The sequence below is a fragment of the Phaseolus vulgaris genome, chromosome 8 (genome assembly GCF_000499845.2).
Source record: "Phaseolus vulgaris cultivar G19833 chromosome 8, P. vulgaris v2.0, whole genome shotgun sequence".
Taxonomy (NCBI): domain Eukaryota; kingdom Viridiplantae; phylum Streptophyta; class Magnoliopsida; order Fabales; family Fabaceae; genus Phaseolus; species Phaseolus vulgaris.
The window spans coordinates 5,405,604-5,477,692 of NC_023752.2; the positions used below are offsets into that span (position 1 = coordinate 5,405,604).

The 72,089-nt window shown below is 29.8% G+C and overlaps 5 protein-coding genes and 1 long non-coding RNA gene across 9 annotated transcripts; 5 read left to right on the plus strand and 1 right to left on the minus strand.

Moving 5' to 3' along the window:
* Window positions 1–14,443: 14,443 nt before the first annotated feature.
* On the plus strand, window positions 14,444–15,386 carry LOC137827014 (brassinosteroid-responsive RING protein 1-like). The gene has a single exon (XM_068633203.1). The coding sequence runs from the start codon at window positions 14,710–14,712 to the stop codon at window positions 15,223–15,225; it is 516 nt and encodes a 171-aa protein (XP_068489304.1). The 5' UTR covers window positions 14,444–14,709; the 3' UTR covers window positions 15,226–15,386.
* A 4,714-nt stretch (window positions 15,387–20,100) lies between these two features.
* On the minus strand, window positions 20,101–21,797 carry LOC137827017 (uncharacterized). The gene is made up of 2 exons (XR_011083639.1): window positions 21,604–21,797; window positions 20,101–20,486 (listed from the first exon to the last, which is right to left on the minus strand). It is a non-coding gene; the product is annotated as an uncharacterized lncRNA (long non-coding RNA).
* Window positions 21,798–23,423: 1,626 nt separating this feature from the next.
* On the plus strand, window positions 23,424–25,173 carry LOC137827015 (uncharacterized). 2 transcript variants are annotated; one of them, XR_011083638.1, is made up of 3 exons: window positions 23,424–24,311; window positions 24,762–24,823; window positions 24,921–25,173. XR_011083638.1 is itself a non-coding variant. In XM_068633205.1 (3 exons), the coding sequence occupies exons 1-3, from the start codon at window positions 24,064–24,066 to the stop codon at window positions 25,086–25,088; spliced, it is 486 nt and encodes a 161-aa protein (XP_068489306.1). In that variant the 5' UTR covers window positions 23,424–24,063; the 3' UTR covers window positions 25,089–25,173. The 2 variants fall into 2 exon arrangements, 1 of the variants encoding a protein (XP_068489306.1); XM_068633205.1 differs by having other exon boundaries at window positions 23,424–24,319.
* A 3,954-nt stretch (window positions 25,174–29,127) lies between these two features.
* On the plus strand, window positions 29,128–38,276 carry LOC137827012 (uncharacterized). 2 transcript variants are annotated; one of them, XM_068633200.1, is made up of 15 exons: window positions 29,182–29,590; window positions 30,391–30,449; window positions 31,385–31,502; window positions 32,236–32,309; window positions 32,757–32,825; window positions 33,389–33,605; window positions 33,777–33,961; window positions 34,562–35,094; window positions 35,317–35,381; window positions 35,466–35,545; window positions 35,678–35,782; window positions 36,103–36,242; window positions 36,338–36,466; window positions 37,400–37,552; window positions 37,640–38,276. In XM_068633200.1, exons 1-15 carry the CDS (start codon window positions 29,401–29,403, stop codon window positions 37,770–37,772), a joined length of 2,250 nt encoding a protein of 749 aa, XP_068489301.1. In that variant the 5' UTR covers window positions 29,182–29,400; the 3' UTR covers window positions 37,773–38,276. The 2 variants fall into 2 exon arrangements, with proteins under 2 accessions (XP_068489300.1, XP_068489301.1); XM_068633199.1 differs by having other exon boundaries at window positions 29,128–29,590; window positions 33,389–33,961.
* Window positions 38,277–45,437: 7,161 nt separating this feature from the next.
* LOC137827013 (probable E3 ubiquitin-protein ligase RHB1A) lies at window positions 45,438–49,279 on the plus strand. Of its 2 annotated transcripts, none has more exons than XM_068633202.1 (5): window positions 45,438–45,655; window positions 46,401–46,575; window positions 47,669–48,038; window positions 48,179–48,288; window positions 48,801–49,279. In XM_068633202.1, exons 2-5 carry the CDS (start codon window positions 46,516–46,518, stop codon window positions 48,813–48,815), a joined length of 555 nt encoding a protein of 184 aa, XP_068489303.1. In that variant the 5' UTR covers window positions 45,438–45,655; window positions 46,401–46,515; the 3' UTR covers window positions 48,816–49,279. The 2 variants fall into 2 exon arrangements, with proteins under 2 accessions (XP_068489303.1, XP_068489302.1); XM_068633201.1 differs by having other exon boundaries at window positions 45,496–45,655; window positions 48,930–49,279.
* A 6,283-nt stretch (window positions 49,280–55,562) lies between these two features.
* Window positions 55,563–59,708, plus strand: LOC137827016 (protein DETOXIFICATION 34). Its single transcript, XM_068633206.1, has 7 exons — window positions 55,563–55,907; window positions 56,573–57,198; window positions 57,533–57,589; window positions 57,666–57,904; window positions 57,992–58,110; window positions 59,432–59,518; window positions 59,643–59,708. Exons 1-7 carry the CDS (start codon window positions 55,632–55,634, stop codon window positions 59,706–59,708), a joined length of 1,470 nt encoding a protein of 489 aa, XP_068489307.1. The 5' UTR covers window positions 55,563–55,631.
* The last annotated feature ends 12,381 nt before the right edge of the window (window positions 59,709–72,089 follow it).

Genomic DNA, 72,089 nt, shown 5'->3' on the forward strand with positions numbered 1-72,089 from the left:
TTTTTGTCTTTTGGATATTCATATTCGTAAATCAAATTACAAAATTCCAAATATACAAATTCAGAATTAATATGTCACTTCCAGATTTTACCATCCAGAAGTTTACTTGAACAACATAAATGACCTTTCGGATGTCAATATCCATACGTAAACATAAATGAGTTCCGGAACTCATAACTCATTTCTGGATATAACTATCCGGAAGCTTAAATAAAATACAAAAATGACTTTCCATATTTTGAAATCCATAATATATAAAACTCACTTCCAAATTTGTGCATCCATAATAAGCAAAAATAAAATCAAAGGCAATGTTGAGTTTTAAATTTTCTCTTGGGTGTAATTGCCTTCTTATATATGTTGCTAAAGCCTGCCCTGAGCTCTTGGATAATGGTATGCAACTTTGGGTCTTGCCTCTTTTAATATTTGGCAATTGATTCCTGCACCATATAACTGCACCCAATTTTAGATGAAAAGACGAAAATGCTCTTAAAAAAATGGAATACATATAAAAATACATTTTGAATCCCATTTTCCAGAACACAATAATCTCTTTCAGATCTACTTTTTTGGAATGTATTATTTTAATTCCGAATTTTCTTATTTGGAATGAAATTTTTTATTTTTGTTCAAAATTTTTATTTTTGAATTTTTATTTCCAAAATACAATAATCACTTTTGGATCTATTTTTTAAGAATATATTATTTTCAATTCCGAATTTTTATTTTCAAAATAAATGGTATTTTCGGAATTTAAATATTTTGTTCGGTAGAGGTTAAAAATGTTGGGTGTAGGAAGTCTTGCCTTAATATTTTTCTCCTCTTAAAAACACTTCATACTTTTGCTAGTTTAAACAAAGGCAAACATAACCTATTTGTACTATAATAATAAAAAATTGCTTAATATTTTTTATTTTTTTTCTGTTTTGTTATAAGAGCTAATTATTAAATCACTAATTAAACTGGATAATTTAAAATGAGTTGGAATAACATTTTTTTTTAATACATGATTACTTTTTGTGGACTCAACTTATTTAAGTTTTGCCTTTTTGCAATGTTTTTCTTTCCGTGTTCTAATAGTAATCATGGATTGAATTTTTCAAGATTTAGTCTAAATTCAATAAAACAAAATAGATATAAAATCCAAATACATTTCACTAGATTAAATTGATTTGAATTTTTTAATTTAATTTAAATTAAATTAAATATAGATTTAATTTATTTTGTTAATTAGATTTAATTTAATGTGGGATCGACCTAATTACCTGACATGAGATCAACTTAATTCATCTTGATATGGTCTCGACTCGATGTAGGTTCAATGTCCTGATCTAATAGAGACCCAATTCTACATGGTAAGATTAAATACAAGGTTGAGAGTGATAGTATTAATAATGATAATTATGACAACGTTGACAATATAAGAATACCACAAAAAGTGATGTCACTAATGATAGTTTTTTTTATCAGCAATAAATATTGAATAACAGGAACCACTTAAGGTGATTCAACCTTATACATACCTATATAATATCAATTTCTCAGGTCTCCCAAACCAACAAAATGAGAGAAACAAAAAAATCTACCACTAAAAATTCGTACAAACCCGTACAATCTCATACAAACTCAAAAAAAAATCATACAAACTCAAAACAAACCCAATACAATATCACGGCAACCAAAACAAGGGGCAAAAAGAACAACATCCCTTATCCACCAACTCAGACACCAACCCAGACACTAACCGAACAGCCCACAAAAACCAACAACTATCGAAATAGAGATACCTATCACCCTAGACTGGGTCATGCCAATTAAATCGATTTCAAACACGATAAAGGAGCAAGACACCAGTCAGAAAAGGAGAAGCAAGCATAGGATATATTAGAGGTAAAAGGGTCAATAATGATAGTGGTGAAGGTGTAATAGTTTTTAATATGAAAACAATATAGTGATAATGATAACAAAAATGAAAATGACAATAATAATAATGGTGGTCACTATTGTGACAAAAGTTTTGGCAATAACAATAAAAGTAAGAGGGTTTGTTATCAAAATTGATGTGAACATCGATAATTAAAGGCAATGACATGTAATCCTTTCTCTATAATGTTTCATATCTTTTTTTTCATGTTAGTGTGTTAAGTTTCATGTATTGTAAGTTCTGATTAATTCTTTTTGATTGGATTGTGTTGTATTCAACTGATATCTAACACGAACATATATGAGTATTTATCTAAAATGATATTTTGAGGCATGTTTAAAAGAAAACTTATTTAAAGATACTTTTAAAAAGAAAAAAAATGTTTTTATAAGTTAAGATTAACCTTTAGTAAGTTAAAAAATTGATTTAAAAAAATAAAAATAATTTTAAAAACTAATTTATATAAAAGTTATTTAATTTATTATAAAAATAATTTTGTTTTCTTCTTATTTTCCCCTTCAGAACTTTTGTGAACAAGTTTTTCAAACATCAGTATTCTCCATATTATATTTTGCCTCTTAATTAAGAATGCAACATCCTTTTCTTAATTAATAATGTAATTCACTTTTCTTCTACCGGTTAATCTTTTATGTACATATTTTATAAGTTTAATTGAGATTTATGTTTTTCGTAAGTTTAATTTTTTTTATTGAGTTTTTTTTGTTATTAATTATATACAAAATTTATATCTTTAAATTGAATCTCTACTATTTGACATTGTTGTTAACTTGGATGATACGACTCTTACTTTCTTCACACTACACGAAAAGAAAATCATGAAATAGAAACTAATTTGTAGAAACCAAAATAATTAGTTGCAATAGTAACTAAATTTTAGAGACCAAAATAATCAGTTTCTATTATTTTCTATTATTGTTAAATAGTTTCTAAATTGGTATCTAATTAGCGTTTTAGAGACCAAATTTAGAAACTAAATAATTGGTAGTTAAAACCTTAGTTGCTAATTAAATACCAATTTAGAAACTATTTAACAATAATAGAAAATAATAGAAACTAATTTAGAAACCAATTTTTTTTAGTTTCTAAAATGGTCTCTATTTTAGTTCCTATTGTAATTAATTATTTTGGTCTCTAAAGATTGGTTTCTATTTCATGATTTTCTTGTAGTGTCAACGGTGTTGCTGGTTTGTTTTCACATTGAGAAATAAAAAAAACTTACATTAAAAAAAATATTAAATAACAATCAAATTTAGAGACAAAAAATAATTAGTCACTATATTAACTAAATTAGATATTATTTTAGAGACTAAAAAATTATTAATATCTAAAATAATTTTTATTATTTTAAAATTTTTATAAAATAGTTTATAAATTGGTATCTAACTATTAGTTATCGAGGTTTTAGCTACTAATATTTTAGATTTTAATTAGTCTAACTAAAATCTTGGTAGCTAATAATTAGATATTAATTTAGAATCTATTTTATAAATTTTGATTAGACACCAATATTATTTTTAGTATATAAAATAGTCTCTAATTTAATGAAATAATAATTAAATATTTTTTAAAATTAGTTTTTAATTAACTATTTTCTTGTAGTAATTCTCTCGTAAATTTGAGTAAGTTGAATTGAGTATCGGTTAATAATATTTTTTATATTGAGTGTCCGAATTTTTTATATTTTAATTGAATATCTACCTTAATTGGGTGACAAGGCACTCTAATTTTTTAGTTTCAGCAAAACACCACTTGGACAAGAAAAACAAATTTTTAAAATCCTAATTATCCTTATGAAATGTCATCTTTTCATGTTTTCACATGGTGGATTTGATTTTTGTTTTAGTATTTAATTTATAAAATGAAACAATGTTGTTTTTATAAAGATAAGTAGGGTTTTAGAACTCCATCTTTTTATTGTCAAAGTTCTTGATGTTCTACTTGACACTACAAAACAAAATGGTCATATCACTCCAATTTATGACAGAGACATTGAAAAATATATAAAGATTTTAAACACCTAATAGAACAATTTTTTTTTAATAAAAACTCAAATGAAAATAGTCAAATTTATGAAAAATTCAAAACTTAATTAAGTAATTTTTTATTTTTCATACACAAACATATGTAAGCAACTGCGATATACAAAGTATTATATCCACATCCTTTTAGTTGTTGGAAAAATCAAAAGACAGATACTCAATCAAAAATATAAAATTTTTGAGTACTCAGCATAACTTTTTTTAATAATTTTTTTTTTAAAATATTAAAATTTATGAGAATTTAAACTTAACTAAACCTAAACCTATATTATAAACACATAGTCCCTTTACTTGCACTAGCCACGATAAAATGAATGGAAGCGAAACACTTGTACAATGCAAATAGTTGTGTTACTAATATTTGAATAAAGAATGAATAAGTTAGAAAGATAGTTTTGTTTTATTAAAAAAAATGTTAGAGAGTGTATTAAAAGTAATTAGGGTGAGATATTTTAACAATATTGTTGTGAAAAAATAGAGTGATGAGATTATAATGGAAGTGAAAGTGAAAAATGATTATGAAAATGAAAAGAGTTGGAAAAGGAATAAGATGATGGAGTGAGGAGATGAGGAGCACCGAAAGAGAAAGAGAAAGAGATGAAAGTAAAAGATCCAAATGAAGAGTCAAAGAAATAGCAATGGAGGGATAAGGTAATGCCTTAGGTGGGCACGTGGGCTTGCATGCTTGATGTGAACTTTGAATGGGAGACACAGATTTAACATATATAGTATTCCTTTCATGTATTGGGTCCCTTCTATCTTCTTCACCATTACTCCCTTCTTAAAGGAATCATCTTACATCACAAACTAAACTCTTTCTTTTCTCTCAACAACTCATTTCAAACTCTACAAATACCACATCACATCAGTTAATCAGTTAATGAAGTGAAGTTTATATTTACACTCACTTGTATATTATGAAATGTTCTTAATATGATCGGAAATCTTCAACATATCATCTATCAACTCGTGCGTGAGACTATATATGTATGTATGATTTGATAATGATCTGATAAACTTAACAAACTCTCGATAAATTTGAATGTTGATGACTTTGATACCATATTATTATAATCAAAATTAATATCTAACTCCATATAAATAAATAAATAAATCATTTTATCGGGAAAAAAAATTCTATACGTTCATCTTTAAAAATAAAATAATATATTATTATTATTATTATTATTTTCTGTCATTGTTCAAATGAGCTTTATTTGAACAATTGTTCTTCTGTCCCCCACTCTATGTTTTTGGCACATGTATAGTTGTTGCACTACTTTTCCAAAAAATCTCGACAAAAACTGTAGCCTAGCAGTAAAGTTCATTCAATTATATATGCTATCATTCAAAAGGAGTTTTAGTATTAGGCCTAATTCATACTGCATATGCTTCATTGGTTAAGATAATTTTAACTATTTCCCTATTTAAATTAGTTTACTTTTAATCTTTTCAATAAAATCATATTAAAATAAGTACTTATAATAAACAAGATGGTGATTTTTTTAAATCTGTAATTCAAAAATATGCATGACTTTTTGACATTTATATATTATTAAATATTTGTGATAAAATTTGTATTTACACTCTTTGATATATTTTTTTATTAATAAAAAAGATTAAATAACAAGAACCACTTAAGGGGTAGTTCAACCCTTATACATACCTAAAAAATATGAGACACTCTTTGATGCTAAAAGTTTTTTTCAAAAATTTGAATATAGAAAAACATGTGAGGAACCATGAACAAAATGATAATAGAGCCTCACCTAACTATAACAATATTATTATTAGTTGATGTAAATGATGACCTAGTTTTTTAAGGTAAATTTGCAAACATCATTGACAATGTCTCACCCATAAGCAGGAAATTGGCCCTATGGAAAAAGATGAGAGAAAAGCAAAAAGTTGTAAGCATTGGGGCATTGGTGTCTTAGCATGGTGAGGCATAGCCAAAAAACAGAACATTTGTGTAAAAGCTTAGGTGTGAGTTGATATGGGTTGAGAGCATATTCATGCATTGTGGTGCAGACATTGAGGCAGATTCATGATTTTGATGGTGAGGTTGAATTGCATGGATGATGAGATGAGCAATGGTCCATTGTTATTTTGTTGTGGGTTTGAAATTTGATTCCCTTTGTCCTTTTGAATGGTCCCTTATGTGTGTGTGTTGGTTAGGTTAATCCCCCTTTATCTCTATCTTTCTCTTCGTCTGGTCAACATAGGGTTCAACCCATCAGAGACAGTTCACAAGGTTGGCCAGGTTTCACAATCACAAACTACATCTGCATGCAAATTATCTCCCCTTTTCTTCTTTTCTAATTACATCATTAATCAAACCCTACTTAATTAAGTGAACCACTCACATCATAATTACACACAAAAACTTGTTGTTGCTATCACCATTTATGCTCTATCACTTAATTATACTTTGGCTAATCTCAACATGTTTACAAAAAAAAAATGTATTAGATATTAAACATATTGGGATTCCTATACATGCATAGCTCTACTTCAAAAAAGAAGTGTGTTTGATGATGTACCGCAAAAAAAAATCATGAAATAGAAACTAAGTTTAGAGACAAAATATAATTAGTTGCTATAGTGACTAAATTAGAAACCATTTTAGAGACTAATTTTTTTTTTTTTTCTAAATTAGTTTTTATTATTGTTAAATAGTTTCTAAATTGGTATCTAATTAGCTACCAAGGTTTTAACTACCAATTATTTAGATTATAAATTTGGTAGCAAACCTTGGTAGCTAATTAGATATCAATTTAGAAACCATTTAACAATAATAGAAACTAATTTAGAAACCAAAAGTTTTTTTAGTTTCTAAAATGGTCTCTAATTTAGATATTATAGCAACTAGTTATTTTGGTTGGTAAAATTGGTTTCTATTTCATGATTTTCTTGTAGTGGTAGTAAATTTTTTATTTAAAGTTTGTTAACATTATAAGAATATTACTAAATAAAAATTAATTTTAAAGACTAAAAATAATTAGTAACTATATTCACTAAATTATATATTATTTTAGATACTAAAAAAATTATTAATATCTAAATAGTTTATATTATTAATAAAATTTATAAATTGGTATCTAATTAGTTAAAATTTTGGTAGTTATAATTAGATACCAATTTAAAAACTAGTTTACAAAATTTTATTAATATTATTTTGTCTCTAAATATTATTTTCTCTCACTTAAATAATTCATATTTTGTTTTTTCGTCTCAAATTTTGTTTTGTTAGACTATTTTGTGCTTGTAATCTATTTTGAATCCTTGTCATTTTGTTTTAATCATTTTAATATGTGTCAACTTTTCATATTAGTCCTCATATATAATATTTATAATATGTGCATTAATTTCTTTTAAAATAAACAAAATGTTTAGGACTAAATAAAAGTAGATATATTTAAAAATAATATAAAAGTAGATAACAATAATGTATACAAGATTTTTTACATGAACTAAAAGTTAAACATTTCTTTTTAAAATATAAAATATTTACATAAAAGGCACTGTTCAATGCTTATATAAACATTTAAATAAAAAAAATATTCGTAAAAATATGAAATATGAAATTTTCAAGAAATTTTTTTGAACAAACTAAATATTATATAAAAAAACTGATGTAACTAGTATTCCTAACAAAAAAACATGTGTTAGAGAAATATAATGATATAGCAAAGTGTGTATTGAAATATGTATTTAATATCATGTTTTAAAATTATATAGTTTAATTTATTCAATTATGTTTCCTTAATCTTAACCGTAAGTTAAAAGTACAAAACTAAAGATTGTGATAACCTAGGATTTCTCTAAAGAGATGAAGGATATGGTTTTTTATTTTTGTTTCCGATTCCTTTTCCCTGCTTTAATGCTTTATGGTTGCAAGTTTTTTACTCCTTTGCTGGATGAGTGGGACCAATACATAATTTATAAAAAATTTTAATAACTAATTTTAAAGTCTAATTATTGTTAAAATTTCAAAAACTAATTTATCAATTTTATTATAATAGAATACTTTAAATATGAATAATTTTTTATATAATTTTATTAAAAAAATATTAAATATCAATTGATTTTAGATTTAAAAATAATTAAATATTTTATAATTAAATTAATATTATTTTACAAAGTAAAAAAATTATTAATAAATTAATTAATTTTTATTATTAATAAAAAATGTAAATTAATTTATAAAATAGTTTTCTATCAAATCTCGGATTCATCTCTCGCACAATATTAAAAATAGAAGTTAGATAGCATGTACTGGTTCTCTAAAATAAATTCAACAAAAAATAATATTTAAAAGCAAGATGGTTGCATCATCATTTCTAATCAAATCAATATTAGATATCTCCACTTAATTTATTCATATAATCACATATTTCACCTTTTTACCTACCCACATATTAGTGAATTGTTATCCAAATGACATAAAAATAAAACATCTATCATTTGAAATTCACGTGAGAAAAATCATAACATTTTGAAATTAAAATTTGAATCGTAAAATTTACAAAAGCCTCTCAAAGTTCAATAACGAAAAAATAATATATATATATATAATCTAAAATACAATACACATGAAATATACTTAATTTAAATATATTTCATGGAACTCAAGTTCGTTGGACAACATCGCTAGGTTAATCATCGTATTCGAGGTATTGTCCGCTTTGGAGGTCAGTGTTCTGTCACAGTTTTGTCCTGAAAAGGCACTTCGAAAAGTGAAGAGAGGAATTTCAGGACAAAACCGTGACGGAGCACCGACCTCCAAAATGAACAATACCTCAACAAATACGGTGATTGACCATAATGATGCTGTCAAACAGACTTGAGATCGAAACACTTCATATTAATTATATTATTATATTAATAATTTAGCACCCAAATAACTAAAAGTAAAATATTTATCATGCTGAAACTTATATCATAAAATTCATGAAATTAGAATTTCAATAATAAAATCAAGAAAAGTAAAACTTTAATAGTAAAATGTCTGATTAATCCACCAATAAAAGAATATTAGTTTCCTTCGGTGTGAAGCTATCTGGAGAAAAATGAAATCAATCAGAATCTTCTTGATTACATGAGAGTGTCTTTTTCAAATTCAGAGAGGTCCACCATAATTTCTTTAAGAATTTTTCCATTGCCACAAGCAATGAAGATTTTGGAACCATTACCAAAATTTCTTCAGCTACTTCATTGCTGATTAAGCAGAAAATTTAAAACTTCTAGAAGCAGCAGGAATGAAAAAATATGATTAAATAATAAGATCTTATTAGAAATAATTAATAATATTTTTTGATAAAAAATATTATCCATATTTTAGCAATTCTAGGGTAAGTGTTGAACGTTTCTTCAAGTTTCAACCTTTTGTCTGCTTTCTTCCACTATTGGTCCAATGCTCTTAGTTTCTTTCCCTTCACTCATCCTTTTCATTTGTTATTATCAAAATTTTCAAAACATTTATAATGAGTTTCGTACGTCAACCCCATCATCAATCAAGGTAGAAGAATTGATACGTGGAACACAGTCCAAAATAATATTTGTTATAATTAATAATAAAATTATTTATTGAAAATAAACTTTAAACATAAATTAATTTTATAAATTTAAAATAAAATTTACATCCATTCATATATTATAATTTTATTTATGAATGTAGGATTTTCAACACATAACTCTCGTGAGACTCGAACACTTCTCTTAAATGGGCGTATTTGTATCGGACACATGTATCGGTGTCGACACTTGTAGGACACTTATCGATAAAATGTTCAATTCAAAAAATATTTGTTGGATTTTTAAAAATTCTAACACGGTTCTAACACAATTTTAAAAGATATAAATACAATAATTTTCTAAAAAGTCAAATTTATTGTATAAATTTTTATTATGATTATAAAAATAAGGAACAAATTTTTTTGAACCAGTCATGAGCTCCCCAAATAATCTGAAACATACTTTTGCACATAAATATTTATTTTCAATTTATATAATTCAAAATTATATAATATATAGATTCGTGTCCCTGTGCCCTACATTTTAGAGATTATACGTATCTCTGTATCTGTATCCGTGTCGTGTTAGTGTCCGGATCCGTATCTATGCTACATAGCTCACGATGAAATTATTAACTTGTGTATAAAAATTATATAATAAATAATTCATTAACGACTCGATAGCGAGTGACTTATCAATCCATCAAATTTTTGTTAAATTAATTTTTAAATAATTTTAATATTACATTACAAAATGTGACTTTTAATTCTATAAAACCGACTCATGAAATAAAATTTACATTTACTAATTATATACTATAAAAATCATTATCTTTTAATCGAGAATTTCCAACCATATTCGTATTCATATTATATACTAATATTTTTATATTTAGTAGTTGCATCAAATAAATCATATTTTTTATACTAATATCACCACTACCAACTCATGAGAACATTAATACATCGTTTTTGTTTTGCATATGTAACAGTGAACACATGTATATAACCTCACCGAGTAAACTTGTTTGACCAAGTTTGAACGTTTGACGCGTTTTTCATTTCTGACTCTTTACGCAATCTTTCCTTGCAACAGTTTTGACCTACATTTCACCAAATCTCTGTGTTCACATTCAAATATCAGATTAGGAAACATGTTTAATATTAGATTAATATTATATAAGTGTTTTTTTCAGCATGGATAATTTATTTTTTTTAAATCATTTAACTTGAAGTGTTTTTGCACACATCAGATGTAGAATGTGAAAAATTAAAGAACATAATACTTTACTAAAATTCTAAATTACTATCAAAAGTTTTTAAACTAATCATTACATGAATTTTTAGATTTTTTTTTCTTTTCATAGGTATCTTTCAGTCAATCTGAAACTAATCTCATCTATAGTACTATAATTGTCACAAATATATGATTTAAAAAAAATGTGACTGTAAATACTTTTACTAAATACTACTAAAATTGTAAGATTGGTAGCAAAAAATTTGAAACTGATAATCTTTAATGTTAAAAGTATAAGAGTGAAAAATAATTGACTTTAACTTATGCTTTTTAAATAATAAATTAAAGCACAACATATTATTATTTCACACTATGTTTGAAATGACTAGTTTCTATATAATACTAAAAGATAAATGAATAAAAATGTATCGGAAATAGTAATGCTTCCATGTTTGGAATCGAAAAATAGAAGAAAAATATTAATGATTTTGGTATGGATCAAGGTGCAAAAGTTCATCTTCATTTCACAGCTAATAACTGAAATTAATTATGTCATGCATAAATTATAAATTATTTGAATTGTATTGTGATTTATTTGAAATGTAAAGATTTATGTGTTGGTCGGCTGAATCTAGATATTAAAATTGGTTTAGAAAATCATAAAAGGTAAGTATATAGGTTGACACAGGAGATCAATAAGAGTACCTTTATAAGTCTGAGTAAAGTCGTTATTTTGATACGATAAGTTTTACAAAATACAAGTTGGAATGTAAAATTTTGGTGAGATCATGCATAAATTAGTTTTAGTGAAATTTTTTCTTGCATATCTCGTTCAAGCGAATAATCCTTGCTCAAGCTAGATTGAGATAGTGTGTTTTGGGTTGTTCTCAAACATATTTCCACTCAAGCGAAAATGGGGTAATAGGGTGCTACAATGTCCATTTTCACTTAAGAAAAAATGGAATGAATTTTGGGGTACTCTCAGGTTTATTTTTGCTCAAGCGACAATATTTTTGTTCAGATGATGCCCATTTTCGCTTAAGCTAAAAAAACTTAAATTTAGGTTTTGCTTTTGAAATAATGATGTAGTATCGTTTATTGTTTTAATTAATTATATTTGGTTGAAAATCTTTAGTTTAGGTGTTCATGTGTTTTTTAGATAAAATTTGGTTGGTTTGTTTTATAAGCTTTGTTATGATTAAATGGTTTGATTTTATATAATGCGAGACATGAAATATAAAGTGATAATCGAGACATAGTATTTTCAGGAAAGAAAATATCGTGTTGAGATTGTTATGATATGCATTGGCTAGTGATTTTTCTAGAAGGAGGTATCATGACTTGACTGAGATAATAGAATCACATAGATGAAGTTATTCAGGTTAGTGAGATTCGAAAGAGGTTCTTATGACTTTGTCTGCGGTTTGAAAAATAATCTAGTCTGGCAGGTCATAAGATTTAACATTGTCATACGAGATGATTCGATGCTAAGATTATTATGTGTATAAAGTGTGGATTCACAGTGAGATAATATGATATGTACACATCTTTGAGTCTAAGTTAATACAAAAGACTTTCGAAAGTATAGTAAAGTGTCTGTGTATATTATAGAAGTCTGACATAAGAAATATGAATTATGAATTATTATAAACACTTGATTGCTTTTTAAAATACATGAAAATTGATGTTTGTATTTAAAGCTACATATTTATATTAGAATTTTAAAAATAGCTAGTTTATCATGTTGTTTGTGTCGTATTTGTTTTTCTTTATATTAATGATCGTGTATTTATATGAGAAACAAATAATATTTAGAGCTCCACTCTGAATTGTGGAGTATTTGATGTTTTGTTTGGATAATTTGTTTTAACATATGTAAATACTAAAATCCCTATAAAGAATGATATATTTTGAGACACTATATTGAAAATATTTATATATATATATATATTTATATGTTAATAAAATAATTATTTGTATTAGAAATATTAGAAAATCACATATATATTTAGAGTAATAACTATACAACCAATTATATAAACTAATTATATAAATCATTAACTAATTTATATATAAGGATATCATGGTACTTTTAAATTAAAAACTATTTATCTTATTAAACTAAATAACCTATTAAATATATTTTCCCCCTATTCTTCTTATATTTCATTTCAACTAAACAAGATGTATTTCTAACTTACACTACAAGAAAATCATGAAATAGAAACCAATTTTTAGATATCAAAATTTAGTTACAATAGTAACTAAATTAGATATTATTTTAGAAACTAAAAAAAAATTGGTTTCTAAATAAGTTTCTATTATTGTTAAATAGTTTCTAAATTGTTATCTAATTAGCAATCAAGGTTTTTGCTACCAAATTTAGAAACTAAATAATTGGTAGTTAAAATCTTGGTTGCTAATTAAATATCAATTTAAAAATTATTTAACAATAATAGAAACTAATTTAGAAATAAAAAAATTTCATGTCCTGTCTTTGTGCTACATAACTTTTTTTTGAAGTTATTTGATTTTATCTCATGAAATTGAGAAAAAAAAGGAACTCTAATAGTTTATACGGGTTTAAACTAATTATTACAAAACATGAATTTAAACTAAAACACATGTTTGTCTTAAACTGTATTATTTTTATGTATAGGTTGATAATACGAACATGATACATATTTTAAGAAAGTGATATGGCAAATAATTAAATATATTTATATTTGAGACAAGACATGGATTATTCATGTTCTTGACAATCATGTCATGGTTCGTGCTCTTTACACGTATGGTGTGATTGTATGACTGTTGAGAATATATGTTTTTTTTTTAATGGGAAGAAGAAGAAGACGATGATGATTAGGTGCCTCATAGTTCCACACTCTTTCGTTCACTATTGAAGCATGTGAGAGTTGTGCAATATTCTAGAAACGCACAGCTTCTACGAAAGAAAACCACTTTAGTTTATTAAGATAAAACAAAAACTAACCAACCATTTCCATTCTCATCCATACCCATCATTATGAAATATGGAAAATGGAATCAAGATCGTTGAAAACCAAATGTAACTCCTATTTTAAATTGGATCTTCTTCTCACATGATTAGATTTTGCGGTGAAAACATAATAATTAAGCACTTATTCCAAATGCAAATCACCTAATACGCAATAACATTAACATGTATTAATTTAATTTAATTTAATTTTGAATTATATAGATTGCATAAGAGTGCTGACGATCTCATACCTATTTAATATAGTTAATTTGTTTGTGAAAACTTTTAATTACCGTGTAATTTGTCTTTTTTCACGTCGAGACTGCCAACGACTGCCAACTCGTGCGTGAGACTATATATTTTGGACTTTAAGCCTAACTCAACCCTATAAAGTCGGCTCATAAGGTTGAGGTTTGCACCCACTTATATACAATGAAAGACTCTAATCTCTAGTCGATGTGGGATCTCCAATATTTCTCATTCAATATCGATTATTCGAGATTTTCTAAGTATATCGATAAGCAACCAATTTAGTTACACAATCAGGCACATCATGACGTACAATATAATTTTAATAATTATATAAAAAATATTATATTTTTGAAGTTGAAGGTGAAATTGGAGAGGGAAAAAGTGTGATAATGAAGTTAAAATAAGAATGGTTATGGAAATAAAAAGTGTATTAGAATAGATTCATTTACCAAACAAGGAGCGTACTAGATTTCCCATATTCTCAAGTACACACATCTTTCACCAACCATCCTTTAACCTACGCCATCTCCCATTCGTCTTTCCCCTTACCCTACGTCACAGCCAGTCACTTTATCATCTCCCATAACCCCCAATATATAAGCCCCACTCCCTCACTCACTCACTCGCATTTCCACAACACCCTTCCCACTTTCTCTCTCCAACCGCACAAACTCCTCCACTTTCTCTCTCCTAGACAAACAGCGCGTATCCCCCACGCGCCGATGGGATTTCCGGTAGGGTATCCGGAAGTGCTGGTCCCCAAGCTCTTCCTCAACGCGCTCTCGCTCCTCGCGTGGCTCCGCTCGCTCGTCGCCGCGCTCTTCCGCCTCCTCCGCCTCTCCGACCTCCTCGACACCGACGCCGCCGCGCTCGCCTGGCCGCCGGAGTCCCCGCCGCAGCGCGCTCCCACTCTCTCAGCAGTCCTCATCCGCGAGTTTCTCCCCGTGGCAGCGTTCCGTGACCTCGACGGCGCCGGCGAATCCCTTCCATCGCCGACTGGATGCGCGGTGTGCCTGAGCGAGTTCTGCGCGGAGGAGGAGATCAGGTGCATGGCGAACTGCAAACACATGTTCCACCGCGCGTGCGTGGACCGTTGGATCGATCACGATCAGAAGACGTGTCCTCTGTGTAGGACACCGTTCGTCCCCGAGCACAAGGTGGAGGAGTATAACCAACGACTATGGGCAGCTTCTGGTGTTTCGCAGTTTTACCAAGACGATTACACTCCTTCCCTCTGATTTCTTTCTCCCTTTTTTTATTTTTTACCTTTTTTATTTATATATTTATCGTTACATATATCTTTTTTTCCTATATTCTGGGACTAGTGTAGTGAAATGTACATACCTAATTAAACAACAAATTACATGTATCAATAAAAATTGAAAAAATTTTGGATTGATTTTTCTATTTTCCCACCTTCTTATCACCCACTTTTCTTTATCATTGTTTTTTCTAATTTTTTAAAACTCAATTCTATATTATTTCCTTAGACTAAAATTTATCAAAATTACTAATTTTGTTGATCCTCTCTTTGATCTAGAAATCAGACTCATAAAAATGATTAACTTTTACTAAATTTAAGTTCACAAAATCAATAATAGAAACAGTCTCAGTAGAACAGAGTCAAAACCAGCTTAATTGCATTAATTATAACACTTCTAATCATTTTTATTATCCAATATTTGAATTATAATTATGTACTATATATGTTAAATTTGAGACAACGTATTATATTTTTATATTTTTCTATATTATTTTTACATTAAGGGTTAGTTAAGTTCTAGTTTCTTTTTCTGCTTCATATTTTTAGTTACATAATTTTTAGCTTATTTTCAATTTCAACACACAAGAAAAAATAGAAATAAAATATAAGTAAAAAGCCTTTAAGTTCATTAATTGGTTTATTAGATAGTATGATGCATAAAACTAATTTTGACAGTGTAGAAAACTAAATTCAAAAGGTTTTATAAGATTAATTTATTAGACAGAAAGATGTCATAACTTTTAAGATTTATTAATAACATTAATTTATAATAAGTGATTAATCGTAAGAGTAATTTTATAATTCTCAAAAGTGATTATTATGAAGATAAATAAATATATTATTTATTATATATTATAATTTAGATCTGGTACTGAAAATTATTTGTTTCCAAAACGTGACGTGACACGGTGGATTTCACTGACAAACGCTCCTAGACCGTTGAAATGAATCTTACAATAGATTATTTTACAATTTTCGAAAATTGCTATTGATTTATTAAGTTATCAAGAAAAAAAATCCTATATACACTAATTTTAATTTATGAATAATTATATTTTTTTAAAATATTTTAACAAACACCTCTTGTGATATTCGATAAAAGAAGAGTTCTTCCTAATTGGAGGCTTAGAAATTTGAATATTAATATATATAAGTGTGAAAAGGAAAAGATCTGTAAATATTATTTTATGTTTACTTGAAAACGAAAAAATTGTAGTTAATTGTTGACTTAATTGTCTTGTCGATTATTGTTGCAGTGGTTTTGTTTATGAACATGGGAGCAAGAAGGTTTTGGGGGACCAGATTTCCTTGTATTGTAGTTCAAGATAACAAGATAATATATCCTTTTAGCAATGATAATAAAAATAATTAACAAATCATTTTTACATTAAAAGTGGGCATCTTAATAAATTTTTAATAACTATGTATTGTTAGCATTAAAAACATGTGAATAATTGATTAAGAGCAATTTTTTATATGATTTTCAATAATGTACTAGTATAAAAAAATAATGAAAAAGTTGCATAGAGATATGATAATGTATATATATTTACAGAATTTTGAGAAAAATAAATAAATTTACATCCTATTTTAATATTTGCTATCATTGAAAGAGAAGCAAAGAAATAAAAAAAAAGATGTAAAAAAGTGAGAGAAAATAGTTATATATATAAAATGTTAATTAACATTATCCTTATTAACAACTTAAAATTTGTCGTATGCTAAGTTGAAAAATTAGAAAAGGAATGAATGAGTGGTATGATAGTGGTGCCCCAAACAGAAACTAATGATTGGTCTTCCAAAAACTGTTCCAACCACTAAAGCCATTTTTATTAATTACGATTATTACTTTTTCATATTGAGTTCGAATGTCTTAAATTAATGCCAAATTAATTTTTCATACTTTACTATAACTTTTTCTCCTAATAAACCAATCTTTATTTCTCCGGGCATAAATTTAATATAAATAATATATAAATTCGATTAATTATATCTAATAATTTTTTTTAATAATTTTAAAAACAAATATAAATTTAAAATATTAAAAATCATTTTTAATATTAGAAAGTGTTTTGAATTTATGAATATTATTAAAATATATAAAATACAACTAATAATAAAATGGTAGCATGACACAACAACATCAAACTATATTATATTAATTGGAGACATCTAGGAAGATGGATGGTTCAAACGACTCTACCATCAAACTGATAACCTTGATAAAAACTGATGATCTTCATGAGTTTATGAAGTATAAAACTACTAAATTCAATGGACAATATAGTCAAAATCAAAAGATCAATGAATTACATTCATGCATAAGAAAAAAAAAAGAAAAGAAAAATTTAAAGTGTGTTATGCATAATAAACACGTGTAAAAACATGACAAAACACATTGAAACACATGCTAAGGTTTGCACAAATTTCAAATCAGAATCCACCTTAGGATATTATTTTATAATTATTAAATATTTTCTTTCCCAGATTTGAATTATTAAGTAGATATATGCTTTTCCAATTAGATTTAGATATTATTCTCGTTTTTCTTTCAAATATGTTGTTGTTTATAATTAAACTCAAGACCACTGCGAGAGAGATATTTGTTTATAATTAATTTCAGAGATAAATATTAGACCATTTGTGAGATATTAGATAATTTATTCTAAAAAATATTAGACCGTCTTAAAATACAAAATTAACATAAATAATAATTAAGATCAAAATAAATTCAATTAGATGAATTTCAACTTAAACAATGAACAATTATAAAATTATTCATGATTATATTACAAAGAATACATAATTAAAGCTTTAAAGTATAAATGAAATTATGTTCATCACTACTTCATCTAAAATAATGTAGATGAAACCTTAAAGTAGCAGGTTAAGTCTTTTCCTTTAGTGTGTTTTGTTATAAGTTTTACATTAAAAGTTTTGTATGATTCTTGAACAACACATTCATTTATATGAATTAAAACTCTATTAGAAAGAGCTACAATGCAATTTGTTCATGTCTACACCAAATAACTATTCTAGTATGGTGATTGCATATTATGTATGTTCTAGATGCAAGATGTTTGCACAAGGATTAAAAATACTTTTTGATAAATAATTGAGACAAAATTATTGTGACATAATGGTCACAAACTCATTAATGTATTAAAATTTCATTTTATTTGGTCCAATCATAAATTTCTTTATTTCATTGTATTTTATTGTGTATAACATGTGAGGGTTTAAAAAGTTCACGTGGCTTGGGTGGGAGTGATAATGATTCGTTAATCAAGATTTAATTGGCTTTGTAAAGTGAGGACAAAATAAAGTTTGAAAATTTGTATTGATACAGAAAATTGGAAATAAAACGATTGATTTAATGTTCAGAAATAAAAAATAACATAGTATAATTCATTATTCGTATTTATTTTTGGAATAGTAGTTACCAACACCAAATGCCTAAATTAGATCAGCCACAACACTAAAATAGCAAACTCGCCACCTATTCTCCATCACTATTTATACCTAACTTTATCAGAAAAAAAATCTATTTTTATATGGAAAAACAAATGTATAACATCTGTGTGTAATGATTGACAAAGAAATCTTAATTTACCAAAAGAAGAAAACAGATCGTAAATTAGTACATTTATTGCTTATTACATAATTAAGATTTCATGTCACCATATCTAATTCTATGTCACCATAGTGTAGTTACAAATGATTCACCAACCACTATAAGTATCTGAAATAGAATTTATGACTTTGTGAAAGGAGCATGTCCTATTTCATTTTCTTTTTGGGTGAAAGAGATCTAGAGGAGTTCAGCTAATTAATCAAGTGTCAATCAAAACCACACAAAACTGGAAACCCTAATAGTAATATGGCAAAGAAATTTGAAAAAAATATGGAATAGAGGCACCACATATATGGATCTATAATAAGTAGTAGAACTGAGAGCAATGCGCCAACAAACCAACTACCCTATTTAATTTTCTTCTTAAGCATATACCTAAAAAAACAAAAGACCAATACCTTTTGTCAAACTTTGTTGACTATGAAGACATGCATTATTATGTTGAATCACCAACCATTATTAGCTCATAAGTTTACTCAATTAAAGTCAGATCACCGAATAGCTACTGCAACTTACTATCATGATTTCATAATTTTCAATTTTATTTGTCGTTTATTTTTTTTAGATTCAATCTCCGACCATTGTTGCATTAAATCTGTACACACCTCTTTATGATTTCATAATTTTCAATTTTATTTGTCGTTTCTTATTTTTAGATTCAATCTCCGACCATTGTTGCATTAATTCTGTACACACCTCTTTATGATATTTACTATTGAACCTTTTCCTTTCCTTATATTTCCCTAATTCACACTTTCATTCAAAGTGAATGTAGACCTCTAGGGATTGCAGGCATTTTCAATTAGTATGTTTTTTTTTTTCCAATTTTAATATATATCTAACAAACACTATTTCTCCCACAGATGTATGCATGAAACATGCCGACTCAAACATGGAGCAACCCCCAGATTTTCAGTTCCCAAATATGCCAAATGATAAGAAAGTCATGAAGGCAACCTCATCTAATTTGAATATTTCAAGAACATAACCAAATTATCATATGTTTGGGTTTATTATTTTTAACTTAGATTCTTGTAAATAGATTTTTCTTTTATTTTTTAATTTCATATGACTTTTGCTTTATTTTGAAAAAAAAATATTATTCTAAATCTTAATTTAAAACTAATTTAAGTTGGAATAAAGTCAAACAAAAGAAAATTACAAACCTTTTGATCCAGCTGCCACTAAAAGAACAACTATATTTTACATATATACTTTCGTAAAAGGCTATACTATTATTTCCTCTTACAGTTATACATGTCATAAGTGGTGCTTTATGTCCTTCACATACAAATTCCTTTATAAATGCTAATTAGCTATGGACAGAACACATTTATACATTCCAAGAAATAAAAAAGATTTTTATGCACTAATTCATTCTAATTAGAGATGTACCTTGAAAGTGAATGAGTTTAGCATGGTATCATCAACAACACAATTAATGTTGACATAGGGATTTCAAGCATGAGATCTTCAAGTGCTGTGACTATCCCCAAAACCTTCCCAGAATTGGTTCAGACACCGAAGAGCGTGGGGGCCTGAAACAATACTCTTTCAGAGACAGTCATGGTGGATTTGGCAGATATGGAGTTGGAAGCTTTCTAGAACAGGTTGCATAATAAAAAACAAATCATTTAGCTGTTAATATAACAAACTAGCATCAAAGATACAATGGTGAAAAGTCAACAACACAGGAGGAAACATTTGGAAAACCTTGAATTTCCATTTGACTTTATTGAATAGATATGCCACACATAATGAAATTCAAGCAATCACCACATTTTCCTAATAATAGATTTATTGAGGTAAGAATGATTCCTAACATAATCACCTGATTGTAACAATAATTTCACCGGGAAGCACAACACAACCAATTCATATAATAAATTCCAAATCACATAAAACTAAGTATTTAAAAAGTATAAGTTTTTTGTGCTATTAGCAATTTAGGCCACATGGAGAATATACATTTCTCATCCATGATTTTCAGCTTATAGATTGACTGAGAGACCAAGATCAATGTTTATAGTAGATTCAGCAAGTGATATGCAACTAGACTGCTAAACAATCCTCAAAATCATTAGTTGGTCTGGAGAAGAAACAAAGACGATAATTCAAATGAAGTTAGACAGTATAATCTAAAATAAAATATATTACGCATTTCTAGTTAAGGAATTGAGAAATATATTGCAATCTAAAAATCAACAATTGTAGAAGAGTTTATCCTATTTTATTAAGGCCCTCATGTACTGGATTTACATGTCTATTGTGATTATGATTGCACTCAAGAGCCTATCATAAATTGCAATCTTTTATGACCACGATAGGTCTCTATCACTTTTAAATTGACATGTATGCATCTTTCTTCATCACTCGGGCAAAGTTCAAGAAACAGTAAAAACATGCCCCAAATCATGAAAAGGATCGCAATAATTTGCACTACAAAAGATGAAATCTGAGAGACACCTACAAACAACGGTCGAGAGAGAAGGCAGGCAAGGACACAAACTTATCATGAGAATGGACTCAAAAGGCAGAAAAGGCACATGGTCAATTGCAGACAGAGAGTGAATAAAAGTTCAAGAGTGACATAGGCTTGTGGAAGGTACTTCCACACTAACAAAAAAGATTCTTGAGTATTTTTGGAGAAATTGAAAACGAAGAGAAAAATTAGGGTGAAAATGGAAACGCTAATCGGAAAAGGGAAAGAAGTGTCACCTGTGTAGAGCACAGCGAAGCCGTGACCGGCGAACGGTGACGCGGAGGCTTTCAAAATGGTGATATATAGGCCTTCGACGGCGACGCGATGGCCTGCGGTGGCCTGAGAGCAAGCACACGGTGGCTTGTGCCTTGCAAGCACGGAGAACGTGCAAGCTCTGTTGAGAAAGCTTCGTACAAAAATGATTGTGATAGATTAGGATGTATCTTTGTTAAAATAGGAAAAAACCAAAATATTTGGGGTACAAAAAAAATAATTATAACATAATTTAAGAAATAGTTAAATATTAGCAACAATTTTTCTATAGTTTTAATTAAAAATAATAATAATCTATATTAAAATAATAACATCATAAGTAATTATAAAATTGGCTCTATAATTGTATTTTCTATTATTTAATAAAAAACATTTTTGTTAGATAACACAACTGCTAAATTAGTCTTCCTATAGTGACAGCAAAACCAGTCACTGGTAAAAATATACACAAATTAAAATTAAAATTGTAGAGTGATATTTTTCAAAAAATACTAAAAAAAGTAAGTGCAACAGGACCATTTTTCAGTCAGTAATTAAATTAAAATTAAAATTTAACAAACAAAAACACTTATCTCAGCCTTATGACTGATTTGATGACTGAATAATATTTTGTAAACAATTATAAAAATTCAATCACTATATGTCATTCTTGAGTCTTTCTTTTTAAGTAGTGAACATCATTTTCTTTTTGTACTATGTCACATGATAAAGTTGACTAAAATATTTCAAATGGCTTCATCTTTATCTTTTTTTTCCACTTCCAAAATACATTTCAACATTTTTGAGGAAACAAGAAAGTAAGATACTTGCCAGAAATTATCAATTATGCAAGCAAGAGACCAAACTTAAGTGCACCCAAAAATGTCCAATTGCATTAAATATATAACAACTTATGAAGTTCGGACACTCTTCTTAAATAACATGTCCAATATCCGATATTCTTATCGGACACCGACATTCGTATGACACTACACGTATCCGTGAAGTGTCTAATTCAAAAAATATTTGTTAGATTTCTAACAATTCTAGTACGGTTATAACACAATTTTAAAAAGGAAAAATACATTAATTTTCTCAAAATTCAAATTTTATTGTATAAATTGTTATTATGATTATAAAAATAAGAAATAAATCCTTGTGAATTAGTCATAAAAAAACATTTCTGCTTTAAAAAATAATCTAGAATATATTTATGCACATAAATCTTTATTGTCAATTTATATAATTCATAATTATATAATATATTGATATGTGTCCCCGTGTCCTACATTTGAGAGATTTTACATATCTTCGTATCCATGTCCGTGTCGTATCAGTGTCTGTGTCAATGTCTGTACTAGATAGATAACAACTGCTGAATCTTAATACTATTATTCCTTAAGTTAATCTTACTTCCTTAAGCTCCTTGGATTAGAATACACAATAAAGTAGAACAGAACCTCGTTTGACTTCCAAAAGCACATGCAACCTAATTGTCATAAATGCCAATTTTGACCTTAAACATTCCATGTTCTAACATAGTCTTCAAGAATTAAGGGTATTGTGAAGCCCAATATTGGTAATTAAAATTAAAACTCCCTCTCTATCACAGCTTTAACTTAATTTCCAAGTTTGAGCTCACTCGGCACTAGTACCAACTCATAAAAAACTTTTTAACCTTTGCTTGAATCTTAAGTAACTATTTCACTGATCTAAAACATTGTATCAACGAAAAAGAAATATATAGTGAAGGAAAAATCTCACACACAAAACAAGTAAATGATAAAAATGTCAATCACAACAGGAATATATCATGTAGTTGCTGTTTCATTGCTTTTGGGGTCACTGAACGTGTATTTCTTGGAATGTGAAGATGATCGCTGCAAAACTGGGTTGTGCAACAGCTCTGGTGCCTGCATTTGCAACCTCCCAGATCCTTCCACCATCTTAAACGGAAATAGAACTTTCCTCGGGTAAAAAACACATCAAATTTCAAAGCATTCATACTGTTTTATCAGTTTCTTGAAGCAGAAATGTTATTTCTGATTACTATCAGCATTAAAAAATAAAGGGGTGGGATAAAAACTGTCTTTAATTAGGCCCATCAAAGGTAAAAGGGTCTTTTTGAACGAATATTTCTTTCCATGATCATATTGATATAAAACTTTTAAATTGAGGTCTCAGTTAATTATGATCTTTGTTCATTATAGAAAATTGTGAACAAATATGGCTAATGTGGCCATTTGCACTGCTGCCAAAGTGATTTTAAGAATCTTAAGGTTGTGAACAAAATTGCAGTCACATACTATTTTACAGAACCTTGTTTAATATCATGAATGCTAATAGTATTAGTCCTTCTGATTCAAAATTGCTTTTTCAAATTTCTGAATGAGATTTATGTACTGGGGGCTTGAGGCTGTGGGGGTAAGTTTTGTGATGAAGAAATGAGTATGTGTGATGGAACAAACTCCTTCTGGTGTGAACATGGGGCAAGTTGTGAGGAAATTGTTCAAGGAGAGAAGTACTCATGCAAATGTCCCCCTGGATTTGGTGGGGAGCATTGTGAGCATTCTGGAGCATCCTGTGGTCAGACTTTTTGTTTCCATAATGCTGAATGCTTGGCTGAAGCAGGTGAGGTTTGCCAGTGCCCATCTGAATGGAAAGGCAGCCCTGATTGCTCTCTTCTAACCAGGTCACCAGGTTTTCTCCCTTCTCCCTTTCACAACTCAAAACCCAGTTTAGATGCTGTTCAAATGAAGATATGCTTGTCTCACCACAAACATGTCTAACCACTTGAAATCACTTGAATGAAAACTTTGGAGTTTAAACTCTTCCCAACTTATCACAAGCTAGAAGTTTGTGCTTGCATAAAAATGCTGCTCTTTATTTAGATTCTGTAATTTACTTATTTATATACTCATCCAAACATGGCAGAATTCTTAACATAATTCTTGATTGTTATTTATATAATTCATAATGACAGATTTGTGTGTATCCTATATTTTAAAAATTATGTGTTGAACATATCATATCATGTAGTGTTCAGTGTCCGTGTGAGTGTATGTGCAGAGAAAGGCATTTTACAGTTATTAGTTACTAATACTTAATATATAAGGATTACCTAATAGATTTTCTACCACAGATATTAACTCAAATTCAACTGAGACAAAATTGTCTAAGGTCAGTAGCAGCAGTGACTCCAAGGTGAGTGCGACACAAAATCTTCTCAGTTTTACTAATCATCATCACTATTATTAACTCATTTTACAATTTGAGAACCATGTGCTATTGCCAAGTGCAGAAGACACTGGCTGTCTTGGCTTTTTCTGTAGTGGGAGCAACTGTTGTTGGTGCCATTTATGGAAAAAAACTATTCAGCAAGAAAAAGAGAGAGGCAGTTAAGTTCCAACAATTATCTGAAATGCACACAAAGGGGATATTGGATGATGATGATATCTCACACATTTAGTGGGCACACTACAAGAAAATCATGAAATAGAAACCAATTTGTAGAAATCAAAATAATTAGTTGCAATAGTAACTAAATTAGAGACCATTTTAGAAACTAAAAAGAAATTTGGTTTCTAAATTAGTTTCCATTATTTTCTATTATTATTAAATAGTTTCTAAATTGGTATCTAATTAGCAACTAAGGTTTTTGCTACCAAATTTAGAAACTAAATAATTGGTAGTTAAAATCTTAGTTGCTAATTAGATACCAATTTAGAAACTATTTAACAATAATAGAAAATAATAGAAACTAATTTAGAAACCAATTTTTTTTTTTAGTTTCTAAAATGATCTCTATTTTAGTTCCTATTGTAACTAATTATTTTGGTCTCTAAAAATTGGTTTCTATTTCATGATTTTCTTGTAGTGGCACTTCCTTTCTCATAACATTTTGGGACTCTTAGCTAGAACTGTTCATTTTAATTATTTGATTCTTATAGAAGTGTTCATTTTAATTACTTGTCATCTTAAAGTTGTAATTTTTGACATAATTGCTACAAGTGTTTTCTTAAACGACGACTTCTAAGCTAATCATCGTAAAATGACATTATTGCACTAGTGATAAGGACCAAGGAGAGAGGGCGCCTGAGGCCCAAGCCCAACAAGTCCAAGTCCAATTTGAGGCCCGAGCCCAACCCATGATCTCATCATCCACTATACCTCAGAGGATTACTAGGAGTAGGGCACAAGCATTAGGAAATGAGCATCAAATGATGTCTCTTTTTGTAATTTCTTTTTAGTAGATTTAAATCGAACATAAAAGGGAGGTGTGAATAGGAGTTTAAGGCTTATGAGAAGAAGTAGCAAAGTCGCACCTTCCATGTGACTTGTTTTTTGGCGGAATTTTCAAGGGGTTTCCATTTGAATTTCCCACCTTAAAACCGACCCTCTAAACACTACAAAAAGAGGTGCTTGGTTCATGTAAAATAACATTGAAATTGAGTGAGAATTAGTGAGACTTGTTTCTCCTAGCTTAGTCTTATCTTGTGAGGCTTTGGGAGCTCTCAAATGGTGGCAACCTCACTTATCTTGGAGTCTATTCATCTTCCAAGTGGCGTGAACCTTCTTCCCTAGCTTCAACCACATAAGTTTTCCTATCATTCATCTTCCAATTCCATTTTCCATTCCATGTCAAATTGATAAATATGTCTTGTGTTGTTGTTCTTGTGTTTCTATTTTGTGCAATGTGTTTGTTTCTTAATTTCAATCGGTGCAATTGTTTTTAATTGTGTTTCTATTCGGTTCATTAGCTTTGTATTGTGTTCTTGATTCCGCACCACTAATTGTTATTCATATTCACCCATACTTGTGTTTTTTCTTTGGTCTTTGGAAATGAACATTCACATCTACTTAACACTTGTTAAATTAATGTTCAGTAGGGATTTTCCTTAAACTTCTCACCATAATTGCTTAAGAATTACTGATCCTAATTCTAAGAAGTGTCACCTAATGAATCAACCTAAAATCAACTCACATCAACTAGTAATCAGTGAGTGATGAGATCAATATATAAATTTGGAAAATGAACAACCAAGGGAGATATTAGATACGAGGCTGGTGCTGGAGGAATTCTATTATTCACTTAAGGGGCAAAGATAGCAAATGAACCTGTAATTGCAAGTATTGTTTGAATTAGTCTCGATTTTGACACAAAATCCTCGTATAGATCGAGTACGAGTACGAGTATGAATATGAGTAATATTAAATTTTTTAAATATGATATGAGTAATATCCAATTTTTTAAATTGGCTATGGGGTAGATACGAGTAAGCAAATATTCAGCTCGTTCCTATCCCAATACCTATCATCATCATTATCATCATCATATCCGTTTCCGTTTCTGTTTTCAATTACTAAAACACTTTTAATTCATTACATAATCTAAAAAACTTATATTAACTTCTCTTTGATTCTTAGTTGTGTAACTTATTTCTAGGTCATACATTTGATCATTCATACTCTTTCCTATAATTATTTGACATCTTTATCTAGTATTTATTTGATACTCTCATTTGATATTTATACAATTATAATTTCTTTCTTGATATTTTGATATTGGAGAAAATAATGTGTATCATTTTGAACTAAATCCTTGATAATATAATCTTTCCTTTGTAGTAATCTTTATTATTTATAGAAAAAAAATCATAAATAAATATAAGAATAGAGTATTCTTAAAATCATCCAAAATTTACTATGAAAAAAATAAATGGTTTTATATTTTTTTTTAATTTTACATTATTTTTAAAATAAAAAATAGATATAGCATAGGATGTTATAAATATCATGTATGTAATAGTGTTAAAGCAATAATTTCTCATTAAGTTTATTCATTATTCAAAAGTAACATTGATTTACTTCTTACTTCTATATATTTTAATAATAATAATAATAATATTAATAATACTTATATATAAATAATAATAAATGATTATATTTAGATAGTTTATTTTCATTTTAAAATTATAATTAAAAGTAAAATAAAAAATTTAAATATGTATTTCCTTTATGTGTTATTGGCGGAAACACATAGTTGTTCTTGAATATACTTATTTTTCAATTTTATCATAAACCTATGTATTTGTATTTTTTAAAATATTATTCTAAATTTATATTGTAATATTATAATATATGTACAAAATCACAATGTATGTAAAGAAGGTGAAAGAATTGAAACAAAATAAAAATTGAATTTAGACTAAGTAAAGGAATAGATTTTGCCATATTAAAAAGAGAAATGAAAATGAAAATGTGCATGAAAGAGTGAAAATGAGAATGTGTGTCCAAAAGAGAGAAAAGGAAAGGAGAAAAGAAAGTGGAGTTTGAAATACATTATTTAAAGAATTTTTTGTAACATATGATAATTTTAAGGGAAATAAAAGTTATTAAACTGATAAGAGAAGTTATTCAACTGAGATTTTTTTTTTCAAGGATAAAATTGAGAAAAGGTTATGTAAAAGAAAACAATTATAAGGAGAATCCTAGTTAAATATTGTTATAATTTGTAGATTTTTAAACTTTTTAAAATATAATTAAGAGTAATAGTAATATAAAATATGTATATTAAAAATGAGAATTTATTCTATATATTGTTATAGATACTTTTTAATTCATTTAATCCAGAAATATAATTCAAATATTAGTCGTTATTATTTTTATAAATGTTAATTATATATATATATATATATTTGTTTTGATTAAATTATAAAATCAAATATGAAGTTTGATTCAATATTTTTTTTCTTAATTTTAGTTTACTTGATTTTTTATTTATTCTATCTTCAATTTTTGAAATGACTTCTTTTTTTTCAATTTTTGTTGATTTACAACAAGTTAAATAAAAGTAACAGAAATGGAAAATTGAAACTATATAGTAAAGTAACCGTTCACTACGTGATTATTTAAACAATCCATTATTTTTTTTCCCATTCATCCTATAACTCCAAATATTATTATTTTAATCATTTTTTACATCATCTAATTATAAATTTATTTTTCATTACATTTTTTTAAAATTCTCAAATCAAGAATCATATAGAACTTAAGTATAATTTTTCTTATTTAAAATAACGAGTCATGGTTTAGAAACTTTTGTTACTTTTGCTTAAATAAGGATTAAGAGATACTCATATAATGAATTATCTATTAATATTATATAATAATTGCTATATTTTGTAATTACTATTTGTTATCGTGCGTCCAATAACTTAGAAATTAAAACAAAAAATAATTCTTTTATCTTAATATTTTTAAACATCTTTTAAGATAAAATTGTAATAAAACTTCGGATTTTAAAACAAACAATACATATTATCCAAACTGACTTGAAATAACATAAAACAACTATTCATTATAAGCATAATATATAAACAAGTAGTTTTTAATCAAAAGAAAAAGTTATTATTGATTATAATCTTGATTATATTTCTTTTTGTGATATTTTTATTTGTTCTGAACATTCCAAACAAACATGACAGGTGGAAGAGTAATCGAGGTCTAACATCCTCAACTCAAGTCAACCCAACAACACTTAACTAAGCAAAGAGCAGCATCGTATCATAGATTTTGTGTCAATTATGTGATTACTTTTAGTACTATATAGCCCCTCACTCGTAACTCTTCACCCTCTAGTTGTCTTTACCACATCTCCACTGACAAAGATTTCTCATTATTATTTAATTAATCAACTAACACCCTTTTGCATCACTCACTTTCTGGCGTCTTCATGATCTCAGAATTTGCCTCAAAATCACACCAACAGTCATAAAGAGATGGGTTTCAATTTGATTCTATGGTATCATCCCAATCTGCTTCTCGCTGTTCTGCTGCTCTTTTCCTGTTCATTTGGCCTTTTCTCTGCAAACGATGAAGTGGGCACGGGTAAAGGTGAAACCTTTACTGTTTCAAGCTTCAGGTACCCTGAGACTAGGCTCAGGCCCTTTGATTTGCGCTACATCAGAGGTATGTCAGCCTGTTGGCAGTGACCCTTTCTTCATAGTGATCATTATTTGCTTTGTTGTTGTCTTTGGTTGTTCATGAAGCACTATCTTTTGTGATTTTAACGGGTTGCAATTGGATTTCAATGTAAAGGTGAATTTATTGGAGAATAATCTCTCTCTCCATGCTTTCCTTTTATCTTACTTCGGTTGCTTAATTTCTAAGAATTATACTGTTGCCATGATTTTGTATAGAAGAGGGCTAAGGTGTGAATTAAGAATTAAGCCTAAGGAAATTTAGGAGCTTGGCAATAATGTGAATGTTGTATATGTTATTAAGGAGTTTATTTTATTCATTACGAGTCATGCTTTTCTATTAGTCATTCTGATAGAAATTTCAGAGTGCTATATACAGCTTATATAGCTATATTTGATCATTGTAAGAATCATAAATTGACTTGAAACATATCATACAGTATTGTTTATTGGGGATATTTGTAATTTGCTCTCTAATTTGTGATTCATTGAATTTGTAACATTTAACTGCTACCATTAGATTACCTATATAAGCAAGAAAATGGATAAAAATCAGCCTCGTCTGATTTACTTTCATATGTTTCGTATGGAAACAGGGTGAGATAGTATTACTGATGAAGCAAAAATTTTCCTTTCCTTCTGTTTTGGTGATCCAATAAGTTATATGGTTTTGAATTCGTTATTTTTTACAAACTACTAAATATTAAAAAGAACTCATTTTCTGTTACATAAGGAATTGATGACTTATGGATGATCTTACTTTTCTCTTAATGTTTTCCATTGCTGCAGTTGACTTACCACCATGGTTTTCTGCACTCTCTATAGCATTGAACTCAGATGTAGACATTGTAAGTATATTCATACCTCTTTGTACATAGGGTCATTTTAGAATCATAGTGACAGAGGCTTGGGTATTATCGGGTGTCTAAGTTCCATCAAGTAATATGCAATGTCTGGTGATTGCTAGCTTTTGTGATGTGGAACTCCTAATGTTCTTATCAATGAGTATCAGAGTCTTCCACTGCAAAAGAGGGGTGGTGACACCAACATTATAGTGTTTGTCTAGGACTAGTTAGTGCACACTCAACTCATGTAAGGCGTAAGCATTGGGGCTACAGAGTGCGGTGGGATGTTAGATTCAATTCCAAGCCATAGGGCCAAGTCCCATGTTATAAGTATGGGATTCTAGTGAGGTTAATGAGACCTTGGATGCCACAACCACAATGTCTAACCTTTAAGGGAGGGTTCTCCAACTGCTGAGTGACTATAGTTGGTGCCAAAGCTAGTTGTCAATGTCTCTAACTAATAGGGTATGAAGAAGTCGACCAAAAAGGATAAGTGAAGTGTCGTAGAATGTAGTCCAGGACATCAACTCTCAAGGGTGGTCCTATGATAGGAACTTGAGTATTTAGGAGTGTGTAACTTCCACATCGAGTAGTATGGTATGCGTGTTGGAGTACGAAAGTAGCTTGATCTCCCCAATCCCATTCCCAATGCCCTATCAGATAGATAGCTGTGGCTGTTGGATGATTTCATAGTTTTCTATTTTGTTATCTTGTATTAGGTGCATACTGCATGAATGAAAATGAAAATGATAAGTTCTCTGATGATAAAAAATCCTATTTATATGTTCCTTTTTTATGTAACTTTTTAAATTCTCATTGTTGACTGTGCAACAAAAGAAGTCCGAGGAGTGACCTTCTGTATTTGTCTTTCCTTTTAATTGTGTCTGGTTTATTTACTTCCCTCATTTGTTCATACTTCATATGTGCATTGTTTTCAGGATATCTCTAGAATTGAAAGGGTTCCAATACAGACACTGCCAATAATATGCTTTAGAGATGGAAGTCCTCCACTGCCAGATGCCTTAAACACATCCCTCAAAGATTCAGCCACTTCTGGTAGGGGACCCACTTCACTACATTCAACTAAAGTTAATTATACTCTTTTTTTCTAATTAAAGTTCAAGAACATAAATTGTCTTAAATTTCTTTTTAAGAAATATTTATGAGTTCATTTAAGGGCTTAGAAATTGCATTTTAGTAATACCCAATACACACACACACACACATTTACATGATTAAGATGTTGGATTGGAGCTTTACCAAGTTCCCACCATTTATTAAATTGGTGTTATAATTTCTAAAGAAGGAGGTATATGTCTTGACTCAACAGTGCATGTTTAGTTTTTCCACCACTTCCATTAATTTATATGCTCTACTATGATTATTTCTTTGGTAATGGATGGTGCTGATCTCGTGAATGTGTAATGCTTCTTTATTACCAGTTGGGTTTGTTTTGAATCACTTTGACATTACTAATTTAGAGATTCAAATCTTTTATTCCCTTTCCTTTTCTGCCCCTTACTTCCATTTGAATGTTGATGACTCATTAAAAAGCTAACAACCAAGAGAGAAGGTTTTGTGATTTAAAATTGGATTGTTCTTTCTGAATTGTCATTATTCATTTGGAGGAACAGTAAAAGGGAGACAACAGTTTTCAGTTCTCCACTTTCACTTGCTCTTTCTCTCTCATTGTCAATCTCCTTGACAAGAAAGAAGAGAAAATATCTTTTTACAACTTTCTAATGCCATTTCCCTAATATAAATACTGTTTGTTCCCCATTTTCTTTAGGAATAAATGGTCTAGATGTGGAACAGTGCTTTCCCATGCAGAAAAATATCACTATGAAACTGACAAACAATCAGGTATTGTTATATAGGTCCTTTTTACTTGAAGTACTGTTTTTTAATTGCTCAGTGTCTCCCTTTGCTTTTGTTAACTTAGATATATCTGCCTTAAAATTGAAATTCCTATTGTCAAGGACCATCTGTCTTAAAAGTTTAAGCTGTTTGTTAACGTATATTGGTTTTACTTAGTTGACATTCATAAAAAGTATCTAATGATTTATGAATTCAATACATCCTGTTAGTAGAAAGACGTTTGACACATCCCTCTAGCGCCCGCTAGTGCTTGAAATGAAGACTATGTACTTGTCCAATCTACCTTGCACCATGGTTATTAGGTGATGGCACATTGTTATTTTTATATCTCTAACATCCTTATTATTACTTGCAAAGGGTTAGTTTACTAGTGAATTTTGTTTTGTCGTTTTATAATATTGCATAGAGCAAACATAACAAATTATTGTTCAGATATCTCCAGGTGTTTGGTACATTGGTCTTTTCAATGGCATTGGACCTACAAGGACACAATCAAAGATGGTAAGGTTTATTGTAATATTTAACTTCTATCCAAAGAAGTTTAAAATTATGTTTCATTACTATTGTAGAAGTTTTTTGTCCTTGCATGCAGTCTTTCAAATACATTTACACATTGGAAAGGTTGATATAATGTTGGCAAAGTTACTACCTTTTCATAATATTGTGCATGACTTAAGAAAATTGTGCTTTTTTTTTTAATCACAATTTTGGTGGTGGACTACATTTGTTACTTTCACCCTTTATCGTATATTCAGGTGACAACATTTTTAAGTTTTAATCAATGATCTTGTGATCTAAATATTCTAAAATGACAATATTCAATCTAAGATTAATTGAAGTTTTCTACAAATAATACTTATTTTAAACTATTGTTTTCCAAAAGAAGATATTGTGATTATTATTTTGATTGTAATAGTGATAGAATTTTCAGCCAACGGTCATTTGAATAAAATTTATGTCTTCCACATTAAAGAATGTTCATTTGACGCATCTATCTCCTTTAGCAAAGGTCTTGATGCATTAACCACGTGTGGATGGATAAACAATTACTCCTCTGTCTGCAGATTATCCGCGGTCCATCATATTCCTTTATCGCCAATATAAGTGTGGAAGCATGCACAAATTCAATGATGAGTGGGGATTTCTGTAACAGTTCAGTTTATCCACTTTCATGCAAAGCATCTGATGTCTCTAATGCTTTGGAAACTAAAGTGAACAAGTCAATGTTGGAAAATTTGGTCACTTGCAAAAGTAACTCTGAAGCATTTTGTGTTCATGAAGGTGTGCCAAACTTCTTCTCCCTGAATATAATGAATGTTGCAGAACAAATTATCATTACAGCAACAAATATCAGATTCAATGTTACTCCATCAAATGATATTAGTTTAATGTGTTTTGTCCGCCATGGTGCTATACCTTCTGTGACTTCAAATGATTATTCTATTGATATAGCTAAAGGTCCCCTGGTTATTCATTCCCCATTAATTGGCCGTTGGTATATTAGTATAGTGCCAGTCAATCTTACAAAAACTCCGGTTAGCAATGTAAGAGTTTGCTATTCAGTGGAATCTCAAGTGCTTCAATGTCCACTTGGAAAAGCTGGACCAAATTGTACAATGGATAGCTACTTTCTCCAGGTAGTAATTGAATTCTTTGCATGATGCTGTCACCTTTAGTTCTTTCTTTATAACATGATCAAATGGGCTCTAAATTGTGTTCGTGGGATATTGCATTGAACTACAAACTGCATTTTGGGCCTAGAAATTTAATAGGTAGAATCAGGATATGATCAAATATAGCCATATCTTGTAATCCTGAAAATTAAAAGAACATTAAAGTATAAATATTAACTTTCTGTTAGCAAATTATGCACTCAGGTAACATCTGATGTGTACACTAACAGAGATGAATGTATCATGCAGACATTGAAAACATTAGAACACATGATGTGCTTGTCCCTTTGGAGTTGACTTATTGGCTTCTTTACTTAGATAAACTTCATTTTTAGATCTTTAAGATTTAAACTATCTCATGCCTGTGCTTAAGAAAGGGGCTTTAAACCCTATAATTTTTTTTGTCTGTTGGTCCTTTTCTTTAAGGAAGCTTCACCCAACAGGATACTGAAATGGTTACCTTTCTTGGTTGCTTTACTACTATTAAGTATATATGTATTGTGATGTTTGAAAATATTATTATGCATTGGAATAAATTATTGACAAGAAAATGGTTGTCTGCAGACATTTGTAAGGAGAGGTTCAACCCCTTTTGAATCCTATTATTTACCAGTTGGTGGAGCATCTTATGATTCTGCCAATTTCCCTCTTGAGCCACTTTTAAAAAACTCATCATACGTTGGAGAATCTGATAACATTTGGACTTACTTTCTTTTGGACATTCCTCGTGGTGCTGCTGGAGGAAATATTCACATACAGCTATCCTCAGATACAAAGATTGGTTATGAAGTGTATGCTAGATTTGGTGGATTACCATCTCTAGATAGCTGGGACTATTATTATGCTAACAAGACAAGGAGAACTGATCCATCTATGTTTTTCACGCTGTATGACTCAAGTGATAGCAAAGTTAACTTTTATATTATGTATGCTAGAGAAGGAACTTGGGGTTTTGGTCTAAGACATCTTAATAGCAGCAGTGATTCCGTAAAAGGGCTAAGTATCATGTCCATTTCACTTGAGAGATGCCCAAAACGATGTTCCTCTCATGGAGACTGTAAATTTTCGTTTGACGCTAGTGGACTAACATCATACAGGTTTCTCTTAAGCCCTTTGTTTGTTCTTAATTCACCAGCTGTGTTTACATTCCATTTGTTTTCTTAGTTGCTGAACAAGGATAATGAAAGTCCTTGGTAATGACTGAGACACAAGGAAAAAAATTCAATGCCATATGGTGGAGTTTCCAGATTTCATGTTTGCATCTGATCCCCAACCCATTAAGGAATTTACCAGTTTAAACATTTACTTGTTTGCATCAGCTTCTGCTCTTGTGATCGAAACCATGGAGGCTTTGACTGCAGCATTGAGATTGTAACTCATCAAGGTGATTGCTCATTTTTATATTCATAAAATTGGCTCATTAATATGGTGTACAGATTCCTTATTGAAGTTTTAAAAAATTGTATAGGGCATGTTCGACAATCAATATTTCTCATTGTATCAAATGCTGCAGCCATACTTCCTGCCTATTGGGCCCTTCGGAAGAAGGTGGTTCTTTCCCTTTACTATTGCTGCTACTGATAACTCTATTTCCTTATATAGATTTTGTTTTTGCTTTTACATAGAGATCAGAGTTTCCTTTTTATTTTACTAAACCCGTAAATAATTTCCTCAATGCAGGCATTAGCAGAATGGGTTTTATACACATCCAGTGGGATTTCAAGTGGACTATATCATGCTTGTGATGTGGGCACCTGGTGTGCATTGAACTATAATGTCTTACAGGTTAGCTCCATCTCCACAATTCCATCTTACACTTTCTGAAAATATATAAAGAGAAATTTTTGGAAGTGGAAATGTTATGCCATTGGCATAGTATTACTAACTTAAATAGACCTCTATAATTTGATTATCTAATGGAATGAATTATGTTGTGGAAGCATGAGCCATGGGCATCAATCATATTTAACATTTCAACATGCTTAGACTAGAAGAAAAAAAAAAGATTTTGTATTATGACCAATGACCCTAAATACAATGTCATGCAAAATGGCTATATTTATGTTTCTGAGAGTTTACAAAGGCTTTACATATCAATGTTTCAGTTCATGGACTTCTGGCTTTCGTTCATGGCTGTGATTAGCACTTTTCTTTATCTAACTACCATTGATGAAGTATTTAAGAGGGCAATCCACACAGCTGTTGCTATCCTTACTGCCCTAATGGCTGCAACAAAAGCAACCAGGTACTTGAACTAGTAGACGGACAATTTAGATCCACCCACTCAATCATTAAAGGTGTTAATGTCCTTTTCATATTCTTCTATGCTGAATAGTGCAGGTCTTCCAATGTTATTCTTGTGATTGTGATTGGTGCTCTTGGTCTCTTTGTTGGATGGTTGATAGAAATCTCAACAAAGTATAGGTCCCTTTCACTTTCAATTGGAATCTCATTTAACTTCTCTCACTGGTATGTTCTCTATACTGAGATATAAATTTGTATACGATATTATATAGATATATTAGCAACAATTTTGATTTTTTTTTATTTTTCATGCACTTACTGCCTATTCATTATTAGCCATTGTTGTGAACCCTCAAACCTATTGTTCTTGTTGGAGATACCATATCAACTAGAGATTTGGACATTTCATAGTATATAAGTGGGTGAAAATCTCACCTTATAAGCCGATTTTATAAGGTTGAGTTAGGCTTAAAGTTCATTTCTTAAAAGTTCTGATAATCGTTGCATAACCTAACTCTATGCTACCTGTTTAGAGTGTGATTATTAGAATACATTAATTAGATTTCATTGTTTTCCTTGGTTGTTTGCTAGTTTCCTTAGATAGCTCATTCTAGTGACCAAAGGTAACTCATGTATATAAATATTCTAAAGTATTTGATAGTAATGTAAATATAACACAATGACCCACTATCTCTTTATGTGATAAGTCTTCCTCTCATTCTCTATATAAAGGGAACTTGTGAGGAAGAGAAAAGGAAAGCAAGTGAGAAGAGCAACATAGAGAGTTGATATCCACCATTGTGTGAAATTAGAAATCCTAGTGAAAGGCTAGAGAGACATTGTATTTCATCCTTGTTGGGTGAGATTGAATGTTATCGTGAGTGAGAGAAACAAATATTGTAATGTGGAGACATTTTCTGGACTAGGTCCCGTGGGTTTTTATTTCTCAAGTTGAGGAAGTTTTTTTCACGTTAAAAATTCTCGGTGTCATTATTCTTTTTTGTTATATTTTTCTTCTATTTGCTTATTGCTTCCGCAAGTGCCCATTTTGTATCTACACCAAAGAGGGAGAATTAATTCACATTTTCCCAATAGATCCATTCTCTCAAATATTACATTTGTAACTAAATAAATGATAGTAATAAACTTCCACTGCAGCTTCCAAGCTATAAAGCGTTGGCTCTATAATCTTGTGAAGACACTTTTGAGACGGTACCACTTGGCATTCGCCTTTGCTGGTTTTACTGCATTGGCCATGGCAGCGATAAGCTGGACACTTGAAACCAGTGAATCCTACTGGTTTTGGCACAGGTATTACAAACTTACATTACATCTATCCTCTCTCTCTTTCTCTCTTTCTTCCCTATCTCATCTTATTCTCTTTTTAAATGTTTACAGCATTTGGCATATTACAATATACACATCCTCTTTCTTCTTCCTTTGTTCAAAAATTGAGGACAGTGAGACTCCGGTTCCTACAGATGGAAACTATGAACTGACTCATCAGGATTCACTACCAAGAAGTGGTTAGAATAAAGACAATGGAATAGGTTAGTGTAGAAAGGGGAGAGAGGTTGATCAGATTTTAATATTCGAGTAATGGTATATGGACACTTGCATACTGTATACACCCAATTGATACCCTTCATTTATCTCTATCTCTCTTATCACATTCTACATGGACACCTTTCTTTCTTTTATCTCTTTCTTTGGGTGTATATTGAGCTTAAGTGTCCATAAATCATTTTTGTTGATATATTTGGTGTTTGTGGTGAGTTCATGTGAAGGTGGCACAAGAATGTGTGGCTGCCAACATTGAATTTTGATGCAACAAACAATGATCAAGCAAAGCAGTGTCTTGTAAATTCTTGTTAGCACAAGTTTTCTTTCTGCAATTCTTTATCAATTTTGGCTTGATTTTGTGTAGGATAAAGAATCAAACTGTGGCTACATTTTTGTCATAGGATAAAGGAGCTTTGTTTATGTAATTAGTTATGAACTTATGATTTACAAGATAACTTCCTTTTGAACTGTATCATATTTAGAGATCCTTCTGATAAAAGAAAAAGAGTCAAAATGATGGATCTAATTTACTGCAGCAATTTCTTGTAACCTGCTCCTGTTTTCTATTTTATGAAAATTAGAAAGTGGAGAATGTTGCAAGACACATGTAGTTTAAGGTTGATATAAAAACAATAAACTAAGAAAGAAAAAGAGATTTCTCATTTGGATAAGAACATTAGAACTATTATTTTTAAACGGTGTAGTGTGGAATTCAAAGCAAATTAAAAACTCCTCAGATGAAGTTTATCTAATGTTTAGGTTTCTATTTATTTTAAAGATGAATAAGATTGATTTTGATAGCATCAACTTAAGTTTATTTGCTTAAACATAATTAAGTGTAGGTTTAATTACCTTTTTCGTCCCTATATTTATAGCCAATAGTCAATTTGGTATAGTGGTTTTTAAAAAATTCAATTTGGTCCCTAAGTTTTTTAAAATGTATTCAAAATGGTCCTTTCTGTTAAATATCACCAAACGGCATTAAGTGGTGCTTATGTGGCAGACACATGTAAATTACGTGGATAGTGCTTAGTGAATACTAAATTAGGGTTTAGGTTATTCAAATTGGGGATTCCGAATTTCTAATTTAGGGTTTCTAATACGAGGATTGCTCCCCTGGTTGGATTCTGTGGTGCGCTTCCCTACTTCGATTCCATTTGGAGGTGTGCTCCCATCATTCGATTCTGTGGTGCGAGTGAATTCGGAGGTGCGATCTTGTGGTTTGTGATTCGAACGAGGGATCGCACCACAAAATCGAATGAGGGGAGCACACCTCCGAATGGAATCGAAGCAGGGAAGCGCACCATAGAATCCAACCAGGGGAGCAATCCTCATATCAGAAACCCTAAATCAGAAATTCGAAATCTCCAATTTGAATAACCTAAACCCTAATTCAGTATTCACCAAAGTAATGTAAGCACAATCCACGTGTCTGCCACATAAGCACCACTTAACGTCGTTTGGTGATATTTAACAGAAATGACCATTTTGAATACATTTTAAAAAACTTAGGGACCAAATTGAATTTTTTAAAAACCACTGTACCAAATTGACTGTTGGCTATAAATATAGGGACGAAAAAGGTAATTAAACCTTAAGTGTACCCAAATTAATCTTCCCGTTTTACATGTGAACACATACGCAATTTCTTCGTGCACCATATCATTTATGACATGCACAAAAAGCAAAATTTAAAACTCAACCTTGTCCTTGATTTCATTTTTGTTTACGGATGCACAAATCCAAAAGTGATTTTTATACATTCTGGATTTTGAAATCTGGAAGGTCATTTTCGTATTTCATTTAAGCTTTTGGATGGTCATATCCGGAAGTGAGTTATGAATTATGGATTTTCATATTCGGAATGGTGTGCTGTAAATGGTGCTGAGGATTGAGATCCAAAACTCATTTATGTTTGCTTACGGATCTTGACATCTGGAAGGTCATTTATGTTGTCCAGGTAAGCTTCTCAATGGTGAAATCGAGAAGTGACATATTAGTTCTGGATTTATATATCCGAAACTTTGTGATTTGACTTACGGATAATATTCAAAAGTAAGAAATTTTAAATCATTAAGAAGAAAATGGATATTTTACATCGGTGTGTTGGGTGCAGGTCTGAATTAATATGGTGCTGGGAGAATCAGCCTAAGAAGAATTGAATTTGTAGATAGAACAAACAGGTTTTATTCTGGTTTTCTTGAATGGGCCCAAATGAATAGCATGTTACAAATATACATATAAAGTTGTTTCTCAATTACTTCACCTCCATACACTCATAAGGCGAAAAAATCATTTTGTTTAAAATATATATTTTGGATTGTAAATTTACAATCTAAAATGTTTTTTTTTTCAATTTACACATTTTAGATAGTATTTTCAAATTCAGAAATATTGATTGGATTCTATAATTCATAATGTATTTAAAAAAAACACATTTTGAATTATAGAATCTGAAAGATATTTTCAGTTTTGAAAATATAATTCGGAATTTTTTTTATCACTCATCTCAAAATGAAAAACATCAACCGAATAAAGGGTAATTTTTATTTTATTTTAAGAAGTATGGAGTGTCTCAAATTTTTGTTCATATTTTTTGTGTGTGTAATTTTAGTCTCTTATTTCTAGCTATCCATAATTTTGGTTACTGAAATTATTTTTTTTATGCAATTTGCATCCTTACCTTTTAATTATACGTAATTTTGTTCAATTTTCAGTTTGAAAAATATATTGAATGTCCAATTATGTTGGGTAACAAGTTTTCTAACATATATTAACATCTTCAATTTTGTAAGAAAAAGTTATAAATATTATGACTCTTTTCTCAATTTTATATATCAAGTCCTAAGTAAAAAAAAAAAACTATGAATAATATTAAACTGGAAATCTTACAAAATTTTAAACAGTTAAAGATTAAGGACCAAAATTGCATAACAAATTTTAGAACTAAAATAGTTAAAAAAAATATAAACTACAATTATGGATTTTGTAAAATATAATGACAAAAGATTCAAATAAGCTAATATAAATGAACGATAAAAACAAATGTAACGTATTGTTACGCCGTGTGTATTTGGATACATGTTTAACAAAACTGATTTTGAATAAAAAATTGGTTATGGTTAAAAATAATTTTAATGTAACGTGATTTATTTGTAGATATTTTTATTATAGAAGCAAGATGGAATTAAAACTTAGTATAATATTTTTTTTAACTAATATGTCAACATTATTTTTGGATAATTGACAAAAAAACACTTATTTTTTTTCCTAAATGCGAGTTTAGAGCATGTGCTAATAGGTACACGAATTTGTTTTTTGTTTTTGGAATTAAGATGTTATTCACTAAATGTCAAAGCTAATAACAACAACTAAACATGTATTATAGTCCTTCAAATTTCACGTGTTAGTTGTTAATCATTTTATCTTATACAAGATTTATTTTATTTCACTTTTTCAAACCATTATTTAGTTTAATCCCAGTGTAAAATTACATGAATACTTTTTAGCAAAATCAATAATTAAAGTGAGGATTTTATTAAATAACAAAGACTTCGACTACCAAAGTTAAAACTAATAAAATTAAACACAGAAAACAAAAGTATTTTTATACTTAAATTTTCCACATAATATTGAGATGATTTGGAGGAATTACTATGCAAATAAGAAACAAAAGATAATCGATATCGTTTTAATATAATTAATTATTATTATTATCATTATTATTTATGTTTTCCTATCATAATAAACTAAATAATTAAAATAAAATAAAAATATTGAAAAATTAAATTATTTTACTAATTGTATTAATATAAAAAATGTATTTTCTCACATCGATGAAATTATTTACAAATTTTTCATTTATATCTTCAATTTAACTTAACTTTTTTAGTCTTTTTTATTTTCTTTTTTATTTTCTCTTTTATTTTCTCTTTTATGTCTCTCCTCAATCTAAACAAAACATAAATGATGAAATGATTGATTATTTTGTGTCTATCAAATAATAGGTTGCATAAATAACCTATTAATATTCACAATCATATTTTTTTTATCAATTTGTAATTTAAATAATCTTAATAACATATTGATGTACTATCTTAAAACAATAATTTTAGTTTTTAACTATAAATAGTAAACTTTTAATCTCTAAACCGTGTTACATTGATTAATATTTAGTTTTAGAAATTTCTCAATGAAAATAATTTAAGGAAATTCCCTAGTTTGGAAGAATTGATATAGATATATCAAGAGCTTGAAGAAGGATGAAGTATGAATTTTGTTTGTTTTAATGTATTACATATTAGGTATACCAATCCTTGTGTACTTGATTTTGTTGATTATAAGATGTTTGAGTAGGTTTCTCAAGCACTGTGTTTGGAAGAGGAAAAAGAAAGTAGGCAAATGAGAAAAAAAAGGAAATAAAATAAAATAAAAGTTATTTAGTTTACAAGAAATTAAAAAATAAAGTAAAAAACAAAAAAGTAAGATTGTTTGATTTGAAACTAAATAAAAAAGAGAAATAATTTTTTTAATACAAATATGATTTTATCCATGCTAACTATGCTTCTTTTTTTCAATTTTTGAGAATAATAAATATAAACCATACTATCAAATAAAAAAAATTATGCTTGTGTAGTTTTTGTCTTTTCCTTTCACCAAATTTTTTATTTCTTATGTAACAAAGTCCAAAAATCTTGTACCCATCATTGCATGACTCATTTTCTCATTTCTTATAGTCTTAAAATATATTATTTGAATCCAATTTGTTGTTATCCAAATGTGTTATTGGTTATATAAAACTCTGTGAATTCTACCTACAACATAATAATTTTGTAATAATGTTCTTACTTTAGTTTCTTATTATTAAAAAAATAATAAAATCTTAAACAACTTATGTAAACAAAGTGCTAAACCTAGTGAACAAATGTTTTTTTTTGTTGATGATGCAAGCTAGGTCTTTTAAAAATTTTGGAAGTTCTATTTTAATTATGAAAAATTTGAGAGATAAAAAAATAAAGGTCTAAATTTGAGAACTTTAAAATATGGAAACCAAAGGCATAGAGAGAGGTCTACATGTATGAATCTTCTGATTTTTTTTAATTATCCTTGTAATTATTGTGTCTTTTTTTGGTAAAATTATAATTATTATGTCTGATTTATTATATTTTATTTCACATCACCAATATTTTGATAATGTTATGTGGACCCTATAATTCCCCATTCCATGCAACATACCTTTAATTATAATTAAAATTCAAGTGGTAGCTGAGGAACTATTTTAAATAATTTATAATCCAGCAATAATTAAGCTCAAGACAAAACTGTACTTAATCAGAAATTGCAATTAATTTATTATTAAGCTAACTAATGGATTTCGTCACCTTCATTTGTTTCTTAATCTCCATGACTAATCAAGAAAAATCTTTACCTATTTGTAGTTAGAAAATGGACCAACCTAACCTAATTATGTATTAGGTTAGGTTCTTCCCACAAAACCTAATTATTTCACTGCATAAAATATTTTTTAGTCTTTTGAAATGTAGAATATTGGTATTGGTATATATCAATTATTGAAACTAAAAATGCTAAATAAATAATTAATTAAGATACAATTCATAAACCATTCTAATAGAACATTTTACACCTATATATTATTATAAAAACAATTTTTTATTAACAAATATTTAATACGAATGGTATAGCATGATTAAAAAAAGAATTTCTCCTATGACCTTTGATTGTATATTTATTATTATAATGGTAATTTTCTCGATTGAGTAATATGAAATGGTGGAATATGGTTATCATTTTTCAATTTCAGTTATTTAAATTTCTGCATAATAATTAAATTAATGAATGTTTTTTTTATTACCATAATAGGGTTATGAAATTGAGAGTTGTTTGAAATTCAACATTCACTTGTTGTAGTCTTTATCTTGTTCAGCAGCCCTAACCCTAAGGCTAAGCTAGAGACAATTTAAGTTGACTTTTTTTGGAATAAAAGTCATGATTGAGTGAAATGTTACATAATGAACAAAATTAAAAATAATAAAAGATTATATCATACACATGTGTTGAGATTTTTAAGTTAAATATAATTAAAGTATTTGTTAAATAGGAAAAAAAAATACTCACCACACTACACTACAAGAAAATAATGAAATAAACACAAATTTTTAGAGACTAAAATAATTAGTTGCAATAGTAACTAAATTAGAAATCATTTTAGAAACTAAAAAAAAATTAGTTTCTAAATTAGTTTATATTATTGTTAAATAGTTTCTAAATTATATCTAATTAGCAATCAAAGTTTTAACTAAATTAAATACTATTTTATAAATTAAAAAAATTATTGATATTTAAAGTAATTTTTATTATTAATAAAAATTTATAAAATAATTTTTAAATTAGTATTTAATCATTAGCTACCAAAGTTTTACCTACTTACTAATTTATAGTCTCTAATAGTCTTTTAAAGACTAATTTAGAATTTAAATATTAGTAGTTAAAATTAAGTAACTAATTTAGATATCAATTTTTAAGTTATTTTATAATTTTTTATTAATAATAAAAATCACTTTAGATATAAATAATTTTTTGTCTCTAAATTAGTATCTAATTTAATCAAGTGATTATTTCTTTTTCTAAATTTAGATGTTATTTAATGATTTTTTATTGTGATAATTAAGCCAACTCATTTTTATATAATATTAAATAATTATTTAAAGGTTAATGAATTTTTAGGATCCTCTTATAGTATATTAACACACAATATTAAACTAATATATACACAGACACACTAAATATTGCCTAATAAGAAATTTATTTTCAATATTGTTTTTATTTTTTTCCCAGAATACTCTCACAAGCTACTAAAATATAAACAAGGTAAACTATTAAATGTGAAGCATTGTACATAAATAATTTTAATTTAACTGATGAGTTTATGTGCTTTAACGAAACAAATAAGTTGAAGTTTTAATATAAACCAAGTTATTTAAATAAGAACTTGGCATTAATAATTTTGTAAATAACCCTTACACGACTGTATGGTATAAAGAGTTGTAGTTTTATTTATAGATTTTCTTACATAATAATAAGAAAATCTATATTTACTACTTACGCAACTTTAATCTTTAAAATAATATCATAAAAAAATTATTGTTTTAATTTTAAGTAATTATCATTGCAAAATTAGACATAGCTATATTTCTAGTTTATTTGCAGTAAGATGTTTTATAAATTTTAAATTAGTAGTTTTAAAATAATATTATAAAAAATTTGATACAAATAGAAACTAATTTTTAGAGACGAAAATAATTAGTTGCAATAATAATTAAATTATAGATATTTTAGAAACTAAAACAAAATTTGGTTTCTAAATTAATTTTTATTATTATTAAATAGTTTTTAAATTAGTATGTAATTTAGTTACTATTACAACTAATTATTTTGATATCTGAAAATGAGTTTTTATTTCATGATTTTCTTGTAGTGATTAATAAAAAATTTAAATGGTAAAGGAATTATAAAAGCTAATTTAAATTTCAAATTTTAAAATAAGACCATTTTCAATCTTTTAAATTAATTAATTTAACCAAAATAAAGTAAGTCCACAAGTCAAATTTTTAATATTCAATGACACCCGAATTCTACAATGTATTTTGTGACTAATAATAGTCTCCATACAAATATTGTACTGTGTTCTGTTGACGAGGAAAAAAAACAAACCAAAAACAAACAAAGATACACAGAACCATAACCATAGCCAAAGACATAGTCACCTTCGTGAAACAAACCCAACTCCTCAACAGTTTCTCACCCTTCTCTTCATCTACTCTTTCCAAAAAGGTAAGTTTTTGGCTCCTACCCTTCGCTTTATCAGCTTTCATGGAGTGTACTTCCCATCTACTTGAGTTTTGGCCACCCTTTTGTGCCTTGCAAATAGGGTTTTATGCTTTGAATTTGGCTGTGATGCTTTTCACTTCCTATCCTTTTCTTGTTCTCTCAAAAGGGTTGTTGTTTGAGCTGTTTTGGTTTTATTGGTCAACAAGGGGTTTCCTCTGTTATGCTGTGTCTGGTTGTGATTTTTTTTGGAGGGTGCCCCTCTTCTTCTTTCTATAGTATTAAATCTTTGAATTTTAATGATTTTTTCTTCTTGTAAAAATGTGTTGTTTTATGAAATTATATGCTAGTTCAAGTAATCTGTAAGTGGGATTTTATTGGTTTTGGTTAAAATATACTCATGATTGACATGGAGGTTGATGTTCTATGCTTCCTTTTAATGTTTTTTTGTCATGGATATTATTGAGGTAAAACCCTAATACTAATTGGCGAACAATAACAAAATCATGTAAGGAAATCTGTGAATTTTGTCTTATATGGCCTTATTATGCACAATAATATCAATGGAAATCTAAAGAATTCTAGAATCGTTTCTCAAGTGTAGGGCTTGACTTCCTATAACGTTTAACTTATCACTGTTTTTGCTTGAGTAATTTGAAGTTTCTATTGATGTAATTGTGGCTTTATGAAATTGATTTTGTTTCTTATGTGGATTAATCCTTAATAATATTTTTTTGGCTTGTGGAAGCAGATTATTGGATAAAGTTTGGTGGCCCCTGATCTGATCCCGGCTTCATTTCAAACAACAGAAGACAATGAAACTAGCAGTGATTGTTTTGATTAAATATTAAAATAATTAGTGGAAAATGGGAGGTTGCTGTTGTTCTGCCAGAAAACCTCTGCAAGGGGCACCAGTGTATTACTATGTTAGTAGTTTTCTATCCTTTCTCACCTGATTTGTAACTTAGACCATATGGTAGCTGATAAGAAATTTTCTAGTAATTTCACTCCAGCATTTTTATTTCAAACATCCTCACCTATGTAATCTTTTGATCATTAGCATTAGAAATGATTGATGAAGAACTATGTGAAGGAAAATTCGAACTATTTCATAATCAACCTGCTCTAAAAGCCTTAAAATTTGTATTTATAGGGGAACCATTGTGTAATAAGATATTATTTCTGCTTTATTTTGTTTACAAGATTACAATTTTTTTGGATGAAATGTCCATGTTCACTTAATTGAAAGAGCAACCAGTTTCCTGTGTAGTAATTTAGCAACATGGATTTATTACTGCCTTTTGAACTTAAGCACACATTTCTCACATAATATCAGATTTCTTGCAAAAAGGAGTGCTTGCTAGTGAATATTACTGTTACAGTTGAATCAAGTTAGGCATCTGCCAGAAATCACATTCATAACACTCAGAAATGATCTTTAATAGCTGCTACTTGGATGATATGTTGGGGAAGATGTGTGATCGGATGCAAAATAATGGAATATTGTTAAAGCTCAAATGGAATTATTTTGCTCTCTTTTTTGCTTTTTTAAAATGATTTTCCATTAGATTGTTTCTTTTTGTCACCACTTAGCGTTGGTGGACAAATAGTAAGGAAGTCAAATAAACATCTGTCACTACCTTCACAATTAAATTGATATTTTCTATACTTGGATATACTCAAAAGAATGAGTGTATCATTATCATCTAAAAATTTGCAAAGATTTCTTGGGAGCTTGAACAAAATTGTTATGGATACTATGCAATATATTTTACTCTTCGTAAAAGACCTATAGATTTTGCTGTTTCTTTCTTTTACTTGAATGCATGATCCCCTGATGGAGGTCAAATGGGAAGGTGGATGAAATGTAGTGAGAAATGGATTGTTTTCATTGTTCTTTCTATTCAACTTTCAGTACTTCCAGAATAGTAATCTGATCCTGCTGTTAGTTTGTTGTTTTAGATTATGGTTTATAAGTTACGAGCTTATGATTTGAACCCAAAAAAATCCTGTTTGCAGTGCCCACCAACTTTTGAAGAGCGCGAGTCTTTAACATCTAATGATGGCACAAATGCTTCACTCAATGCTGGATTTTTGGTTGGTTTGAACCTGGAAGCATCCGTGCCTGACACTTTCCAGCCCCCTCCCGTGCCTCTTCCTTATGACACGGTTTTGGGAGGTTCTGCATCAACAACATATTCTGAATCTGGCAGAGAAACAATTAGTAGTTTTGAAACTTTAATTACACGTGAAGATGTTGAAGAATCAAATTATAAAGCTCAAACCAACTCCACTCCAACATCTCCAAGGAAGCAAGGACTATCAAAACCAAATGAAAGTAAAGTATTATCGATGGAAGAAGAGGATGTCTGTCCAATTTGTCTCGAAGGTACAGTTGCTTGTGTTATTAAAAGTAAATGTCAGTTAGATTTCCCATGCTTCAGGTGCGCGAATATAGAGGAATGAATCCTCTCTCACTCATAGAGATGACAAAAATAATAATTTGTTATCTTTTAATTTCTAATGCAGAATATGATGTTGAAAATCCTAGAGATTTGACAAAATGTGAACACCATTTTCACCTATCTTGCATTCTTGAATGGATGGAAAGAAGTGACTCCTGTCCTATATGTGATCAGGTATGGCTTTTTGCATTAGTTCTTGAAAAACCTCATCTTAGACTTGCTTCCATGGTGCATGTATGGAAATGCATGAGTTTGGATTGCTTATTTTGCATTAGTTGGATTCTCTTGTGTTTAAGTCTTAACAATTGGTGCTCTAGTTGAAAGTTACTCTCACATTAAGTAGAATGAACTACTTGATGTACTACTCAACCCTTGAGGCTCTCGAACCTAATGGACTAGTCTTTAAGGTTGAATTTTCTTCTTATGTTTAAGTCCTAACATCATGTTAACTAAACTTTTATTCAGGTTGCACTAAATATAGGAATTAAAAAAGCAAGAGGTGAAAAAATGGTTTTCCTTACTTTGTTTTCTTGACAAACTAACTCTAGAAGTCCCAATTAGATGCTCATTATTCATCATTATTGACAATAAAATAATATCTGCATGATCATTCTTATGTAGCAAGTCAGTTATGATACATTGATTATGGAGATGTTGACAATACTGTTCTTCCTTAAATGTTACAGGAGATGATATTTTGACCAGACAATGAATTAGTTTGGTTGTTTTAAAATCAAAGACTATTGATGAAGTTCATTGGATGATAATTGGTTAGATGATGGTAGCTACAGATTCATTTTCATTTCATGGTGCAGAGACGAAGTCATTATTTTAGAAGACCCAGCCATGGGGTATCTGTGAGAAGAAAAAAGAGGTTTTGACAGAAAGATACACCATATAGCATGTCTCTTCAAATGCAATTTCTTTGGTGAGATTTACCTATTATTATTAGTGAAACAGGCAGCAGTTTTCTAGATCATCCCAACATTCATCTTCACAGCTCTTTTTTCTTCTGTTCATTTACTGCTTTCCTTTCTCTTGTAAAAATTTCTTACTATTTATTTCTGTATATATACATATATCCTTGTGGATTCTGGGGTTCCATATTTTTGCTGTATTTGCAACTAGTAATTATGAAGTATACAATAAGATCCTTTTTTTTCAATTTATTTTTCTTCACTCCTTTATTTTCCATTATTAGGACCCACTTCCTATTATTTTCAAACCCAGAAAATACTTTCTGAATTCTAAAATTTGGAAAACAAAATTGTATTCCGAATTCTAGACTTCATAATACATTTTTGAATTCAGAAAATACCTTTTGAATTCTAGAATTTGGAAAATCTAAAAAAAAAATTGAAAATGAAGAAAAACCAAATCCTGCACTCTTGAATTTGGAATACAAATATTCTAAATTCTAGAATTGAGAAGGTTTATGGATTATACAATTCGAAAACCAGATCCTGCACCTTTTGTCCAAGGGTAATTTTAGAATTGAAAGATTTGTGGAGGTTTAGGAATAAAATATGGTGGTGGAGAAAGAAATTGGCTCCATACTCTAGGCCTTTGTGCTGGTGGGCAACATCGTTATTATATAATGAAAAAATCACTCCCAAATGTTTCAGAATAATCAATTGAGAATTGTTAAAAATCAATATCAGATTACACATTTTCAAAATTTTATCAGATTACTACCACATGTTTTCCTAGAATATTTTAAGAAAGTATAATTTGAAATTTTTGAAATATATTTATTGGGTTTTAAGAAATAGATTTTTGGTAAGTTTGGAGACTAAAGAGTAGGGACATAAACAAAACTGCACCATACCAATTCGAACCGGGATTCTATCACTTTTCAAATTTTCCAAAATTAATTTTTATTTCAAATTTGAAAATTCAAAATTTGAAAAATAAAATTCGAAGATCAAAATTTCATTTTGGAAAAGTAAATCCAAAATAAAAAAAGTATATTTTAAAAAAGAAAATTCGGAACACAAATCTAAAAATACATTTTGAAAAAAAAAATTCAAAAATATGTTTCAGATATTCAAATTGAACGAGATTTAGGTAAAAAAAATTCCATATCTTCATTTCATTTAGAGTCATTTTCGTTATTTTGTATGAATATTTTCTTTATTTCATCAGGTGCAATTTCACTGATAAATCGGGTGCCAAGTTATGATGGACGAAAAATTTGTCCAAAATATTGTTTGGCAATTGCTTCCTGCACCATATCACTACACCCGATCCTATGAAAAAGACGAAACTGTCCTTAAAAAAAATATCCGAAATATGTGTTATGGATTTTTTTTTCCAGAACGAAATTTTATATTACGAATTTTTTTATCTGGAATGGGTTTTTCATTTTTGATTCCAGATTTTCATTTCCGAAACACAATTATTTCTTTTCCGGATTTTTTTTTAAAGAATGTATTATTTTCAGTTCTGGATTTTTTTATCTGCAATGAAATTTTAATTTTTTTTTCCGAATTTTTATATCCGAAACACAAAAACTCTTCTGGATTTTTTTTTTCTGGAATACATTATTTTCAATTTCAGATTTTTATTTCCGGAATAAAGGGTATTTTTGGAATTTTTGAAATTATGTTGGGTGCAAGTTCAAAAGTGTTGGGTGCAGGGAGCATTTGCCATATTGTTTTACTTGTAAGTCCACCAATCAGCTAACTGATATGCAAACTAAGCCCACATTTTAAACGGACCAACCTATAAGGGGCCTCTTCATCCTGCACCCCTACGTTTTTCTTCCTGCACCCCATAATTTTAAAAATCTCAAAATTGGCCTTGACCTTTTATTTAGAAAAGAGCATCGTGGTGGAGTGTGCTACAGATTCATCAGTATGAAAGTGAATCATGTTGTTTTCTAGATGAAGAGATGTCCCAGAAGCAAATTGTTAATAAATTGTTGATTTCTGAATTGCTGAACTCGGAAGCCTAATTTTTGTTACGGATTGATGGGTCTAGAAGATTTACGGTTTTCCCAATATGAAAGATTTACGAATTCCCCAATCCAAAAGATTTATGGATTTCCAAATCCATAATGTGAAAAAACCAATACGGATTTCTGATTCTATAAAATTACCGAACTACATTGTTTGGAATACTATATATAAACTGTGAAAACGATAATCTGAGACACTACCGACCACCACCAAAAGAAATACCTTCTTGTGTTAAGAGATGGAGTAGCGTCGCCGCTGTTTAGAGAGAAATGGTCATGTGTGCAGTCTCTGAACAAAGGAAGAAGAAAGAGTAATGTGAGTTTTATGTGTATTTTAGGATTTTTAAAAAATAATAAGATTATTTTTTTCTTTACATAACATTGTGGATGAAGAGAAAAAAACATAGAGATGCAGGAAGAAGAACCTCTAAGGTAAACACAATTAAATTAATTTAAAGTTTTAGGACTTCTGATCTTTGCCCGACCATAAGTAAAAATAGACTGCCCAACAAACTTTGTATTTATATTTTATTTAGACAAAAAAGTTTTATAATTTTCAAAAGATTTAAATACAACTAATTTAAATTGTTTTATTTTAAACTAATTTAATTTTTTTAACTTTTTAAATTTTTTTTAATAGAATATTTTAACTATCACAAAATATAAAAATATCAAATATAAAATTACTCTCAAATAACATTATTAATATTGATAAGAAAAAAAAAAGTCCTATAAACATCAAAATAATAATTACAAACCGAAAAAATTACTAGTTGTCATATACTAAAAAATAATTCTATTAATATTGGTTGACAGTTTCTGAAAGAGTTCGCAAATCTTCCTTAGAACAAAAAATGTTTTTTAAACAATTTTTAAATTAATATTTAATTAATTACTGATTATTTAAATTTTAAAATTAGTAATTAAAACTTTTATAACTAAATTAATATCAATTTAAAAAAATTATTTATTAATAATAAAAATTAATTTAAAATTAATAATTTTTTAATTTATAAAATAATATTTAATTTAAATAATATAATAATTAATTATTTTTTGTTCCTATTTATATTTAATAATTATTTTGTACTGTACAAAGTGAACTATTCATAAGAATAAAGTATTTTTATCATATTATTAAAATATATATTATTCATAAAAATTACAAGGGACATCATATGAAAGAAATAATATTACTTTAAACCGATTATATATCTTTGTTGATATACGGTGTATATATATATTATAAGAAAAAATTATAAATATAAATTATTTTAAAAAAATATAATTATATTAACTAAATTAGATATTATTTAAAGATAACAAATTTATTTATATATAAAATAAATTTTATTATTAATAAATAATTTCTAAATTAATATTTAATTATCTATTAAAATTTTAGTTACCAACTAATTAGAGGCAATTTCTTCCTGCACCCAATCCATTTTGATTGGCACTTGACGAACATTCTAAAATTCAATTGTACCCTTGTCATGTTTATTTTGAAAAAGTTTGTAGGGTGTGCTGATGCCCTCATACCTTCGCGCAACAATGGAGGACCTTCGCCCTCTTGGCTTCATCTTTGTTCAAGGGGTTCTTCTACTCAACACTACGTTGCCGGAGAAATGTCAACCAAGATGCGAGGATGCGAACGCTCGTGCCAGAGATGGTGTTGGGTGCGAGAATGACAGAAACGAATTTGGGTGTGTGATTGGGTGCAGAAATCACTAAAATCTAATTTCATTTTCATTTTCAATTGGGTGCGGGTCCAATTTGATTGGGTGTAGGGAGAATCAGCCCTAATTAGATTAGATAAATATCAATTTAAAAAATATTTATTGATAATAGATATTATTTTAGATACTAATATTTTTTTAATTTAAATAATATAGTTATTTTTATCATTATAATTAATCTCTATTTAATGATATTTATTGATTTTAAAATTTTCATTTTACAACATTTTTTATTTTAAATAATCACAACTAATAATTTCTTCTGATTATACCTGATACTATAACAAATGAAAGCTGTCATATTAAATTAATAAATAATTAAAAGGGCTTTTACCCTATATGCCGAATTACTGAAATAAATAAATAGTTAAAAGCCAGTCTCCACCCTATAAAAAATAATGAAAATTTATTAAAATGATTTTTACTAGATAAACTAATGTCCTATGAGATAGATAACCAATTTTAAAATAATATCTATTACCACTAAAATTAATTTATAATTATATATACTTGAGAATATCAATATTAACATAAAAAATTATAAACTCTATAAAAATAAAATGAAAAGATTATTTTAGTCAATTTTTTTAATAACTTATGTTATTTAATTAGTCAAATAATACCATATCGAATAATAATTTAACACTCAGTACTAACCATGCTATAAAAAATAATCCGATAAAAATGCTTTAAATAATAAAATTTTATATTTTGTATGAAAAATAATCTAACAAATGAAGAAACGTTACACAGACTTTGTATAATAAAAAAATAAAGATACCATGTTGTTTAATATATAATATATTTTATTTATTTATTTCAATAAATTAATAAAATAAATAGTTAATGTTAATTTCTTAAGGAAAACTTAAATTGTTTAATAAAATTAAATTAAACTAGGATAAGTTTATATAAGCATGCGTTATAAGTTAGCAAATATCATTACAACAAAATCATGAAATAGAAATCATACAAAAAAAATAATTAATTACACTAAATTAGAGACCATTTTAAAGACAAAAAATGTTATGATTTCTAAATTAGTTTCTATTATTATTAAATAGTTTCTAAATTGGTATCTAATTAACTACATAGGTTTTAACTACCAAATATGAAGGTTTCGAATGTAAAATTCTTTTCGGTTTCCATTTTTTTATATAATTTATTGCTTTGATTTTTGTATTTTTCTTGAGCACATTTAATATTCGCTTTTCTTCACCAGAAGCAAACAAAGTCTTAAGCTAATATATTGAGAATTATTTTCAATCAATAATAAATAAAGATGGTCTAGACATGTAACATTATGATTTTTTTTCCTGTTACAATATATTAATAAGTAAACTTTAAGTTTAACTAAATCTTATAAAATCGACTGATTTTTTAATATAAGATTTGCACTAGTGACTTTTAATATGAGATTTGCACTAGTCAATGTGAAATCTCCAATACATCCCTTATATAAATTTTAAGTCTAAAATCTTATCAAATTAGTTTATAAAGTAAAGTTTGTATCCACATATATAAAAAAATGTCTTTATTTGAATGTCAAATCTTCAACACAATCCCACCTTTTACAAATATAGTAACTTAAATAATTATTAGATAACATATAAAGAATGTAACTCAAACATATAATGCTAACAAATTAACATATAATAAACAACAAGGAAATGCTAACAAATTAACATATAATGTATGATTTGGTTTATAGAAGAGGTTTCGTATATGTGAATCAAATAACTCATTTTTCATAAGTTGTACATTATAATAAAAATAAATAAAATAATATTGTGTACGAATATTTTATTAAAATTGTTATATTTTATATGTATACACATAGAAGGCTGTTGTAGAATGAATACTTCTAATATATTGAAAAATAATTCCAATTGACTTAGAACTTACATTAATGGTGACAATATATATATATATATATATATATATATATATATATATATATATATATATATATATATATATATATACCAAAATTAGTCTTTCATGTTTTCTATTGATACTTCTTCTATGGTTGTTGCTTGTGGAGTTAAGTTGAGATATGAATATTTATTAAGAATATTAACTCAAACAATAATTAAGATAACTTAATTTAAGAACAGTTAAGAATGGTTTTTTCTTGTATCAATACTATGACCCATTTGCTTAAAAAATTAAACTATTCAGACAATAACTCAAATAATTCCCTCTGTTGTAATGTGCAGCAGAATTATTGGAGAGTGTGGTTATCCTTATGTTACTGTGATACACAAACGTTACGCAGTGTGTTCTATGATTTCTATCTTTGGCCAACGCAAAAAAAACGCAGAAAACAGTCAATAAATGGGAAAGTTTTTTTTGCTTAGAAACAATAAATATCTGTGTCAGTTGGAGAATGGAGGAGACTAAGTCATCTCATACGTTTCTTGGTCTGCATGGTTTCATTTCAAGGCAAGCCTAAATTGTAGCCAAAAAAATCTTGTGTTGTGTAAACAAAGAAGCAATAAAGTAAAGTTGTTCACACAAAGACAGCAAGAAAATAGAAAGAAAACAAAAAGCCTTCACAAGACCACTTTTTCTTCTTGTTTTCTAGGCACTTTTTTTTGTCTCCACTGCTCTTGCATGAGTTAAGTTCTGCATGCAACCGTCTCATTCAAATCAATACCTGAGAAACAAAAAGGGTTGGATAAAAATCTGCCAAAATAGGTAAAGGAGAGGGAGAAAATGTAGGAGGGTGCAGTAGCTCACCCTCCTCTCCTGAAAACAGTTATAGCAAAACAGCAAAGTTGGGGGGAGAGACACCATTGTTCAACAGTGTGAATTCCATGGAGAACACAGAGCTCCACCATGCTCCTGAGGGTCTAATTGACACAAACGCAGTAGACTACAGTAAAATGACTTCCTTTGCAGATTTTAGAACTGTGTTCGCCATGGAATCCGTAAAGCTTTGGACAATTGCTGGCCCTATTGCTTTCAGCATACTCTGCAATTATGGTGTCAATTCCTTCACAAGTATCTTTGTTGGCCATCTTGGAGATTTGGAACTCTCTGCAGTTTCAATCTCTCTTTCAGTCATTTCAAATTTCTCTTTTGGTTTCTTGGTTAGCTTCTAACGTCTATCAACACTTGGCTTCTTTTCCCATGGTTTTATATACATCAATGTAGACAATTATGCTTGGCTCTATTTTCCATGATTTTTTCTGAATGCAATGATCTTTACCTTTCTGAACAGTAACTTCTAAAGTCCCCACATGAATATATATGTGACTCTCTCGTTACTAGACAATAGATATTCATTCTAGTTAAGAAAACCTTCTAAAATAATTGGTTAAATTTCACTTTAATTTACAAATCAACCAAAGGAAAAAAATACTCTACGTCTATATGCATTTACAAAAGATTCTAAATTGATAGAAAAAACTTGATAGCTAATTGAATATCAATTTAGAAACCAATAATGTTTTTAGTTTTTAAAATGGTCTTTAGTTTAATCAATATAACCAGTACTCTAAAATTGGTTTCTATTTAATGATTTTCTTGTATTGTTAATCCTGGTGGCAACCTTTGTGACTTTGAATTTGATCTTGAAAGAGCAAGTCTATATAGAATTTAATGCTTGAAACTTGTCAATATGTTAACAAGTTCATCTTACTAATCAAGCCATAAACTCTCCAAAAAATTTCATCCCACAAAAGAGTAATCTGTAAAGACATGCGCTTAATGGCAACAAAGTGTGTAGTTGTTTCTAACAAAATGGTATTTGCAGCTTGGTATGGCTAGTGCCCTTGAGACTCTATGTGGGCAAGCATTTGGTGCTGGACAAGTAGAAATGCTAGGGGTTTACATGCAACGTTCTTGGATAATCTTATTGGGTGGATGCGTGTGTCTCTTGCCAATTTACATTTTTTCTGAGAGAATCCTTTTACTCCTTGGACAAGAACGTGAGATTGCAGAGTTAGCTGGAGTATTCACTATTCAATCTATCCCTCAGATGTTTTCTCTAGCAGTCAATTTCCCTACACAGAAGTTCTTGCAGGCACAAACCAAAGTGGGGTTTCTGGCATGGGTGGGTTTTGCAGCCCTTATTTTACATGTGATAATTCTAGTTGTTTTCATGAAAGTTCTTGCTTTGGGTACCACTGGTGCTGCTATAGCCTATTGCTTAACAGCTTGGATCATTGCTTTGGCTCAAGCTGCCTATGTGATTGGCTGGTGCAAGGATGGTTGGACAGGGTTCTCTTGGTTAGCCTTCAAGGATCTTTGGGCCTTCATCAAATTGTCAGTTGCTTCTGCAGTCATGCTTTGCCTTGAGGTTTGGTATTTTATGATCTTGATTGTGCTCACTGGCCACCTTGACAATCCAGTTATTGCTGTTGGATCTCTTTCAATATGGTAAGTCATATCCAAACAACTACATTTCTCACATTATGACTATAATAATGATGAAAAAATTATAGTAATAAAGATGATAATAATAATAATGTAATTATTATGAAAATAATGATGTTAATAATGATGACAGTGAGAGAATAGTACTAGTAATAGGATATGATGACCTTAACAATAAAAATGACAGTGATAGGAATAGTGACACTAATGACAGTTAATGTTCTAAATAGGAGAAACTCAATCATATGGAACAACACTGACTGTGATATTCTCTAAGGTTGTTCTTAAATAGTCTAAGAGCTAGTGTATTTGATACTTTCTGTTTTTGCTCTTTCAGCATGAATATAAATGGATGGGAAGGAATGTTATTTATAGGGGTCAATGCAGCAATTAGGTAAATTCTTTATTTGTGGCTTTTTTTTTCCCACTTTTACAACTTCAAGGAATGATTTTATTTTTCATTTTGTCAGTGTGAGGGTTTCAAATGAACTCGGATTAGGACGGCCAAGAGCAGCAAAATATTCAGTGATTGTGACGATTGTTGAGTCCCTCGTCATTGGGTTAATTTTTGCAGGCATTATTTTGCTTACAAAAGATCATTTTGCTGTGATTTTCACTACAAGTAAAGAAATGATAAAAGCAGTTTCTAAATTAGCAAACCTTCTTGGCATCACCATGATTCTGAATAGTGTTCAGCCAGTGATATCAGGTAAGAGGATCCCAATAATTTGAATTGTATAAAAACACTATTATGCAGTATTAGGCAAATCATGAAATGCTTCTCTTATTCTTTCAGGTGTTGCTGTTGGAGGTGGTTGGCAGTATTTGGTAGCTTACATCAACCTCTTTTGTTATTATATCCTGGGACTCCCTCTTGGCTTCTTTTTTGGTTACAAGTTGGGTTATAGAGTAGAGGTAAACTATACACTCATGTTGACTAGAGATAAAGTTTTTTCATATTATATAAGTAATTGAATCTCATTTTCTAAGCCTGTTTTATAAGATTGAATTAGACTTAAATTCACTTCTTAATATGGTATTAGAGTCATTTATAACCCAATGAGAGATTGTTATCAGACCATCCACTATTGGATCAGTATCAACGTTAGAGGATTTTTTTTTATTAGCAATAAACAAATAAATTAAACCGACTCTAAAGGGGTGGTCCAACCCTCATATAGAACAAGATAGACAAAAGCACCCCATACTCAAACAAAATCTCAAAAGATTTGTCTATTGTCTACCCCGACACTACCAACTAAATACAACAGTAAGATCAAGACCAACCCCACCGTCTTAATAGTAACTTTAAATTGAATGCATACATATCAAGGGTTCTAGACACCAGTTAGAAAATGAGAAACTCATTGATTGTGTCTGTGAAGAGATACAAGACCAAACCTTAACTTGTGTCAGAGAAAAAACTTCACAATGATCAACCACTCCTCCTTTAAACAGTTATTCATGTGTCTCTAAATCTCACTAACCAATGCAATCTAAACATTACCCATAATCAAATTAACTAAAGTAGACGCATCAAGAATTTTGAACCACTCGAAGTGTGATCTAAGAACCCGAGGATCAACCGAACTCGCTCTTAATCAATCATAGAGATTCTACTCTAGCTAAACAACTCTGCATCCGAAGAACAAATGACTTGTTGACTCCTCTGACACCCTGCACAAACAACAAAGGTTGCTCTTGACCCCAACCCCTCATCTCTCCAGATTTACCTTAGAAGCAATCTTGTTTTCAACCACCCTCCAAACTGTGACATGAGCCGAAGGAAGAGCATTAATCTTCTAGAAAAAATTGTACACCGCATATTTTCCTCGACTCACCCTCCCCTTAATAAACCGTAAGTCCACTTGACTATCCTTCCAAACTCACCTGTCCATAGTCTCCAACTCGAGCCTCTTACTAGAAATCTTCTCAAAAAGCTTACTTACCTGATCCTTCTCCCAAGTGTGAGAGGGTGTGTTGGAGATCTTACATCGATTTGATTAGAGATAAAAACAAGAACATTTCATAGTATATAAGTGGGTAAAAATCTCATTTTATAAATCGATTTTATAAAATATAATTAAACTTAAAGTTCACTTTTTTTTAATACCATTTTTGTTATCAATAATTAATGTATGTGGGTTCAAAATTCATACAATTTCTGACTGATTGGTTTTTGTCCATTAAACTAAGTTGACAGGAAAATAAATTGACATGGAAAGTGTTGTTGCAGGGTATTTGGATTGGAATGATATGTGGGACAGCGTTGCAAACGCTCATCTTGCTGATCATTGTCTACAAAACCAACTGGAACAAGGAGGTCAGAATCACTGCTTTTCTGGGCAACCATCAAACTGATATTCATAACTTAACCAATTCACTAAACACAATCACATGTTGCTATAATCTTCTTCTTTTCACTCCTAATTAAGCTCAAATTTCAGGTTGAGCAAGCATCAGAACGAATGCGGCAATGGACCGGACAAGAAATGGATATTAATACCGCGTAAAAATTAAATCCAAACCCTTTTCTCATTAAGATGTTTGCATGTGTAGCTACTGCACAAGTTTCTTATGCTTTTCTTTGTTTTTTTTCAATCTAGGGTTTCTCCGAAGTGAAGAACTAATCTCTCTCAAACACAGGACTGTTAAATACACTTTCCCTCTCTTCATCAAGCTTTTTCATTTACAGTCACTGATCAACATGCTCAAGAAATTTAATCACCTGCAGATTTTGTTCAATATTTTTGGTGATTTTCTTGTGTGATAAGGTACAGTATTTGTATTTGTAAATATAGGTTTGTTTCAGAACACTTGTGTGTCGATAATATAAATAAATAAATGTGGAAACCTTTAATTTGCAATGCACTAGAAAATGGATAAAATATACACTTTTGCATCTTCTATTTTTTATTTTTTTTTTCAGTTTAGAACTTTATCTTTTCACTGAATTATTAATTAGTTATTTATTGTGAATATATAATTATTTAAATATCTAGAGTAAATTATAATTAGGTCATTTTACTTAATCCTGTTAAATCCTTTCTTGTAAGAGATGCAAACACTGCATTGTCTTCTATTCAGTTTGCTAACAAAGTTTTAATTGAGATCTTGAAAATGAAAACTCGTTAGAAACCCAGGCATGTGAAAAGATTGAGTTTCTGAGTTTAAGAATTGTGTAACTGAATCTCCTGAAATAGATTGCATGTATATTTTTCTTTTAATTCTTATTCAGAATTCAAGAACAGGTTTAGACCATTCAAGTAATTTATTGCAAAATTTTCCAGAAAATCGACAGTTTTTGGAACAATCGGTCAGACAATATTTATAATTTCAAACCCGGAATTATAGTTTACAAGAACTCACAGTAAATCCATAGATAATTCATATTCAACATATTTTATTTTTAAATTTTTTATTATTTTTTTTAATGTTTTTAATTATTATTATTTATAAATATTTTTTTTCCAGTTTTAGGTTTTTTTATTGACATTAACTATTATTATATATATGCTAATACAATTATTATTAATGTTTGAAATAAGCCTTAAATGACTAAAGAAATTTTAATCAAGTTTTATTATCATGTTATGATTATTATTATACTTATTAGTATGATTATTAATATTAATATAATTAATAACATCAATATTATTTATATATTTAATATCATTCATTTCATTATTCAAATTAATCACATTATTAACTACTATAATAATATTATTAAATATTATTAATACTATTAAATGTTATTAATATTATTAAGTATTATAAATAGTATTAATATTATTAATATTTTTATTAACAAAAATATTAATATTATTAATATTATTATTACTACTATTATTAATACTTATACTCTTCAGACGTGTTCAGGATCTGACCCGAGCACTTAAGCGCACCATCCTGATCCACCTAACTTATAAAAGTTGAATGCTTAGCTCGGCCCAAAACGGTGATGGACCCAGTGACACGTCAAGTGGTCGGCCCAAACAATTGACAATGTATTTTAATAAGATAGCTAAAATAAAAACAACAACTGAATTAGCTAAGACACATATATTTACTCTGAGATTTGATGAACATAAACAGTTAGAGATAATGTTCTACCTCCACCCCTAATATAAATGGGATATATTAACAAAATATCTTTATGTTATTAACTCCTGAAGGGAGATCTACGAATGCTATAAAAGGGTCTCCCAAGACCCTAAACAAATGTAAGTTTTAATCTGGTGATACTACACCTGTACAGATACTCTATATTAAGATACTCATAGTTATATGCTCTCTCTAACTTGAGCGTTGGAGTCTTGTCAATCGGTGGAGCTCCCCTCACTGTGAATTATTAGCATCCAAAGCAACAACGACAAAAAAGAAAAGTCAGCCCAGAGTCCACCACCAAGATCCAATCCAAGTCAGCTGACAATAACATTTGACGTCTACTAGGGCAAGTAAAAATGATCTTGCTAACTACCCGTGACATAAATGATTATTATCATTTAACTTTGTTATGATATTTTAAATTTGTTATCAAATTATTCTAAAAATCACATATGTATTTAAATTTGTCATCATATTATTATGAAGATAACATAAATGATTATTATCATATAAATCTGTTGTAATATTTTAAATATGTTATCATATTATTATGAAAATCATATATATATATATATTTAAATTTGTTATCATGTTATTTTGAAGATAAAATAAATTATTATTATTATATTTTAAGTCAGTTGTGATATTATTCTGAAGATAAAAGATATAATTGTTATTATTAAAATATGTTATCATATTATTATGAAAATCACATATATATTTAAATTTGTTATCATGTTATTAGGAAAATCACAAATATATTTAAATCTTTTATCATGTTATTATGAATAACATAAATGATTATTATCTTTTAAGTCAGTTTTGATATTATTCTAAAGATAAAAGATATAATTGTTATTATTTAAATCTGTTATCATATTATTATGAAAATAAAAGATATATTTAAATTTATTATCATGTTATTCTGAAGATAACATAAATTATTATTATCTTTTAAGATTGTTGTGATATTGTTTTGAAGATAAAAGATATAATTGTTATTATTTAAATTTTTTATTATTATGAAAATAACATATATATGTAAATTTGTTATCATGTTATTCTGAAGATAACATAAATGATTAATTATCATTTAAATCTGTTGTGACATTATTCTGAATATAATATAAATAATTATTATCATTTAAATCTGCTATGAAATTTAAAATTTGTTATGATATTATTATGAAAATCACAAATATATTTAAATTTGTTATCATGTTATTATGAAGATAACACAAATGTTTATTATCATTTAAATTTGTTGTGATATTAATATCATGATCTCTCACATGAGAGAAATTATTTTTGTTATTGGGTATAGAGCGTAGTACTGTAAAAATACATGTCTAGGAAAGTTATGGTATTTAAGCGCGTCCATGGAGGGCCCACCTATCTTTTTTAGGAACTTACCTGGTGTACTAGTTCACGGTTTACAATCGTTGTTCTAGTAAAAAATGAGATGTCGCTTCATCATCATCAATATCATGATCTCTCACATGAGAGAAATTATTACTGTACTGGATATAGAGCGTAGTAGTGTAAAAGTACATGTTTAGGAAAGTTTTGACAAGAAAAAACTTAGTATTTAAGCACATCCATTGGTGACCAACCTCTCTTTTTGGGGGACTTACCTGGTGTACTAGTTCATGGTATACAATCATTGTTCCAGTAAACAATATTATTCCTAACGTATATTTCGATTTTAACTCTATGACAAAAAGGAAGAAAAAGAAAAAGAGATACAGTTACTCCAATTAGTCGCATCCCATAAGTCGGCCTAACTCGGAACAGTTACTCCGATTAGCCGCACCCATACGACGACCTAATTCAAAATAGTTACAGTTACTTTAATTAGCCGCACCCAAAAGACGACCTAACTCGGAACAGTTACAGTTACTTTGATTAGCCACACCCATAAGACAGCCTAACACGGAACATTGAAACCGTTACAATTACTATTATTAATATTATAAATAGTATTAATATTACTCATAATATTATATTATTAATAATATTATTATTATTCATATTATTAATATTATTATATTAATATTATTAATTTTATAATGTTAAAAGTATGTATATCTATTAGTTAGGATTATTATTATTTATGAATATTAGTTATCATTTTATAATTATTTATATTATAATAATATTTTTGATATTATGTATATAATTATTATGATTAATATTATTTATATTTTTAAAACTATTTATATTATTAATATTGTTGATAAAAATATTTATTTTAATAATATTATTAAATTATTTTTTAATATAGATTCGTGGGTAAAAAGTGTGGATAATGTAAAATTTACCTACGAATAAAAATCCGTGGGTAAATAATCTGTAAGTAATGCTAAATTTACCTATAGATTCAGATTCATGAGTAATATCTGTAAGTAATGCTGAATTTACTTACGAATTTAGATCGTAGATAAAAATAATACTGTTTTTGTTTTTTTTTTAGTGGATTAAATTAGCAATTGAAGTAAATGAGTAATTTTCTATCTTTAATCTAACAAATCTTTTGGCAAATATTTTTATATAAAACTTGTCATGTGCAAAAAAAAAAAGGTTTTTAACATGTGAAAACAAAGGTTGATGACATGATTGATTCAAATTTAAAAACTAGTAAAAACTAAGGATTACTGCATCGGCAAAGTCCTAGCTTCTTTAGCATACTAAAGCCTGTTAAGCAGATTACTTAAGTTAGGTTCAGTTAGTCTTCAAGTGTATCTTTGCCTATATATTTCATAACGCTGTATCAGTTTACGCTTAAGTGAATATATGAATATTTTACTCTTTTATCTCTCTATGCCTCCACTCATTCTCTCTCATGTTAACATGGTATCATGAGCCTATTTTTTTGACACATGTCTTCATCCCCAACCTCCTCTTCTTCCTCTTCTGTTTTCCTTTCATCTTCTTCTCCGATGGCCTCTGTTCAGCAATTCACCACTCCCATAAACCTCAAACTTGATGAAGACAATTTTGTTCTCTGGCGTCTTCAAGTTCTTGCCACTATACGTGGTCTCAAACTCTTGAAGTTTCTTTAAGGAAATCAGGTTCCTTCTTCGTCCCCTTCATCTTCTCCTTCTCCCCCATCAGAGGAAGTTCTTCAATATCAACAACAAGATCAGCTTATCATCGCCTGACTTCTTGCTTCAATGACTACACTGATTCTTACAAAAGTCGTGGGCTTGGATTCTTCGGCGCAAATCTGGAAATGTCTTCAAGAACAGTTTGCCTCTCATACGCGTGCTCAAATTCAGAAGATGAAGTTGTTGCTCAAGACTCCTAAGAATGACAAAACGATTTTTGTTTACCTTCATGACATTAAAAAGGCTGTCAACATGCTTGCTGCAATCGGCTCCCCAATTACTACTGAAGATCACATTGAAAGTATTCTTGAAGGGTTACCAGAAGAATACAATGCATTTATTGTTGTTGTTACATCACACACAAATCCTTACTCAATCAATGAGATTGAATCCATCTTAATTGTTCAAGAAGAACGGTTTCAGAGGTATAAGCTTGATCACTCCTCTTTTCAAGTTAATGCTACTTCTGTTCATTCTCAGTATCATCAAAACCCATCCTTTCGTCCATCGTTCAATCAATACTCCTGTGGTGGTCGTTTTCCGCATAAACCCTCAAGCAGGTATTCTCGATCTAATGGACCTCGCCCTTTTCACCGTGATTCTTGGACCCCCTCTCCTTCTGGATCCTGGAAACCTAATCGGGTTCGCTGTCAATTGTGTTAAAAAATTGGTCATAATGCGCTTCAATGTTGGCATTGGACTGGTAAGTCATCTTCTTCCAAGGTCACTGCCAACACATCCCAGTTTTCTACTCTATCTCTTGATGATGGTGAACCATCGATTTTTGGCACACCTTCCACTATCGAAGACCCGCTATGGTATCCGGACAGTGGGGCTTCTCACCATATGACACATGACTCAACTTTGTTTACTGATAATCAAGAATATCAAGGCTCTGCAAATGTTAAACTTGGTAATGGTGCAGGTATGTGTATCTCTCATATTGGTTCTGCATCGTGTGTTTCTCCAGTTACTAACAATGTTCTTTCTTTACAAAACCTTTTACATGTTCCTACTCTCAATAAAAACTTGTTAAGCGTTTCCAAATTTGCCAAAGATAATAATGTTTTCTTTGAGTTCTACTCTGATTCTTGTTATGTTAAACATCAGGTAACCAAGCAAATTTTGTTTCAAGGCATCACTAAAGATGGTCTATACGTTTTTCCTGCTCTAAGATCCACTTCTTACTCTGCTAATTACACATCCTTTAAATCTGAAAAACCTGCTCTACAGTTGTGGCACAACATACTTGGTCATTGCAATTTTAATGTAGTCAAGAACATTTTAAATCAATGTAATATTGCTTGTACTTCTAAATCTGGTTTCTGTGATGCGTGTGTTCAAGGGAAAGCTCATAAACTTCCTTTTTCCTCTTCTACAACTGTTTATACTCTTCCTTTACAATTGATATACATTGATATATGGGGTCCTACTTCTATGCATGCTACAAATGGTGAAAAATATTATATTTTGTTTTTAGATGCTTATTCCAAATTCACTTGGTTCTATTTGTTACACTCTAAATCACAAGCGCTTGTTGCCTTCAAAACCTTCAAATTATTGGCTGAAAATCAAACTGGTCTTACAATTAAAACTATTCAGACTGATAATGCAAAAGAATTTAACTGTTTTAAATCTTTTATTAATGAATCTGGTATACAACACCGCTTCACTTGTCCACATACACACGAGCAAAATGGTGTTGTTTATGCTCTCTGCGGCTTCTCTTCCTATGAATTTTTGGGGTGAAGCTTTTCTCACTGCTATTCAGATTATCAATGTTCTTCCATCTTCTGTCATACAGGGTAAGACTCCTCATGAACTTCTTTTTCACAAGAAACCTGATTATACTATTTTTAAAAGTTTTAGTTGTGTCTGTCATCCTCTCCTTCGTCCCTACAATCTTAACAAATTAAATTTCAGGTCTACTTGTTGTTTATTTCTTGGCTATAGTCAATGTAATAAAGGCTACATCTGTCGTTCACCTAATGGTAGAATATATATCTCTAAGCATGTAGTTTTTAATGAAGATATTTTTCCATATTCTATTTCAAAATATGGTTTTTTACCTAACCCTGATGCTGCCCCTGTGTCTCAAATTACTCTGTTTTAACTGTGATCTCTTCCTCTCCCTTTTCCATTCCTATTTCTGATTCCATTACTCTGCCCACATCACCTTTACACAATCACACATTGTCACCTGCTGTCACCACTACTGATTGTTTGGTTCCTTTATCTAATCAAAATGTTCATTCTATGACTACTCGGGATAAGTCTGGTATTTCCAAGCCCAAAATATATACTGCATCTCTTGTATCTGTGCCTTCTGAACTTGTCAATTCAAAGCTGCACTCCAATCTCCTCAACGGAATCAAGCCATGCAAGATGAATATCGTGCTCTGATTGAAAATAGAACCTGGACTTTGACTCCTCTACCATCAGGAGCAAACATTGTTGGTTGTAAATGGATCTTCAAGAATAAGTATAATGCAAATGGCACGTTTTAGCGACACAAAGCACGTCTTGTGGCCAAGGGATATAGTCAAACTAAAGGTTTTGATTATTCAGAGACTTTTAGTCCTGTAATCAAACATACTACTATCAAAGTGGTGCTTGCTCATGCAGTGTCTGCTCATTGGAACATTCATCAAATCGACATTAATAATGCCTTTTTAAATGGTGATCTGCATGAGGATGTCTACATGCAACAACCACCAGGCTTTATCTCTAACAATTCACAGCTAGTGTGTAAGCTTAACAAAGTTATTTACGGTCTCAAACAAGCACCTCGTTCATGGTATAAAAAGTTAAGTATCACTCTTCAAAGTCTTGGCTTTAATTCCACTACTAGTGATCCATCATTGTTTGTTAGGTTTACTCATTCTTCTTCTTTGTTTGTTCTCATCTATGTAGATGATATCATTATTACTGGATTTGTACCTACTGATATTATTGCTCTTATTTCCACTCTCAAATCTGTTTTTGCTCTAAAGGACTTGGGCCCTCTACATCACTTCCTTGGTATTGATGTCTCCACTCTCCAAGATGGATCTTTGCACTTATCACAGCGTCACTATGTTCAAAGTCTTCTTCAACGAACGCAAATGCTTGAGTCCCATCCACAACCTACACCTATGATTACCAACTTAAAGCTTCCACAAAATGCTTCTACAACCTTTTCTGATCCCTCTTTATTCAGATCCACAGTGGGTGCTCTTCAATATGTGCTCATCACTCGTCCGGAACTCACCTTTTTTGTGAATAAAGTCTCTCAATTCATGCACAGTCCTCAAGAGCATCATTGGAAGGCAGTTAAATGGATCCTAGGTATCTCAAAGGCACATTAGATCATGGGCTTCTTATCAAACACAACACCAATAATACAATCCAGGGCTTCTGTGACTCAGATTGGGCTAGTGATATAGATGACAGAAAGTCTACAACAGGATATTGCATGTATTTTGGCTCTAATCTTGTCTCATGGTCTTCTCATAAACAAAAAATTGTTTCCCAAAGCAGCACTGAAGCAGAGTATCGCGGAATTACGGCTGTCCTGGTTGATATTATTTGGCTTCAATCTTTATTATCTGAACTCCATATCTCCTGTACCATGCCTAAAATTTACTCTGATAACCTTGGAGCAGTTCTACTTTCAGTTAAACTTGTCATGCACTCGAGGTCCAAGCATTTTGAAATAGACATTCACTTTGTTCGTGACCATGTACAGCGGAAGCATGACTCTCTCATTCATCTACCTGCTCATTTTCAACTAGCTGATGTGTTTACAAAGCCTATTTCTGGTCCCAGTTTTACTTCAGTACGTCCTAAACTTATGGTTTTGGAAAAACTCATCATAAGTTTACGGGGGATGTTAAGCAGATTACTTAAGTTAGGTTCAGTTAGTCTTCAAGTATATCTTTGCCTATATATTTCATAACGTTGTATCAGTTTACGCTTAAGTGAATATATGAATATTTTACTCTTTTATCTCTCTATGCCTCCACTCATTCTCTCTCCTGTTAACAAAGCCTCCCCTACACTCTCTTAGAAGATTTATGCAACAAAATCTGCATCATCTAATTTCTTGCACTGACTAGAATATAACTTTATTCCTTATGCATGCTCCCCTGCTGTTCCAGCACCAGCTGATTATAAGGAACTTCATAAGTCTGAGTGCAAATGGCTTTAGATACCCTTATGGTTATGATTTTGCATCTTACTCATCTTGCATAATTTTATGCAATTGGTATTAGATTTAGTATGATTAACGCATAGTGCTTCATTGACAGGTTGCATGCTCCTGTTATAGTTTTTTTTGTATTTGTTTTGCTTTTTATTTCCCTAGTTGTGTTGTTGCAGGGTAAAAACATGGTTGTTGCTGGGTTTTTTTTCTTTACTTTTTCTGTTCGGAAAACTATTTCTTTTTTTTAAGCACGGTTGTTCGCAGTTGAATTCTTTGATTAAGAATGTTGCAAAGAATCCTGAAGTTTTATTTGCTAGATTGTTGGATGGAATTGTTTGGCTGTAACATGGTAATTATATCTAAATAATATTAATTAAAAATATAGATATGTATGTACAATATTCATAAAGTATTACAAAAATATATCCTTTTTATAAGGAATTTAAAATATATACATATATTAAAAATAAGGTAAAAAAATATATTTTTATCATTTAATATGGAGTTACGTATAATATCAATTTTCCGGTATAACAAATAATTATTTTAAAATAAACACAACAAAAAAAAAATAGAGGAAACTAATGTTTAAAAACCTTCAATATAACATTAACTTTCAGATGCATGTAACTGATTACTTTATGTATTAGTCAGTACTGGACGAGTCAATATCGGACTTGGTGATCGACCGACCGAATCAAATAACACCTCAAGTCACACAGTAAATGACAGTAATGACAGTTATAATAGCAATTCATGAGTCACATTCATATCCCGAAATATGCAAAAAATATCTTCGACAAATCAGCTAAACACTAATTAACTGAAAGATGATATAAATATTCTTCAAATATTCCAACATACCTATATACCAATATACCTCCCTATTAATCAGGGATCACAATATACATCAAAGAATAACTAATATCTGGCTCATCGCAACAAGGTCTCATGACCAACACTATAAATAAATCCTCTGCAGAGGTGTAAGGTACGCTCTAATCAATTACCAATATACACTCTTTACACAAAACATTGACTTGATCGTCGGAGTACGTTTTTCAGGTCAATCCCAACCGAGTATCAGCATTTATGGAAGGAGACTCGAAGGAAAGAACCAGAAGATCAACAACATGTCAACAATTGTACAACCAGTCTCAGGTACTATCTAGGCCCTCTTTGTCTATACAGGTACAATTGGCGCCCACCATGGGACCGAGATAGTAGTCAATTTCAGCATCAATAACAAACTAGCAACAATGGTGTCAATAAGGAACATTGTCAACCATGATCGAGTCGCAGAGGAACAGATCACACTAATCCAAACACTCCAGGCACAAGTGGAGGAGATGCAAAAAAAAGGCAATCTTGAAGGCAGACTCATCAGAGCTCCAGGCAAACCGAGCAATCCCACTCAGCCGATGATGATGAGAATCTGAAAGGACATCCTTTTACGGATGAAATAATGGCATCACAACTCCCCTCCAAATGGAAGGGACTAACTATCAATCTCTATGACGGTTCCACAGATTCGGACGAGAACCTGAATGTTTTCAAGACACAGATGAACCTCTACATGATAAACAAAGTCTTGTGGTGCAAGGTTTTCCCACCTCTCTCCAAGAAGGGGCACTCAATTGGTTCACCCGACTCCCACCTAATTTCGTGGATAGTTTCAAACCATTGGCGGCTAAATTTACCACTCAATACATGATGAGCTGATCACACCATATGTCGTCCATGGCATTCCTTAACATAAAGTAAGAAAAGGGGGAATCCTTGCGGACATTCATGGAGAGATTCAATAGAGTTTGTATGGGCATCCGAAATCTCATGCCAGAGATAGCAATGCATCACTTGGTCATGGCAATCCAGCCTAGTCGGCTTACCGAAAGTTTGATTAAGAGACAAGCCAAAAATGTTAATGAATAGAGGAACCGAGCAACCAAGTTCATGCAGATAGAGGAATTAACCGATTTTCACATAAGCGTTCGATCCGAGAATGGAGGAGAGAAAGGGAAGGAGAAGGACAAAGGAAATTGACCTACCTCTGGTCGATCAGACAAGTCCAGAGAAAATCCAGGACCCCGGTTTCTTAGTTACACCCCATTAAATGCTGCAAGAGGTAAAATTCTGGACGAGACACTACAAGCTGAACTAATCCCAACCCTAAAGTAGTCACAAAGTATGAGAAATGTTGATATGTCTAAGCACTATCAATACCATCGCAACTTTCATGCGACCGAGAGGTGTCAAGCGTTGACGGATAGAATAGAGGAACATATCCAAGTTGATCATTTGCTCAAGTTTGTCCAGACAAACGCCAACTCATATTGATCCCCCTAGAGGGAAAGATATCCTCCAAGGGATCGAAAAAAATAGTACGCACGACGTGGGCGAGAAGGATCACGTCGTTTTGACGATGACCAACGTCCGACCAAGAAGAGAAGGAGTGAGACCCTGTATATAGGACTCGGCCACGAAGCAAAAGTCCTCGGAGGAACGATCGATCGAGACACGGCGTCCGGGAGGTCATCAACACGATAGTCGGACCACTCCCACTCGAAAACGTTGGTCAGAGGGAGGGACGAATTCGTAGAAGCCCTTCCCTTGAGAACCGAGGCCCCATATACACCACGGAGCAAGTGAATACTATTGTTGGAGGCTTCGATGGAAGTGGATGTTCCAGTTTCACCCGCAAAATGCACCTTCGGGAAATTCAGTTAGTCCACTTGGTAACCACTAAGAATCGACCGAGGATGCCGCCAATCACCTTCGCAGATGACGACTTCATTGCCACTGATCCAGCCTAGGACGATCCCATGGTCATCACCGTGGAAATAAATAAATTCGTCATCGCCAAGGTTTTGGTGGATCAGGGAAGCTTGGTCTATATTCTACACTTGAAGACTTTCAAGAAAAAAAGAATTCCAGAATTAGAAATCCAACCCTATGACGAACATATTGTTGGATTTTCCGGGAAGCGGGTGGACACAAGAGGATTCATTGATCTATAGATGACGTTCGGGGAAGAGGGGTATCTTTGCAAGACAATAAAAATTAGGTATTTTATGGTAAATGCAAATATCTCTTATAATATATTGCTTGGACGGTCGCCCATAAATCGCCTGTAGGCAATACTGTCCACTCCCCACCTTGTGATGAAGTTTCCATCAGCAACCGGTGACATTGTAATGGTTCATGTCAATCAAAAGATGGCTCGTGAATGTTATGTCACGAGTTTGAAGGTTGAACCAACCAGTCTGTTATACAATACCTCACCACGCGGACGGTATACGGGAAGGAGGGAACGCTCTCCAAGGTGCAGGGAAACAACTAGGGAACGATCCCAAGACAAAAGGACAAAAAAGCATATGGCCGCCCTTGTCGATCTCAATCCTCGGCTCGACGAAGCCCATATTGATTCAGGCGAGGACCTTCGTCCTTAACCCCTTCGAGACGATGAGCATACAAAGCACATGGGAACTTCCCTCAAA

Coding starts and splice junctions, on each gene's coding strand:
- LOC137827014 (XM_068633203.1), top strand. CDS start 14,710: ATGGGATTTCCGGTAGGGTATCCGGAAGTGCTGGTCCCCAAGCTCTTC.
- LOC137827015 (XM_068633205.1), top strand. CDS start 24,064: ATGAGTATGTGTGATGGAACAAACTCCTTCTGGTGTGAACATGGGGCA. Junction 24,320..24,761: donor TCTTCTAACCAGGTCACCAG/GTTTTCTCCCTT, acceptor TTTCTACCACAG/ATATTAACTCAAATTCAACT. Junction 24,824..24,920: donor GTAGCAGCAGTGACTCCAAG/GTGAGTGCGACA, acceptor TGCCAAGTGCAG/AAGACACTGGCTGTCTTGGC.
- LOC137827012 (XM_068633199.1), top strand. CDS start 29,401: ATGGGTTTCAATTTGATTCTATGGTATCATCCCAATCTGCTTCTCGCT. Junction 29,591..30,390: donor TGATTTGCGCTACATCAGAG/GTATGTCAGCCT, acceptor CCATTGCTGCAG/TTGACTTACCACCATGGTTT. Junction 36,243..36,337: donor GCTGCAACAAAAGCAACCAG/GTACTTGAACTA, acceptor TGAATAGTGCAG/GTCTTCCAATGTTATTCTTG.
- LOC137827013 (XM_068633201.1), top strand. CDS start 46,516: ATGGGAGGTTGCTGTTGTTCTGCCAGAAAACCTCTGCAAGGGGCACCA. Junction 48,039..48,178: donor CTGTCCAATTTGTCTCGAAG/GTACAGTTGCTT, acceptor TTTCTAATGCAG/AATATGATGTTGAAAATCCT. Junction 48,289..48,929: donor CCTGTCCTATATGTGATCAG/GTATGGCTTTTT, acceptor TTCATGGTGCAG/AGACGAAGTCATTATTTTAG.
- LOC137827016 (XM_068633206.1), top strand. CDS start 55,632: ATGGAGAACACAGAGCTCCACCATGCTCCTGAGGGTCTAATTGACACA. Junction 57,590..57,665: donor GGGGTCAATGCAGCAATTAG/GTAAATTCTTTA, acceptor TCATTTTGTCAG/TGTGAGGGTTTCAAATGAAC. Junction 58,111..59,431: donor AGTTGGGTTATAGAGTAGAG/GTAAACTATACA, acceptor GTGTTGTTGCAG/GGTATTTGGATTGGAATGAT.